We start from the raw sequence: 72,089 nt of genomic DNA, 5'->3' as shown, positions 1-72,089 counted from the left end.
GGTGCGCGGTATTAGAGAGGCTAGCAAAGGTGGAAGGGTGAGAGAAAAAGTGCATATAATCCATGGACTCAACATTAGTCATAAAGAACTCATATACTTATTGCAAAAATCTAGAAGTTATCAAAGCAAAGTATTACGCGCATGCTCCTAGGGGGGTAGATTGGTAGGAAAAGACCATCGCTCGTCCCCGACTGCCACTCATAAGGAAGACAATCAATAAATAAATCATGCTCCGACTTCATCACATAACGGTTCACCATACGTGCATGGTACGGGAATCACAAACTTTAACACAAGTATTCTTTAAATTCACAACTACTCAACTAGCATGACTCTAATATTATCACCTCCATATCTCAAAACAATTATCATGCTTCAATCTTTTCTTAGTATTCAATGCACTCAGAAGAAAGTTTCACAAATCTTGAATACCAAGCATGTTAATATTAAGCAAATTACCATGCTATTAAGACTCTCAAAATAATTTAAGTGAAGCATGAGAGATAAATAGTTTCTTTAAAACAAATCCACCACCGTGCTCTAAAAGATGTAAGTGAAGCACATAGAGAAAAATTATAACGCTCAAAAGATATAAGTGAAGCACATAGAGCAAAACTACTTAGCTCAAAAAGATATAAGTGAAGCACACAGAGCAAAACTACATAGCTCAAAAAGATATAAGTGAAGCACATATAGGACGTAATTCTTCTATGGAGCAATGAGGATAATCCTCAAGTTACGGACCCAGTACGTGTAGTTGCTACCATCATCTTTCAACTTAGCTTTCTCTGGGACCGCATTAAAATTCAACGGAACAACAGCACGAGCCATCTATCTACAACAACATAGACATGCAAAATATTATCAGGTACTAAGTTCATAATAAATTAAAGTTCAATTAATCAGATTACTTAAGAACTCCCACTTAGATAGACATCTCTCTAATTGTCTAAGTGATCACATGATCCATATCAACTAAACCATGTCTGATCATCACGGGAGATGGAGTAGTTTTCAATAGTGAACATCACTATGTTGATCATATCTACTATATGATTCACTCTCGACCTTTCGGTCTCATTGTTCCGAGGCCATATCTGCATATGCTAGGCTCGTCAAGTTTAACCCGAGTATTCTGCATGTGCAATACTGGCTTGCACCCATTGTATGTGAATGTAGAGCTTATCACACCCGATCATCACGTGGTGTCTCGGCACGACAAACTGTAGCAACTATGCATACTCAGGGAGAACACCTATACCTTGAAATTTAGTGAGAGATCGTCTTATAATGCTACCGCTGAACTAAGCAAAATAAGATGCATAAAGGATAAACATCACATGCAATCAATATAAGTGATATCATATGGCCATCATCATCTTGTGCCTTTGATCTCCATCTCCAAAGAACCGTCATGATCACCATCATCACCGGCTTGACACCTTGATCTCCATCGAAGCATCGTTGTCGTCTCACCAACTATTGCTACTACGACTATCGCTACCGCTTAGTGATAAAGTAAAGCGATTACATGGCGATTGCATTTCATACAATAAAGCGACAACCATATGGCTCCTGCCAGTTGCCGATAACTCTGTTACAAAACATGATCATCTCATACAATAAAATTTAGCATCATGTCTTGACCATATCAAAGTCGTTGGATTTGGTAGTTCTCAGTTAACTTTCTCTCTTTATCCCTTTGCACATGTTCCTAAATGGGTTTGCGCGGTCTCCCCTCTGAGGGAGTCCTGGATAAGGGGGTCCTCGGACAGCTGGACTATATCCCTTGGTCGGACTATTTTACTATGAAGATACAAGATTGAAGACTTTGTCCCGTGTCCGGGTGGGACTCTCCTTTGCGTGGAAGGCAAGCTTGGCCGTTCGGATATGTAGATCTCCTCCCTTGTAACCGACTCTGTGTAACCCTAGCCCCTTCCGGTGTCTATATAAACCGGAGGGTTTTAGTCCATAGGAGAACAACAATCATACCATAGGCTAGCTTCTAGGGTTTAGCATCTCCGATCTCGTGGTAGATCAACTCTTGTAATACTCATATCATCAAGATCAATCAAGAAGGAAGTAGGGTATTACCTCCATCGAGAGGGCCCGAACCTGGGTAAACATTGTGTACCCCGCCTCATGTTACCATCCGCCTTAGACGCACAGTTCGGGACCCCCTACCCGAGATCCGCCGGTTTTGACACCGACATTGGTGCTTTCATTGAGAGTTCCACTGTGTCGTCATCGTAAGGCTTGATGGCTCCTTCGATCATCCGCAACGATGCGATCCAGGGTGAGGTTTGCCTCCCCGGACAGATCTTCGTATTCGGCGGCTTCATACTGTGGGCCAACTCGCTCGGCCATCTGGAGCAGATCAAGAGCTATGCCCCTGGCCATCGGGTCAGGTTTGGAAGCTTGAACTATACCGCCAACATCCGTAGAGACTTGATCTTCGACGGACTCGAACCCATGTCAGGTACGCCACACAGTCACGATGATCATGATTTAGCTCTGCCATCGGACAGTGTTCGAGAGATCACTTTTGTAACTACTCCGTCCCTCAATCTGGAACAGATCGCGCCGTCCGAGGACGGGTGGATGGACCCCCCACGGAGGTCGCACACTCAGCGGCGATAGAGCCGGATATTGACTTCACCTCCTACAAGACCTGTGTTGCCGAACCTTTGGATTCGTCCCTCGCCACGATCTCCGAACCGCCTGCGTTTGTACCTATCAAATCTGATTGGGCGCCGATCACGGAGTTTTCCTCCGCGGATATCTTTCAGCACTCGCCCTTGGGCGATGTACTAAATTCATTAAGGTCTCTCTCCTTGTCAGGAGGCCCTTCGCCGAACTATGTTCGGCTCGAGTGGGAAGCGGACGACGAAGAAATTCGTTCCCCACCCACCACCCACTTAATAGCCAGTGTCGTCGACTTAACCGACATGCTTGATTTCGGATCCGAAGACATCGACGGTATGGACGACGATGCGGGAAATGAACAGGAACCACCGCCTGCAGGGCGCTGGACTGCCACTTCATCACATGATATATACATGGTGGATACACCCCAAGAAAATGATGACGAGGAACGGGAGGAAGCAGCGAAGTACAATGTAACGCTCTCGATGCGGCTATATCTCCCACGTGTCGAAGCATGACTTAGAGGCATAACCGCATTGAAAGGAATGTCACAAGTGAGGTAATCTTCACACAACCCATGTAATACATAAGGGAAAGAGATACATAGTTGGCTTACAATCGCCACTTCACACAAATACATGAATAAAGCATTACATCAACCAGATACATTCAAGGCCCGACTACGGAGCCAAAATAAAAGAAGACTACCCCAAATGCTACACAGATCCCCGATCGTCCCGACTGGGCTCCACTACTGATCAACTGGGAAAACGGAACAACACAAAGGACAAGATCTTCAACGAGCTCCTCCTTGAGCTTGGTTGCGTCATCTGCATGGACTCATCGGCACCTGCAAGCTGGTTTTGGAAGTATTTGTGAGTCACAGGGACTCAGCAATCTCACACCCTCGCGATCAAGACTATTTAAGCTTGTGGGTAAGGTAAAGGTATGATGTGGAGCTGCAGCAAGCGACTAGCATATATGATGGCAACCTATTCGCAAAAGAGAGCGAGAAGAGAAGACAAAGCACGATCGAGAAACTATGATCAAGAAGCGATCCTAGAACAACCTACGTTAAGCATTACTCCAACACCGTGTTCCCTTCTCGGACTCCGCCGGAAAGAGACCATCATGGCTACACACGCGGTTGATGTATTTTAATTAGGATCAACTTTAGGTTTTCTACAACCGGACGTTAACAAATTCCCATCTGCCCATAACCGTGGGCACGACTTTCGAAAGTTCAAATCCCTGCAGGGGTGTCCCAACTTAGCCCATCACAAGCTCTCACGGTCAACGAAGGATAAACCTTCTCCCGAGACATTCCGATCAGACTCGACATCCCGGTTCTAGAAGACAACTTCGACAAAGATAAAACAAGTCCAGCAACATCTCCCGAATATGCCGACAAATCCCGATAGGAGCTGCACATATCTCGTTCTCAGGGCACACTCAGATGAGACTAGCTACGAGTAAAACCAACCCTCAAGTTTCCTCGAGGTGGCCCCGCAGGAAGCTCAGTTCGGACCAACACTCAGAGGAGCACTGGCCCGGGGGGTTAAAATAATAATGACCCTTGAGTCCATGAAACCCAAGGTAAAAAGAGGCTAGGTGGCGAATGGTAAAACCAATGTTGGGCATTGTTGGAGGAGTTTTATTCAAGGCGAACTGTCAAGGGGTTCCCATTATAACCCAACCGCGTAAGGAACGCAAAATCCGGGAACATAACACCGATATGACGGAAACTAGGGCGGCAAGAGTGGAACAAAACACCTGGCATAAGGCCGAGCCTTCCACCCTTTACCAAGTATATAGATGCATTAATTAAATAAGAGATATTGTGATATCCCAACAAATATCCATGTTCCAAACATGGAACAAGCTCCAATCTTCACCTGCAACTAACAACGCTATAAGAGGGGCTGAGCAAAGCGGTAACATAGCCAAACAACGGTTTGGTAGGACAAGGTGGGTTAGAGGCTTGGTTTAACAATATGGGAGGCATGATAAACAAGTAGTAGGTATCGCATCATAGGCATAGCAAAAGAGCGAGCAACTAGCAAACAAAGATAGAAGTGATTTCGAGGGTATGGTCATCTTGCCTGAGATCCTACAAGGAAGAAGAATGAGTCCATGAAGAAGACAAACGGACGTAGCCAACAGATCCTCACAAACGCAACGTTACCGGAACCAACCCGAAGAAACAACACCGGAAAAGAGCAAACAACATAGTAAACAACCACGACATGAACATGGCATGATGCACAATCAAGTATGATGCATGTCCGGTTTAATAAGGCATGGCATGGTAAAGTGCACAAGCAACCCTACAAATTAAGTGGAGCTCAATATGCAACAAGTTGCATATTGACGAAACACCACGACAAGTTATTTAGTTCGATCTCATTTATGTACCCAATAATATTAAATGTTTTTAAGCATGGCAAGAGGGTGAAGCAAATGAAAACTACCTATCTAGGCAAGTTTAAATGAGGCCGGAAGCAACGAACAACAATTCCGGTAAATCCCCATATGCATAAATTAGGTTTGGTACTGATCTACCCTAAACACAATTTTAGAGTTGTTAAACATGCAAAGCAAGTACACCATGATAAACTAGGCAAAATTCTACCCCATATACATATAAAGTTTATTAAAATGCGAGTTACGGTTATTTAGTTATGAAATAAATCATTTTAGCATGACATAGGAGCAAATTTAAACAAACAGCATTTTAAACATTTTGAACATGGATGAAAGTTGGATATTACGAATCTAGACAAAATTCTAAGCAAGTTTCATATATAAAACATTTTAATCCGATGCACAGTTGTGAAGTTATTAAATGCATGAAGAACAGGGACTTTTCTGTAAAACAGGCAGTCTCTGGTTAAATGGCAAAATTCACAGGACCAGGAAAAACAATCTGGGCCGAAACTTGTTGGACCCAACAGGAGGAGGAAAAAAAATAGGAGGGGCGCTGCTCACTTCGCTCCAGGGAGCTGGGCCTTGGCGCCTGTGCTGGGCCGGCCTTGGTGGATCGAATGAGGGGATGGAGGGGGCATGGTCAACGCAGGCGCTGGGCTTGACTGCTGGTCGTCTCCTCATATGGATGCAGAGCAACGGCGACAGAGGGAGTTCAGGGAACGGCGGCGTGAAGCAGAGGAGCGGCGGGGATGGCGGGGCTCGGCGCGGATCCATGGCGTCGAGGCGCGGGGTTCGCTGGACGGAGTGGACCAGGCTGACCCCGTCCTGATCCAGTGGTAGAGCGGCTCGCTGGCGGAAGCTCGAGGTCGGGCGTTCATGGCGGGACTTGGGGCGTTGTTGAAGGCTCCGGCGACGGGGACGACGGGAGGCGTCAGATCCGGGGTTGGGGAATCCATTCCCGGTGACAAGATGACCTGGCGCAGCGCGGGCTTGGAGATCCGGGCGGCGACGATGAGGTCCAAGGCGGCAGGACCTCCTGCTGGTCTTCGGAAGGAGCTTGTCTCCCTGCGTCGACGAAGAGAACGGGGAGGCTGCAGAAAACGAAGGACGATGGCGCGAGGTGGTGCGGCAGCGAGGCTGATTCGGCGCTGATCCGAAGGGTGGCGACGAGGACAATCGGCGGCCATGGCAGGTCGGTTCCCTGTGAAGAAGAAGAGAGCAAGGGGAGAGCTGCGCGTAAGAGAGAGAGAAAGAAGGAAGGGAAAAGAGCAGGGGAGGAAGGGCGCAGGGCACGGCCTGGTTCGGTGGTGGTAGTCGCCGTTGGCGCTGGTACTCGGGCAAGGCGGTGCTGGTGGAACGAGGTGCTCGGGGACGAGCAAGCAGAGGAGGGGATCGATGGATCTGATAGGCTTGGCACGGAATGCAAGGAGGAGGAGGGCATCAGGTGGCGGCGCGGATGGACTGATGGGACAAACGGGTTAAAATCTAGGATTAGTCTAGGGTTGCCACTACATATAGCAAGTCGGATAGGTTTAGGGGTATAAGGTCCCTCCGATCGTAATCGGACGGACGGGAACAATAGCTTAGGAAGTCCAATTAACAAAACGGGGACGTTTTGTAGATGTTTGGGGATGATCCGGACACAACGGTGACGACTGCCCGGGTCGGGTCCGAGGAAGTTTCGGACGCGCACGTGAGGGGGTTGATGCACTGAGCAGAGAGGGTTTCGGACCATGCGATCGCATCGGACAACTCCGGAAGCGAAGAGGGGAAGGAGGATGGACTAGGTGGGCTGTGTAGACGTTCTCGAGCTGAGAGAAGAGAAGAGAGGTAGGCCCGGCAACAGTTTTCGGAGACCGAAAACGTCCGACGTTAGACCGGCTATACTGCCGCTATAGTTATCCGTTGGGGCGTCAAACGGACTCCGAACGCGATGAAACTTGGCAGGCGGCCTACCTACAACAAAACAACACCGCACGCCAACTTTCATCCCATTCTGAAAACATTTTCCGGTCTCTTATAAAATACTATTTCGGACATGCCGCGGGCGCGTGCAAGTGTGTCTCGGCTCAGAACGGACAACGGACGGAACTGGGAGACCCGGACTAATGCATGTTTTGAAAACATGATGATGCAATGCACATGATGACATGACAAGATGCAACACGCAAGCAAAAGACATGGCAACAACGGCGAATAACTGGGAGACAACTGGCACATCGGTCTCGGGGCGTCACAGACAATTCCCTCGAGAAGCAACCAAAGCGACGGCATAAGCGCCGTTCCAAATCCCGCCCTGGCAAAAACAGCGATAACAGTGCAAGAAAGAGTAACACCCCGGTCGACCCCAAAGGAGACAACGACCACATGAACCCAGCGGTGGAGCAGGGTGGACCAGCGGACGGCGAACATAGTACGGAGCCGCTGTCAGGTCACGACGACCGCGAGGGTAAAACTCATCAACCTGTCTCCGGAGACATGAATAGTCTAGACGACATGCACACATCGTCCTTGAAAGACACTTGGAACAAGAGAACCTTCATAAAAGGCTCATTGAAACCGCGCAGAGCCTGAAGAAGCAGAAGCAAAGGCTTAAGACCGCGCAGAATACGCTCAACAGCAGATGGAATAAAGTGCTTGACACGGAAGAAAAGTACGGCGGTAATCGCCACACAAAAAGCTATCCAAAGCGCAAGTTGTTGCCTGAATTCGACGATGAGGCCTTAGAGCCCACTCAGCCAGAAAATAAAACGGCCAATCAAACGAACAGGCCACCCCATGGTCGCGACAGGGCGGCTAACGATGACGTACACAAGTCAGCACACGACCTACGTGAGGACCTACACAAAAAAGACGGTTTGACCAGGTCCATTTATGGACCTAGGAAGTGCGTTCCGGCACAGAATCATCGCCACCCAAATGACTATATTGACAGAATAATAGTTCGGAATCAAAATCGAACACTACAACCGTCAGACACACCCAAATACAGGGGTGCCGCGCACCCCCTATGTTTCACCGACGAGGTACTGGACCATGAATTCCCAGAAGGATTCAAACCCATGAACATAGAGTCATACGACGAAACAACAGACCCTGGGGTCTGGATTGAGGACTTTATCCTTCACATCCACATGGCTCGTGGAGATGATCTCCACGCCATCAAATACTTGCCCTTAAAGTTGAAAGTACTAGCTAGGCACTGGTTGAAAAGCCTCCCAGAAAACTCAATTGGAAGTTGGGAAGAGCTCGAGGACGCTTTCAGGGCTAATTTTCAAGGGACCTATGTCCGACCTCCGGATGCAGACGATTTAAGTCACATAATTCAGCAACCCGGAGAGTCATCCCGAAAGCTTTGGAACAGATTCCTCACTAAGAAGAATCAAATTGTCGATTGCCCGGATGCAGAAGCCTTAGCGGCTTTCAAACATAGCGTCCAGGACGAATGGCTTGCCAGACACCTCGGCCAGGAAAACCCAAGGACAATGGCAGCCCTAACAAGCCTTATGACCCGCTTCTGCGCGGGCGAGGATAGTTGGCTGGCCCGCAGGGGCACCAGCAACCCAAGCACATCCGAAGTTAGGGATGGCAATGGAAAACCACGACGCAATAAAAGCAAGCATCGTAGCAACGAAGACAGCCCAGACAACACGACGGTAAACGCCGGATTCAGGGGCTCTCGGCCCGATCAACGTAAAAAGCCATTCAAAGGTAGCAGAGATGGACCATCCAGCCTAAACAAGATTCTGCACAGATTATGTCAGATTCATGGCACCTCCGATAAACCTGCAAATCACACCAATAGAGAACGTTGGGTCTTTAAGCAGGCCAGCAAGCTAAACGCCGAACACAAGGGGAGGGAGACACCAAGTGAAAACGAGGATGAGCCTCACCAACAAAACACTGGGGGACAGAAAAAATTCCCACCGGAAGACAAAACAGTGAACATGATTCACGTAACGAAGAGGAGGAGCACACACGCGCTCCGAGACATATGCACCGTAGAGCCCGTTACCCCCAAGTTCAACCCTTGGTCGGCCTGCCCAATCACTTTTGATCGCAGGGATCACCCGACTAGTATCCGGCATGGAGGATTGGCTGCCTTGGTACTAGACCCAATAATTGATGGACACCATTTCACCCGAGTCCTTATGGACGGCGGCAGTAGTCTTAATCTGATATATCAAGACACAGTCCGCAAAATGGGGATAGACCCAACAAGAATCAGCCAAAGCAATACTACCTTTAAAGGAGTAGTACCAGGCACAGAGGCCCGCTGCACGGGCTCTTTAGCACTAGAGGTTGTATTCGGTTCTCCCGACAACTTCTGAAGCGAAGAATTAACCTTCGACATCGCTCCATTCCGAAGCGGCTATCAAGCACTACTCAAAAGAACAACCTTCGCTCGCTTTAACGCAATACCGCATTACGCTTATCTGAAGCTCAAGATGCCCGGTCCACGTGGCATCATCATAGTTAGCAGAAACTCATAGCACTCCTTACATGCGGAGGAATGTACGGCGGCTTTCGCAGCCGAACACTGAACGACCCCTCCAACCAGAATAAATGATCGGTCGTCAAGACCGTGGACACGGCTAGATGAGTCTGGCACCCCCTCGCTATAATAGTTGAGATAAACCCGAGATTAGGTCGATGGATATACCCCCATAGGTGGAGCTAGGGGCTTCCCGCGTGTAAAAAGGACTATAGTTCGGTTTGACCTTACTTAGATTTAATTTCAATGGTCTATTAATAATAACCAATTTTCTGCACGTAGGCTTTCACCTGGGGTTTTTCTCTCTTGCAGATGACAATCGTGCTACACCCTTCCAGGACACGGCACAACGGAGACACAGGCGCACACGTGCAGCAGGGCCCCGCTCAAAGGTTTCTTTTTAGATTAAGACCCTATGTAAACCTTTCTCACTGTCTCTTGTTGCTTTACGCCCTCCGGATACTTAACACAACCGAGAGGGATGCTGACATTATTGGCATTTTCGCCGCGTCAGACTAATGCACGTACCTGGAAATTCAGGGTTCATTATCAAGGGCTTTGCTCAGCCCGGTATATGTTGTAAAGTCCGAGCACCTTAGGGAGTGTTCGGCGTCGCGAGTTTGGCCTTATATGCATCAGCTCTGAATCATGTCTTTGGTCAAATGTTGGGTTTTCCCGGCTCCCGTGTTTTGCTACCTTACGTTCCACTCTATCGGCTAAGGTGGCACCGGGAGAACTACTACGATTGTGTCGTGGTTCATCTGGGTGAGCACCTCAGTAGAGAAAGCCGAAAACTGACTGTCATGATAAAGCGCGAGACTGGTCAACCACTCGATGACTCAACGGAATCTTCGCGATTCATCCGCATTAACGAAGGACCGGTTTCTTGGTCATGTATGTATGCGCATCGTATTCGGATAAGCGTGGAGGTACCAGGGGCTATATAGTAGCCCCACTGTCAAACTCCTATGGCTAAGTGAAAGTGTTAAAGCAATATAGTTTGATTGCCTTGTTCACCGCGCTATCACCTCCTTCATGGACCAAGACGTTGGATCAAGTGTGAATACGTGCTTTTCCGAACACCCCCGCATTATGTGTGTGGGGGCTGAAGCCGGCGAGTGCAAACTTTCAGGTTATATACATACATAAAACGGCTGCACAGGAGGCATCATAATACTTTCAAGCAAAAGTATAAACATAGCCTTTATAACTCAAAGAATATTGTTTTTACAATTGAGACACATGTCACTCGAACATGACACTCTTCTAGCACTGCGCCTCTATTAACCGAGCGCCTTCTAGGACTTCTCCTAAATAGTGCTCGGTCGAGACCTGGCCTACGGCCGGACCCCGGGTTGCAAGAGCGGCAGCATCCATCTCTGCCCAGTATGTCTTAACACGGGCAAGAGCCATCCGCGCACCCTCTATGCACGCCAACCTCTTTACGGCATTGATATGCTGCACAGCACCAAGGAATCGTTGCACTAAACCAAAATAACTATTCGGCTTTGGCCCTTCCGGTCAAAGATGATCCATGACAGACCTCATAGCAAGCCCGGACAACCTATGGAGCTCCGCCCACTCGGCCATTTGCTCATTTAAGAGCAGCGGACACGTCGGAGCACTAAACTACGACCAGAACAACTTCTCTACTTCGTGATCTTCTTGATCTTTGAAAAACGCAGTCGCATTAGCAGCACTCATTGCCAAGTCCGCATACGCGTCTGCAGCACTCCATAATCGATCCAGAGGGGCATACTTAGGATCTCCGAACTTCGTCCGCAACAAAATGGGCTTCCCAGCCGTGATATCTCCGGCTTGACGGAGATCCTCCTCTGCCACTCTGATTTTAGAACGGGTTTCCTTGGCTGCCTCCACGGCTCTCTTTAGGTCAGCAGCTCTCACTTGGCTTTCCTTTTCAAGAAGCTCATATCGGCCAGCGGCATCTTTCAGCTCAACAGCCATCTTGGCTATTTTATCTTTGCTCTTGCGATGAGCAGCCTGTTCGGCTCTTAAGTCTTCGGCCGCCTTTAGGGCGGCTGCATCACCTCTCCTGGCTTGTTCCTTGGCTCGGGCAAGTTTCGCCCAAAGGGTCTCCACGACGGCAGCTCCATCTGCAGTCATAGCATACATTAGATACTAGCATCATGCTCCTCTTAATATCTATTGACCACCCGAAAATGCATACCCTGTGCCTCGTCAAACCGCTTGTTCACAAGCGAAATATAGGCATCTGCTGCGTCAAGTTGTCGGCTTAGTCCGGCAAGCTCAGTAGTCCGGCCAACCACCGGACCATCAGCCGCCTGCATAGGCTATAAGCGTGATCATTACCTAGGAATATGATTCTCTGTTTGCCGCCTCTCGGCAGCAACCAGGGTCTCAGGGGCTACTATCAGTATAGAACACACCTAGCGAGTGCGGTACTGTCAAAATTTTACATATTACTTTGCGTACCTCAAAGCCTCTTAGCAGGCTCGCAAAAGCTTCATGCAACCCACTTTTGGCGGATGAGATCCTCTTGATCACAGTACCCATTAAGGTACGATGCTCCTCTGAGATTGCCGCTTGCTCCAAAAGATTCATCAGTGCGTCTGGTTGTGCACCAGACAATCTCAGACTCTTTCTGCCGCTCCCCTTAGGAGCCGAATACTCCGGACTCCGGGTAGCCGAAGGGATACCTTCTGGCCTTGGCGGATCAGGAGAAATCCTCCGTGATGACACCTCAGGGTCATCCGCCCCAGGAGGCAGGGAGACAAGGGGAGGCATTTCGCTCACCATCATCTCCGGAAGAAGATTCCCTGAAGACGAAGTCTTTCGGGAAGGGCTACGGTCCGGACTGCAAGACATACGTCTCGTTTATTGTCCGCGGAGATAAGGCAAAGTATATTTACCAAAAGTACTTTTGTTCACTTACAGCTCGGTGGAGGGTTGACCCCCTTGCGGGCACTGGGCGGCAAGGATGCCCTCTGAGGCAGGGCCTCCTGGCGACGGTTCCTTCTCTCGTTTGGAAACATTTATTTCCAAGTTTTCAGGAGCGGTCCTTTTCCATCCTTGGGAAGAGGGAATTTCGGATTCTTCTCCCCGATTATCCTCCTTCGTGGAGGCACTAATTCCCCCGGTTTGGATGAGTAATACGTGAGGCTCGCTTTTGGCTTCTTCGTCTCTCCTTTTATCTTCGCCCGAGGGAACTTGATAAGGTGCGTACTCCAGCATCCTGGCTAGTACAGGATCCGACGAGCCCTCAGGAAGGGGGGCCGAACACCTGATCATCTTTGCCTTTCTTACCCAGTCCTGGCCAAGAGCAATTCTTTTAGAATTATGTTATGGCAAATGAAAAGACCATGTGTTCGGTCGTGGAAATACTTACCTGGGTATCTGGACGATTACAGTTGAGACCCGCATCCTCGGTGGTGTCCGGACACTTTATTCGTGATCCGAAGAACAATTTATACATCTCTTCGAGCGTCCCACCGAAGAACTGCTGAATAGTTCGCGGTCCTTCCGGGTTGAACTCCCACATACGAAGAGATTGATGTTGGCATGGCAGGATCCGACGAACTAGCATAACTTGCATTACTTTGACGAGACCGATGTCCCTCTTGAGGAGATCTCGGATGCGACTTTGCAATGTCAGCACGTCATTAACCGGCCCCCCAGTCTATCCCTTTGTAAACCCATGACGCCAGTTGTGGTGGGGGGCCGAACGGAAGGCGGGGGCAGCCACCCACTTAGTACTTCGGGGAGCTGTGATGTAAAACCACTCCCGCTGCCATAAGTTGGATATCTCCCGGAAGAAACCCTTTGGCCATGGGGCATCGACGCCTTTGCTTATTGTGGCACCTCCACATTCTGCGTGTCACCCATCGATCATCTTCGGCTTCACATTGAAGGTCTTGAGCCATAAGCCGAAGTGTGGGGTGATGCGGAGGAAGGCCTCACATACGACGATAAACGACGAGATGTGAAGGATGGAATCCGGAGCTAAATCATGGAAGTCGAGCCCATAATAGAACATGAGCCCTCTGACGAAGGGATCAAGACTAAAGCCTAGCCCTCGGAGGAAGTGGGAAACAAATACGACACTCTCGTTGGGTTCGGGAGTGGGGATGACTTGTCCTCGGGCAGGCAGCCTGTGCGAGATTTCGGCGGTCAGATACCTGGCCTCCCTTAGCTTCTTGATGTCCTCGTCTATGACAGAGGAAGCCATCCACCGGCCCTGAAGGTTGGATCCGGACATGATTGAAGGTCCGAAGTGCTTCGCCTGAGCCTTGGGTGTTGGAACTAGGGGTGGGGGAAGGGAGGGATTGAGCGCGATAAGAAAAGGACAGGCTTTGGCCCCTTTATAAAGATTGCGAATATCAAGCGTCCTCCGCATGGTCGTTTGGAACTTGCCTAAAATCGAGGAGTCTTACTAACGGGCACGATTGGGTTACCCACACCCGTATTGATGAGAATCCCGTGATAAGGGGACACGATCTCTGCTTTGACAAGACGTGTCAATAAAACCACCTCGAAACACGTGCAGTGGCTGGTTGGGAAAAACGGTTCGAATAATGACCGAGGCCAAGGCGTGATGTCACGTTATGAAAAGTTGTCAGCAGATTAGATTTGTGGAAATATTATACTCTCTACGGTGGTATGTGGAATTTGTTTTGCAGAGCCGGACACTATCCTTGTGTTCAAAATCTTCTATGGAGTATTCGGAGGAGGAACCCGCCTTGCAATGCCGAAGACAATCTGCGCGCTGGACTCATCGTCATTGAAGCCTGGTTCAGGGGCTATTGAGGGAGTCCTGGATAAGGGGGTCCTCGGATAGCCGGACTATATCCCTTGGCCAAACTGTTGGACTATGAAGATACAAGATTGAAGAATTTGTCACGTGTCCGGGTGGGACTCTCCTTTGCGTGGAAGGCAAGCTTGGCCATTCGGATATGTAGATCTCCTCCCTTGTAACCGACTCTGTGTAACCCTAGCTGTCGGTGTCAAAACCGGCAGATCTCGGGTAGGGGGTCCCGAACTGTGCGTCTAGGCCGGATGGTAACAGGAGACAGGGGACACTTTGTTTTACCCAGGTTCGGGCCCTCTCGATGGAGGTAAAACCCTACTCCTACTTGATTAATATTGATGATATGGGTAGTACAAGAGTAGATCTACCACGAGATCTAGGAGGCTAAACCCTAGAAGCTAGCCTATGGTATGATTGTTGTGTATGGAGTTGATTCTGTCCTACGGACTACAACCCTCCGGTTTATATAGACACCGGATAGGGTTAGGGTTACATAGAGTCGGTTACAATGGTAGGAGATCTTGAATATCCGCATCGCCAAGCTTGCCTTCCACGCCAAGGAAAGTCCCATCCGGACACGGGATGAAGTCTTCAATCTTGTATCTTCATAATCCAGGAGTCCGGCTGAAGGTATAGTCCGGCTACCCGAACACCCCCTAATCCAAGACTCCCTCAGTAGCCCCTGAACCAGGCTTCAATGACGACGAGTCCGGCGCGCAAAATTGTCTTCGGCATTGCAAGGTGGGTTCCTCCTCCAAGTCCTTCATAGAAGATTGTAATCACCAAGAGTAGTGTCCGGCTCTGCAAAATAAGCTTCCACATATTGCCATAGAGAGAATAATATTAACACAAATCAAATCTGCTGACGTATTCCGCAGTGCACCAACACACTATAGCCAAGCTCTTTACTCGAATTGTTTTTACTTTTCCACCTCAGCATGTTTTGCGAGGCGGTTTCCTTGGCACGTCTTGTCAAAGCAGAGATCGCGTACCCTTTTTACGGGATTCTCATCAATACGGACATGGGCAACCCAACCGCGCCATTTATCACGGCGCTCAGGAGGCAAGCGAGTTTTATTAGGCAGGTGGGGACGCATAACCGCATCCGCCTATATAAGGGGATAAGGATCCACCCTTTTTACCTACGCCTTCTTCCTCCCTTGCCTATCCATCTCTCGTGCACCCGAGCTCCAGCGCCCAAGCCCGCACTTCCCACCTCAACCTTCTCCAGCAATGTCCGGAGTGGGAGGCAAATGGATGGTCTCCTCCGTCACGGAGGGTAAAGTAAAAAAGCTAAGGAAGGCCGAATACCTGTCCAAGGACATCGCGCACCGGCTTCCTGAAGAGGGGAAGCTTATCCCCACCCCAAGGCCCCATGAGAGGGTCGTGTTTCTCCCCCACTTCCTCCGCGGACTGGGTTTTCCACTCCACCCATTTGTCCGGGGGCTCATGTTCTACTACGGCCTAGATTTCCACGATCTGGCTCCGAACTTCATCCTCAACATCTCGGCGTTTATCGTCGTGTGCGAGGCCTTTCTCCGCGTCCGCCCCCATTTTGGCCTCTGGCTCAAGACCTTCAACGTCAAGCCCAAGGTGGTGCGCGGCAGCCAGGCGGAGTGCGGAGGCGCTATGGCGGGCAAGATGGCCAACGTCCTATGGTTCGAGGGCTCTTTCGTGGAGACCCTAAAGGGATGGCAAGCCGGGTGGTTTTATATCACCGAGCCACGCGATCCGGAATGGACCGCAGCCCCTGAGTTCCGATCCAGACCCCCCACGCGGCTTATGTCCTGGAAAGAGACGGTTTTCGTACACGAGTCCACTACTCACCAACACAATACTCCACCGGGGATTCTCCCTCGTCATCCTATGAGAGGGCCATCCTCGGTACTCACACTTATCTTGAGTCTTTTAGTAATATCCATTAACTTGTCTATGAACTGTATATGCAACCAAGTAGTCCTTTACCGCGGACGCGGCTATTCGAATAGTTTTATACCCTGCAGCGGTGTACTTCGTCACACATGTTTCCACCACTTAGCGTCTGCACACGACATGTGCTCGGCAGACTTCAAGCGAAAACCGACGTGGGTGTAGACCACGACCTAACTAGCCTCACAAGTCTCTAGTCCAGGTTTATCGCCTATTCAGGTTCCATCCGCAAGGAAATCCGGCCGGGGTGTCCTCAACGGCCCCGAACGATGTGAACAGGGTTCCCGAGACACCAAACGGGTGACTCGATACACCGTGCCATGGTGTATCTACCGCAACATAGCCCACCCCTAGGGTCAGTGCTACGCACGGCCGCCAACACATGTCCTACAAACACCAGAAACTAGTTGCAACTCCTGGACAGAGGCGAGAGGGGTCAGTAAGTCGAGCGGGGTCATATTTCAGGGCCCAATGTGTGGTAGTAGCTGAATCTTAAATCACGCACACAGATCTCAGTTCTTAGGGACGGTCTCAATGAAACAACCCACCATGTACTCCTACATGGCCTCTCGTCGATACCTTTACCAAAACATGTTCAACACATCCCTCACATTACCGACATAGGCATTTCCTCTAGCCCATCACCCAGATGAACCAGACCTGACACAACTCTAAGCATAGCAGGCATAGCAAGGTAGGAATCACATACATGGCTCAATCAACTCCTACACATGCTAGTGGGTTTCATCTAGTTACTGTGGCAATGACAGGTCATGCAGAGGATAAGGGTTTAACTACCGTAGCACACAGCAGTTTGAAATGCATTGTCTTAATGCAGTAAACAAGAGCAGAAGCGAGAACATGGGTTTGTATCGAAATGATCAATGGATGCTTGCCTGATGGAGTGGTAGTGGGATACTGCCCTTCAGTCGGATACTCGTGAATATCCTCGGAGGCAGAACCTACCATGAAGAACACATCGGAACACAATCAACACATGATGATATGCAACAATATGATGCATGCTATGACATGGCAATATGAATGTATCTTGGTCTAGTGCAAGCTAAAATAGAAAGGGATGAACTCATTTGAATCGAAGATTCAAATATTAGCTCATTAAACATGTCATTTATAGTGCATTACCTTATTCTGCCTAAACAGCAAGGTAAACTTGTTTTGTCATGCATGAAACCATTACAGATGGATAGATTGAATTTTTCTGATAATTTTTCATATATAAATTATTTCATTTGGAGTTAAGGTTGAATTTCTATGAATTTTTGAAGTTTGAACTATTTTCTGGAATTTCCTATATAAAAATAAATCCAGAAAATGCATTACTGCGTCAGCATTGCGTCATGCTGACCTCAGCAGGTCAAAGGCGCCAGGCCAGGTCAAACCTGACTGGTGGGCCCCTTCTGTCAGCCTCTCAGGGCACTAACTACGTTTAGTTAGCCTAATTACTGGGCAGGGCCCACTAGTCAGTGACTGATTAACTATGACTTAACTAAAACTAAACCTAAATTAGTTAACAGACTGGCCCCACCTGTCATAGACTCAGGGGGGGTCTACCTGGGCCCACCCAAGGGTCAAACTGGGTCAACTCGCCGGTGGCTCGACGCCGGCGAGGCCCGAGACGGCGGCGCGGCTCGGAAAATGCCCTCCGGCGACCAAATCGACGCCGGAGACCACCCGTGCGAAGCCCAGGCTCTCACGCATCCAATGGAGCAAGTGTGAGGAGCTGGGGTGGAGCGAGCTTGCCGGAATCGAGCTCGTGGCGGCGGCCGGAGTTCGGGCGAGGTCGGTTTCGATGCTACGGTGCACGGGAGGGAGAACTGGGGGTGGCTACGGGTTCCTAGTGCTGCACTAAGCACGGTGAGGCGCTCCGTTGTGGGCTTGCACGGCTGTGGCCACGGCTGCGCCATGGCCGGCAGCGAGAAGCTCTCGGCCGCGGTGGAAAATGGAGCTAGGGGACGAGCGCAAGCACGAGAGAAGAGGGGAAAAGAAGAGGATCTCACAGCAGAGTTGGAGAGGGGGTCAGCGAGCTTGTGGAGGTCCTGGCGGTGGCGAATTGACCGAAGATGGCTCGGGTGCCCGAGGTTGAAGACGAGGGCGGAGGCGGCGTTCCAGGGCCTCCAGCGAGGCGTAGCTCGGTGGGGAGGACGAGGGAGTCGAGGCGGAGCTGATGGGCTCATCGGAGAGGCGAGGGAGTGGCTGTAGTGGCAACTACGGCGATCGGCAGCGAGAGACGCGTTCGGCCGTCGCGGGGGAGAGTGTGAGAGACGAGGGGGAGAGTGCGGGAGGATGAGAGGGAGACGTGGGGGTCGCGTGGCGTCCTCTGGGCGTCTCCCGGCGTCGGCAGAAGCAGGAGGTGGCCGGCGCGTGGCCGGCGCGTGGCCGGCGCGCGCGAGCACGCGCTCCGCGTCCTTCTGGCGCAAGGAGGAGGACGACTGGCAGCGCCAGCAGGCTGGGCCAAGCCAGGTGGTTGGGCCAGCACAGGTAAGGCCCAGGTGGGCTTCTTTCTCCTCTTTTTTTTATTTAGTTTCTGTTTTCTATTTAACTGCAACTGTTGGGCTTTATATAAAATACTAGAACATTTCCAAAAATCCTGCAAATAAATGTGGCCTCTGTTTAGATTATTTCCAACAGGAAACATTTACTCCCAGAATTATTTGGGCATTTGAATTATTTTATAGCATTTAAATGCCCAAATTCAAATTCTTATGATTTAATTCAATGACCCTTTGTTGACCTAGAAAAATGTGCACCAATTTTGCCAGAGGTTCTAACCTAAGACAAAGAGAGTGAACATTTTAGAAGGGCATTTTAGGTTCATTGAAATTATTTTTTAGTAAACCCTAGTTGATTTCAGAAAGGGTGCTGGGGGTTCTGCCTTCCCCATTTCAATTTTCTGATGAAAAGTAAACATGATGCACACTCTAATGCATGGACTAGCTAGGGTGTGACAACTCACCCCCACTCAAAAGAATCTCGTCCCAAGATTTAGGATCCTCTGGGAAGAAGGTGGGGTACTCGAGTCGAAGTCGATCCTCCCTTTCCCAAGTGGCTTCTTCCTCGGAATGATGTGACCATTGAACCTTGAGAAACTTGATATTCTGCCGTCGAGTGGTACGCTCAGTTTGATCAAGGATACGAACGGGATATTCCCGATAAGAGAGATTATCTTGTAGATCAAGCGTTTCATGGTCCACTCCACGGATAGGATCCGCGAAGCAACGCCTAAGTTGTGAAACGTGGAAGACATCGTGAACTCTGGAAAGATGCGGAGGTAGTTCCAATTGGTAGGCAACTTCTCCTCGTTTAGCAAGAATGCGAAAGGGTCCAATGTAACGAGGGGCCAATTTGCCTTTGATACCGAAACGATGGGTTCCCTTTAATGGAGTAACCCGAAGGTAAGCCTTCTCGTCGACTTCATAAGTCATAGGCTTATGTTTACGATCATATTGACTCTTTTGACGAGATTGGGATGTTTTCAATTTCTCACGAATAACGCGAACCTTCTCTTCTGTTTCCTGAATCATATCCGGGCCAAAGAGTTGTCTTTCCTCGGTTTCTGACCAGTTAAGAGGCGTTCGACATTTTCGTCCATAAAGAACTTCGAAAGGAGCCTTGCCCAAGCTAGCTTGATAACTATTGTTATAAGCAAACTCCGCAAATGGAAGGCATTTCTCCCAACTCATTCCGAACGAGATGACAGAAGCTCGGAGCATATCTTCTAGAATTTGATTGACTCGTTCCACTTGACCACTTGATTGTGGATGGAAGGCGGTGCTAAAGGAGAGACGAGTTCCCATAGCATTTTGGAAACTTTCCCAAAATCGAGAGGTGAAGAGACTCCCACGGTCTGAGTTAATTTCAAATGGAACACCATGAAGAGACACTATTCAGGAGATGTATAACTCAGCTAGTTGGCTAGCGGTGATACTCTCACGAACAGGTAGAAAGTGGGCTACTTTGGAAAGTCGGTCGATCACAATGAAGATGGCATTATTCCCTCTCTTGGTCCTGGGAAACCAAGTGATGAAATCCATACTGATTTTATCCCATTTCCATTCAGGAATAGCCAAAGGTTGAAGGGTGCCAGCAGGCCGTTGATGCTCTGCTTTAACACGACGACAAACGTCACAGCTAGCAATGTATTGAGCGATTTCTCTCTTCATCCTAGTCCACCAAAACCTCTGGCGTAGGTCTTGATACATTTTGGTACTACCGGGATGAATGGTGAGAGGGGATTCATGAGCTTCCTTAAGGATCAACTGGCGTAGATGTTGTTTCTTGGGAACCACCAGACGGTTCTCGAAGAAGACAGCACCTTGCTCATCCATGGAGAAACATTTAGTAACTCCGCTAGCGATGTTTTCCTTAATCCGGGAGATGCCCTTATCACGCTTCTGGGCAGCTATGATTTGATCCATAAGGGTAGGTTTCGCCACCAGGGTGGATAGGAATCCTCGAGGAACAATGTGAAGGTTTACCTTACGAAATTCCTCATGGAGAAGTGGTTGACTTTGTTGTAACATCAGGTTGTTACAATAGGACTTGCGGCTTAGCGCATCAGCCATGACATTGACTTTGTTGTAAGTTATTCCTAAGTCGTAATCCGAGATCAACTCGACCCAACGTCTTTGTCTGAGATTCAAATATGGTTGGGTGAAGATATATTTCAAACTTTGGTGATCGGTGAAGATCTCGCAACGATTACCGAGAAGGTAATGTCGCTAGGTTTTAAGTGCATGGACTACAGTTGCAAGCTCTAGATCATGTGTAGGATAATTTTTCTCATGTGGGTGTAATTGCCGTGAAGCATAGGCAATTACCTGACGATCTTGCATGAGTATGCAACCTAGTCCTTGTCGCGAGGCGTCGCAATAGATAATAAAGTCCTTGGAGAAATCTGGTGGTACCAGTACGGGAGCAGATGTCAGGTGTCTTTTCAGTTCCTGAAAACTGATCTCGCACTGTGGAGTCCACTCGAACTTTTTATCTTTATTGAGGAGTTCAGTTAGAGGTTTAGCAACCTTGGAGAAATTTTCGACGAAGCGGCGGCAATAGCTCGCTAGGCCAAGGAAGCTCCGAACTTGCTTGACCGTCTCAGGTGGAGTCCAATCAAGGACGGCTTGAACTCGCTCAGGATTGACAGCAATACCCTTACCAGAGATTACATGGCCTAGATAGGTCACTTCTGGCAACCAAAATTCACACTTGGAGAATTTGGCATAAAGGCGATGCTCTCGAAGTTTCATCAATACCAGCCTTAGATGTACGGCATGTTCCTCTTCATTCTTGGAGTAGATGAGTATGTCATCGAGGTATACTACGACGAATTTATCCAAGTACTCCATGAAGACTGAGTTCATTAACCGAGAGAAGGTAGCCGGGGCATTGGTTAAACCGAAGGACATGACGGTGTACTCGTATTGGCCATAACGAGTAACAAAGGCCGTTTTGGGTATGTCCCTATTTCTGATTTTGATTTGATGGTAGCCCAACCTCAAATCCATCTTGGAGAAGACTGAGGATCCAGCGAGCTGATCATATAGATCGTTGATCCTGGGAAGCGGATATTTGTTCTTCATGGTGACCAAATTGACAGGTCGGTAATCCACAACCATTCGATCCGTTCCATCCTTCTTCTTAACAAAGAGGACGGGGCAAGCCCAAGGATAGGAACTAGGACAGATGAAACCCTTTTTCAAGGACTCATCGAGTTGGTTCTTAAGCTCGGCTAGTTCTAGGGGTGCCATCTTATAGGGTCTTCTAGAAATTGGAACGGTTCCTGGAACAAGGTCTATCACAAACTCAACATCCCTGTCAGGTGGAACACCTGGCAGTTCTTCTGGAAAGACATCCGGAAAATCTCGGACTACCGGAACATCCTCAAGGTCTGGAAGGGGGTTGGCATTTAGGGAGTAAAGCTGGCGCTCGGCCACTCGAGTTAAGACATTAAATGTCTTGCCCGAGGGGTGAGTAAGTTGAACGGTTCTAGTGGCACAATCGATCTTAGCATAATGAGCTGACATCCAGTCCATACCCAAGATGATATTTATATCGGAGGACTTGAGAGCTATTAAGGATGCAAGGAAGACAAGTCTATCGACAAGAATTTCGTTCCCATGGCTTACTCTAGAAGTTTGCCATTTTGAACCCGGAGTTTGAATTACCATGGAAGTGGGCATGTCGCAGAATGTCGTGTTATGCAATTGAGCATAGTTCTCGGATATGAATGAATGAGATGCTCCAGTATCGAAAAGAACAGATGCCGGATGGCAGTTAACAAGGAGCGTACCAAGGACGACGTTAGGATCCTCATGAGCCTCCTCGGCTGAAACATAATTAACATGGCCACGTGCAGTGGTGGCCGGCTTAGCATAGAAAGTCTTCCCCGCGGGCTTACCACGGCCAACGGACTTTCCCTGGGGACACTCTCGGCTATAGTGACCCGGCTCTCCACACTTGAAGCATGTCACCAAATTGGGGCATGGAGCAGCATTAGCAGCGGGGCCACCACAGGGCTTGGGCGGTGCAAATTGCTGGTTGGGACGAGGCGCCTCAAAGGATGGCCTCGGGATGAACCTGGGTGGCAGTGCCGTGCTTGGAATCCACATCCGGCACTTCTGAGCTCCAGAGCCAGATGAAGAGCCAAAATCACGGGAGTGCTTGCATGAAGCGTCATAATCAGTCTGACCTGTCTCAGCACTGATGGCTTTATTGACCAACTTCTGAAAGGAAGCGCACTCGTGCAGACGGAGATCGCGGCGAAGCTCAGGGCTAAGTCCCTTGCAGAACCTTGCCTGCTTCTTAGCGTCAGTAGAAACCTCTTCAGGGGCATAGCGTGCCAGATTTCCAAATTCACGGCTATATGCATCCACAGTCAGTCTTCCTTGGGTGAAGTTGCAGAACTCCTCCCTCTTGTGATCCATGAGACCTTCCGGAATGTGATGCTCAAGGAAAGCCTCACTGAATTCAGTCCAAGTAGTGATTTGACCGACCGGGCGCATAGCTTCGAAGTTTTCCCACCAAAGGCTAGCAGGGCCTTCGAGGTGATAGGCAGCATAGGTAACCTTGTCGGCTTCGGCTACATTGGCAGAACGTAGCTTGTGGGTGATGCTGCGAAGCCAGTCATCCGCGTCGAGGGGCTCGACGGAATGGTTGAACTTTGGTGGGTACAGCTTGATAAAGTCATTGATGGACACCAAGTCATTTCGTGGATGGCGTGCAGTGTTCTGCTCAATCCGCTCCAGCAGGCAGTTAGTCTCACGCTTGTTTCTTTCCGCCTCCAGCATCACTTCGGCCAGAGAAGGCGGGTGAGGCAGATTTTCACCTCTAGCTGCACTGGCTTCCCCCTGCTCCGGGGCAGCAGGGTTGCTGCGGGTGTTGACCATCCTAGGAGAAAACAAGACAACGGTTTAGACAAGGATGGCTCAAACTTAGCAAGGAAGTGCAGGATGTAATGGATAACACGGAATGCGGAGATGTTCATTCGTATGTCATGGTAATATAAAACTGCCATATATATACCAATGGTCATACACATCATACATAGTTTAGTACAAGCCCAGGCTACAGTACAACTATGATGAAAGACGTTACATCTCATCGGAGGCATTCCAAGCTCCTATACATTATTTGTCTACACCTCCGGAATTGACTACACACTTAGTCGTATTCCACAAGTCACGCAGGACAGTGGAAATACAACTACTACAATACTAGCGGTACTACTACTAACTCAGACAGCTCTGTAGTAGTTCTCATAAAAGTCGCCTCCGTAGCCTGGAAGTTCAACATGACCATCCGGGAACAAACAGTCCTGAGGAGCCTGTGGACCAAAGGGGCTAGGATGAGGTCTTGGACCAACAAACGGTGGCCTGTGGGGACCACGGGGTGGGGTGATGCCTCCCACATCACGCCAATCCACCATGTCTGGCAGAGATGATCTCACAGGATACAGATCCCTTGTATCCATACATCCAGCTTGCACCGCAGGTGCAAACCGAGTCAATGTGGCCCAATGATCAGCACGGGTGTTGAAAAGCTCCAGCCTCAAGGCCCGATTCTCTCGGTCCTTATCTTCGAGAAACTCGGCAATGATATGAGTTAATGAGTCCTCCTGAGTGGAGTCAGCATAGATAGCCTGAAGATACCCTTGCGCTCCCGGAAGCGAAGCTGGCATGTAACGAAAGTCGGTGTTCCGAAGCAGGCCAGTCCGGACTCGCAAGATGGTCATCATGGAATAGGCAGCATCCTGCGCAGCCATCTCAACAGTAACCCCGAGTCCATAGGAACAGTGAGGGGGCTCGGTAGATCCAGGATAAGAAGGAAATATCCTGACGGTGCAGAGATATTGGCTTTGATTAAAGTCGCGGAACTGCTCTTCGACGGTGTATTCGGGATACCAACGGTAGCCCGTCTCGATCATTACCCAGACTAGCATAGCAGTATGACCGGGCACGTCGAGGCACCGGGTCAGGCGAACCACTTGGTTTTGAACATGGTTGGCCATCTGAAAGCACAACCACAATGCAAAGACATTAGAATTTCTAGGGAAAATTGGACAGCATAACGGCTGTAAATGCTCAGAAAAAGATTTGAGACATCCACAACAGTTCACAATACCACTCAACAACATCATATCAAGGTTCTGATTCAATTAGCAACATACTAAGAATAGTAGAAGCTGAACTGGGACTTGTAACAACAATCCTATAAGCTACTACGGATTAGTAACACGTGAACCTGATAGAGGAAGAGAGCCTAGTCCTTAACCCACGTTGAAAGAGAAGAGAATGACTCAGATCAGAGGCATAGGTAAAGGAGTAAAAGAACCTTACGTTCCCTCCCACAATCAATTCCCCTACATATAACTAAAGCATTTCTAGACTCGACATCGACCAGTTTGGCTCAACGAACCTACAGGCAGTCTGGCTCTGATGCCAACGCTGTCAGGACCCCAATTCCAGGTCACATCGATCTAGCCGGTAACACCTCATATCACTTTGCGGCCTCACGCACGGTATCCCGCGGGTGTCGCCTTACCATAGCCCGGGACCGTTTGCGCCTTTTGGCTCACGTATATGATAGTGTCGCTAGCATCCATATGACAAAGAACCCGGGCCGACATGGCTAGTCGTGAACCCAAAGCGGCACAGACCTATGGAGACAGGCATACATGAATCACATCAAACATGTCGGTCATCAATGAGTGATTCCGGGCTGTAGCACTGGGCTAACAGGACTCCGGGGAACCCCGGGCTGTAGCAGGCTAGGCAAGACTCCGGAAGTCACCGTGAGACATTTCCCCGAAGGGACAGACATAGGGACAAAGTGAAACACATGCCGGCCAGTCAAGTGTCCTGAACAGTAGTGCTGGGCTAGCAGGACTCCGGAGAACCGGGCTGTAGCGGACTACTATGGCTCGAGGAACGCTAGACTACATTTCCCCATAAGAAAGGCTGCCAAGGATAAACAACTAGATTATCGGATCCCACTCATACCAAGCATTTCAATCATACACACAATATGCCCAATATGAGTACATACAACATGGCATCACAACAAAACTCTACAACTCAAGTACTTTACTTAAAGGGCTCTAGAGAGCCATACATAACATGTCATACAGATAGGGGTCACATGACCCGTCACTCAAGTCATACAATCATACATGCACATGCGGAAGCAACTAGTCTGAGTACAGACTGTAAAAAAGAAAGAAGGCTTCTCGAAGCCTGTCTATCTACATAGGGCCCTCCATGGCCAGGATCACCACCTGGGTGGCTAGTCACTCGTCGATGTCAAGGTCTACATAAAACCCATCGAAGGGGGCGGTGTTGTCGTCTGAAAACAGTAATTAAGCAAACGTGAGTACAAAGGTACTCAGCAAGTCTTACATTAGAACCTACTAAACATGCTTATTCTCAAGAAGGTGGTGGGGTTAATGCAGCAAGCCAGCTTTGACTCTTGGCTAAGCTATCCTACGGAACTTCGCCAGTAAAATAGTTTTCGTACACGAGTCCACTACTCACCAACACAATACTCCACCGGGGATCCTCCCTCGTCATCCTACGAGAGGGCCATCCTCGGTACTCACACTTATCTTGAGTCTTTTAGTAATATCCATTAACTTGTCTATGAACTGTATATGCAACCAAGTAGTCCTTTACCGCGGACGCGGCTATTCGAATAGTTTTATACCCTGCAGGGGTGTACTTCGTCACACATGTTTCCACCACTTAGCGTCTGCACACGACATGTGCTCGGCAGACTTCAAGCGAAAACCGACGTGGGTGTAGACCACGACCTAACTAGCATCACAAGTCTCTAGTCCAGGTTTATCGCCTATTCAGGTTCCATCCGCAAGGAAATCCGGCCGGGGTGTCCTCAACGGCCCCAAACAATGTGAACAGGGTTCCCGAGACACCAAACGGGTGACTCGATACACCGTGCCACGGTGTATCTACCGCCACATAGCCCACCCCTAGGGTCAGCGCTACGCACGGCCGCCAACACATGTCCTACAAACACCAGAAACTAGTTGCAACTCCTGGACAGAGGCGAGAGGGGTCAGTAAGTCGAGCAGGGTCATATTTCAGGGCCCAATGTGTGGTAGTAGCTGAATCTTAAATCACGCATACAGATCTCAGTTCTTAGGGACGGTCTCAATGAAACAACCCACCATGTACTCCTACATGGCCTCTCATCGATACCTTTACCAAAACATGTTCAACACATCCCTCACATTACCGACATAGGCATTTCCTCTAGCCCATCACCCAGATGAACCAGACCTGACACAACTCTAAGCATAGCAGGCATAGCAAGGTAGGAATCACATACATGGCTCAATCAACTCCTACACATGCTAGTGGGTTTCATCAAGTTACTGTGGCAATGACAGGTCATGTAGAGGATAAGGGTTTAACTACCGTAGCACACAGTAGTTTGAAATGCGTTGTCTTAATGCAGTAAACAAGAGCAGAAGCGAGAACATGGGTTTGTATCGGAATGATCAATGGATGCTTGCCTGATGGAGTGGTAGTGGGATACTGCCCTTCAGTCAGATACTAGTGAACATCCTCGGAGGCAGAACCTACCACGAAGAACACGTCGGAACACAATCAACACATGACGATATGCAACAATATGATGCATGCTATGACATGGCAATATGAATGTGTCTTGGTCTAGTGCAAGCTAAAATAGAAAGGGATGAACTCATTTGAATCAAAGATTCAAATATTAGCTCATTAAACATGGCATTTATAGTGCATTACCTTATTCTGCCTAAACAGCAAGGTAAACTTGTTTTGTCATGCATGAAACCATTACAGATGGATAGATTGAATTTTTCTGATAATTTTTCATATATAAATTATTTCATTTGGAGTTAAGGTTGAATTTCTATGAATTTTTGAAGTTTGAACTATTTTCCGGAATTTCCTATATAAAAATAAATCCAGAAAATGCATTGCTGCGTCAGCATTGCATCATGCTGACCTCAGCAGGTCAAAGGCGCCAGCCCAGGTCAAACCTGACTAGTGGGCCCCTTCTGTCAGCCTCTCAGGGCACTAACTACGTTTAGTTAGCCTAATTACTGGGCAGGGCCCACTAGTCAGTGACTGATTAACTAAGATTTAATTAAAACTAAACCTAAATTAGTTAACAGACTGGCCCCACCTGTCATAGACTCAGGGGGGTCTACCTGGGCCCACCCAAGGGTCAAACTGGGTCAACTCGCCGGCGGCTCGACACCGGTGAGGCCCGAGACGGCGGCGTGGCTCGGAAAACACCCTCCGGCGACCAAATCGACACCGGAGACCACCCGTGCGAAGCCCAGGCTCTCGCGCATCCAATGGAGCAAGTGTGAGGAGCTGGGGTGGATCGAGCTCGCCGGAATCGAGCTCGTGGCGGCGGCCGGAGTTCGGGCGAGGTCGGTTTCGACGCTACGGTGCACGGAAGGGAGAACTGGGGGTGGCTACGGGTTCCTGGTGCTGCACTGAGCACGGTGAGGCGCTCCGTTGTGGGCTTGCACGGCTGTGGCCACGGCTGTGCCATGGCCGGCGGCGAGAAGCTCTCGGCCGCGGTGGAAAATGGAGCTAGGGGACGAGCGCAAGCACGAGAGAAGAAGGGAAAAGAAGAGGAGCTCACAGCGGAGTCGGAGAGGGGGTCAGCGAGCTCGGGGAGGTCCTGGCGGCGGCGAATCGACCGGAGATGGCTCGGGTGCCCGAGGTTGAAGACGAGGGTGGAGGCGGCGTTGCAGGGCCTCCGGCGAGGCGTAGCTCAGTGGGGAGGACGAGGGAGTCGAGGCGGAGCTGATGGGCTCGTCAGAGAGGCGAGGGAGTGGCTGTAGTGGCAACTACGGCGATCGGCGGTGAGAGACGCGTTCGGCCGTCGCGGGGGAGAGTGTGAGAGACGAGGGGGAGAGTGCGGGAGGATGAGAGGGAGACGTGGGGGTCGCGTGGCGTCCTCTGGGCATCTCCCGGCGTCGGCAGAAGCAGGAGGTGGCCGGCGCGCGCGAGCACGCGCTCCGCGTCCTTCTGGCGCGAGGAGGACGACGACTGGCAGCGCCAGCAGGCTGGGCCAAGCCAGGTGGCTGGGCCAGCACAGGCAAGGCCCAGGTGGGCTTCTTTCTCCTCTTTTTTTATTTAGTTTCTGTTTTCTATTTAACTGCAACTGTTGGGCTTTATATAAAATACTAGAACATTTCCAAAAATCCTGAAAATAAATGTGGCCTCTGTTTAGATTATTTCCAACAGGAAACATTTACTCCCAGAATTATTTGGGCATTTGAATTATTTTATAGCATTTAAATGCCCAAATTCAAATTCTTATGATTTAATTCAATGACCCTTTGTTGACCTAGAAAAATGTGCACCAATTTTGCAAGAGGTTCTAACCTAAGACAAAGAGAGTGAACATTTTAGAAGGGCATTTTAGGTTCATTAAAATTATTTTTAGTAAACCCTAGTTGATTTCAGAAAGGGTGCTGGGGGTTCTACCTTCCCCATTTCAATTTTCTGATGAAAAGTAAACATGATGCACACTCTAATGCATGGATTAGCTAGGGTGTGACAAAAACAGGGACTCGAGCGGTCCGAGCAAGAGCTCGGCCGTGCCAAGCAGCAGCTCGAGGAGAAAGAAGGTAAGAAATACCTTATAAAAAGGTGCATATAGAGAGGCGTGATTGCAAAAAATAACAGGATTGTACTGCTTATTGTAGGGGCCACGACTAAGGTGGCGACCCTCAAGCAGGCGTTGTCCGAGGCCGAAAAGAAAACGGCCGTGGAGCGCACCGAGCGAGAGAAACTTGGGTCTCAGGTCGGCGAGGTGCAGCAAGAGCTTCAGGCTCTCATGAAAAAACATGAGAGTTTGGAGCTTGAGTCAAAGACCCAAGCGTCCGAGCTCGTGACGGCCCTTGAGACTGCCAAGTCTACCAAGGCCGAAGCCCAAAAGGCTCTCCGAGAGTTGGAGGATATGAAGAAGATAGCAGCGGGTAAGGCATTCTTCGCAGATCTTCCCCGCAGCATGTCCGATGCCGCCGCATTCTATCGAGCTGAAGAGGGCAGCTCGACGGAGAAGGTGTTCTGGTCTCAGTATGGTGAGGCCGGACACCCTGTGCCCTTGAGCAACCAGCTGAAACAGCTGGTCGAACTCCACAAGGCGGCCGAACAGGCCATGAAGGGCTTCATAGTTCGGCTGTGGCCCGGAGAGGCCTTGCCTGGGAGCTACTTTGGGCTGGTGCGGCGGCTGGTGGAGGCCTGTCCAAGGCTCGAGGTCATCAAGCACTCCGCCTGCATCGAAGGTGCCCGTAGGGCCCTTGCCCGTGTAAAGGTGCACTAGGGTAAGCTGGACGGTGAGAAGCTTGTGACGGACGGGCCGCCGCCGGGGAAGGAGCATCGCAAGCCGGAGAACTACTATAAGGATGTTCTTGCGGGTGCCCGCCTTGTGGCAGATGAGTGCACCAAGGATGTAATTTTTGAATGAATTCGCTCGTGTTTATCCTGTGCGCTAAAAACTTGTTCATATGCGCTTAAGCAATGCTTATTGAATTTAAAATATTATTTTCTGTGCCGCCGTTTATCGAAAATTGAGAGATGGCCAGTCATCGGCTTCTGCCCCCATGCCACTAGTGCTGGGGTGTTCGGTGATAAACCTGGGCGCTCTTGTTCCCATGCTTGGGTCCTTCGAGGGAGGCACTCAGCACGACGAACCAGACAATCGGACTATAATGCTTGAACACTCTCACTTAGCCATAGAACTTTATAATTTTAAATTTTGGCGAAGCCCCTAGTTCGGAAGACCGAGTTCGGGGCGCTATCCACGCCTTGGCTGGGTTTATCCAGCTCCTCGCTCGAAGCGGCATAAGCCTTTAGGGACTCGAAAAACCTCTCGAACAGCGACCTGTCTCTCGCCTCATCATGACAGTCAGTTTTAGCTTTCTCCACTGAGGTGCTTAACCCAGCTCAACCGGGGCACAATCGCAGTGGTTCTCCTAGTGCTACCTTAGCCGATATAGCGGAACGTAAGGCACCAAAACATAGGAGCCGGGCAAACCCAACTATTGACCCAAATCATGATTCAGAGCCGATGCATATAGTGTTATAAGTTCGGGGTGCCGCACTTGTGAAAGTGTACGGACTTGTCACACCATATTAAAAGGTACTGAAGCCCCTGGCGTACTTTGCCGTACCACCATGTACGGGTGCGACATGTCATTAATGAACATATATATGAAAAGAGTAATGCAAAAAATAGACAAAAAGCTAAGAATTATATATGGAGAGGCTATTTATCAAAGCCGAACGATACAAATGGTGCGGTAAGCAAAAGATATTGGACTATTCAGTATGTCCTGACCAGGGGCAGGCCACGGAATTATATATAAAGTAGGTATATCGCTCGTAACAGAGACCACCTGGGAGTTCCATAATGCGGCATGGCTTGTCTGCCTCCCTGGATCTTGCATCGTTTGTGCGACAATCTAATTGCCGAACAGGTCGTCTGAAGTATGGAGTCCTGAAAGTAAGAAAAAAATTAAAAAAAGAATCCGGCAGCCCCTGGTACGTTTTAAGCCGTATTTTGGGCGTGCCATTATTTTGCCCCTTCCCCTGTGCCCATGGTATTTCAAGGGCGTAGTTATGTACGCGAGGTACTAGTTTCGCTAGGTCGCGAAAGCTGGGGTTGGGGCCGCATTGCTACGCTTGCTCAGAGTGTGCCAGGCGGTCCTGCTGTAGGTTACTCCGGGCGCGCTTGGCAGTGTCTGGCTTTTTAATGGCCGGACTGGAGAATTGCCTAAGAAGGCTACTTTGTACCTCCGCTGTGAGAGCCGCCGTATGCTCCTCCGTACAGAGGGAGCGTTCGGTGTTTCCGTTGACCGTGATTACTCCTCGAGGGCTTGGCATCTTGAGTTTGAGATATGCATAGTGCGGCACCGCATTGAATTTTGCGAATGCGGTTCGTCTGAGCAGGGCGTGATAGCCACTGCGAAACGGGACTATATCGAATATTAACTCTTCGCTTCGGAAATTATCCGGGGATCCGAAGACCACGTCAAGTGTTACTGAGCCTGTACAGTTGGCTTCTACACCTGGTATGACGCCTTTAAAGGTCGTTCTTGTGGGTTTGATCCTTGAGGGGTCTATGCCCATTTTCCGCACTGTGTCCTGATAAAGCAGGTTCAGGCTACTTCCGCCGTCCATGAGGACTCTTGTGAGGTGAAATCCGTCGATGATTGGGTCGAGAACAAATGCGGCGAAGCCGCCATGACGGATGCTAGTGGGATGGTCCCTTCGATCAAAAGTGATCGGGCAGGAGGACCATGGGTTGAACTTTGGGGCGACTGGCTCCATCCCGTATACGTCCCGTAGCGCACACTTCCGCTCCCGCTTGGGAATGTGGGTTGCGTATATCATGTTCACCATTCACACTTGTGGGGGAAAGCCCTTCTGTCCATTGTTGTTCGGCGGCTTGGGCTCCTCGTCGTCGCTGTGCAGCCCCTTGTCTCTGTTTTCGGCTCTTAACTTGCCTGCCTGGTTGAACACCCAACAATCCCTGTTTGTGTGATTGGCTGGCTTTTTGGGGGTGCCATGTATCTGGCACAAGCGATCGAGTATTCGGTCCAAACTGGACGGGCCCTGAGTATTCTTTTTGAATGGCCTTTTCCGCTGACCGGATTTATAGCCTCTGAATCCGGCATTGACTGTCGTGTCTTCATTGTTGTCGCTGTTAACACGATGTTTTTGTTTGTTCTGACGTGTCCTACCACTTTTGTCCTTGGTATCCGAATTACCAGGGTTCTTTGATAAGTTGTTACTGCGAGCTAGCCAGCTGTCTTCACCCGCGCAAAAGCGGGTCATGAGTGTCATGAGGGCTGCCATGGATTTCGGCTTTTCCTGTCCCAGGTGCCGGGCAAGCCACTCGTCGCGGATGTTATGCTTGAAGGCTGCTACGGCCTCTACGTCCGGACAGTCGACAATCTGGTTTTTCTTTGTTAGGAACCGTGTCCAGAATTGTCTGGCTGATTCTTCTAGCTGCTGAATTATGTGGCTTAAGTCGTCGGCATCCGGCGGTCGCACGTAAGTGCCTTGGACGTTGTCGAGGAATACGGCTTCCAGGTCCTCCCAAGAACTGATTGAGTCTACTGGCAAGCTGTTAAGCCAATGTCGGGCCGGTCCTTTAAGTTTGAGCGGAAGGTACTTGATGGCGTGTAGATCATCGCCACGTGCCATGTGGATGTGAAGGAGATAATCCTCAATCCATACCGCCGGGTCTGTGGTGTCATCGTATGATTCGATGTTTTTGGGTTTAAAGCCCTCTGGGATTTTATGATCCATTACTTCATTCGTGAAGCATAGCGGGTGTGCGGCGCCTCTGTACTGTGCTTTATCACGACGCAGCTCGGAAGAGCTATGTCTCTTGTGTTCGGCCCGGCCGAATTTGTTGTATCCGGCATGAGGATCATTGTCACATGCCGTAGGGCACCTGTGCGATCCGTAGATCGATCTTGTCTGTCTTGCCTTGTCCTCCAGTATGTCTCGCAGGTCGGGTGCATTTTCCCGTGCCTTAGTTGTGCGGCGTCGGGGCATGGCTTGTGTGGAGGGCTGATAGGCCTCTCTGTCGCGGCCACGAGGTGGCCGGTCTGTCATGTCATGCGCTGGTGATGTAGGTGCTTCCTCCTCTGATCGGGGTAGTAACCTGCATTTCGTGTAACTCTTGGAGGGGCGTTCGAGTTCATACTCTTCGGCCGCAAGGACTTCAGTCCATCTGTCAGCTAGCAAATCTTGGGCAGCTTTAAGTTGTTGCTGCTTTTTCTTGAGGCTGGTTGCCGTGGCTAAAAGCCTGCGTTTAACGCTCTTATTCGGCGGGGTCTGATGGTATGACGAATTCGTCGTCATCGAGGCTTGCCTCCTCTTCGGAGGGAGGCGTATAGTTATCATCCTCGACCTCTCGGTCTGCCGCTCTCTCATGAGGGCTGGCTTCTCCATCTTCCTATGCCGAACCTTGCTGGGGTGGGTGTTCTTAGACACTATCCGGGGTAGTATTATCTCCCGTGCCGGAATCACCGTTTTTGCTTTGGCGGGATTTAGAGCGGCGCCGCTGACGCCGGCGCTTTGGCTGTTTCTTGGGGGCGTCATCCCCCATTGTTCCATCGCCATCTCCATATTTTGGAGTATCCACCATGTATATGTCATATGACGAAGTGGCGTTCCAGCGCCCTAAAGGTGTTGGTTCCTGTTCATCTCCTATATCGTCGTCCATGCCGTCGATGTCTTCGGAGCCGAAGTCTAGTATGTCGGTTAAATCGTCGACAGTGGCTACAAAGTGGGTGGTGGGTGGGTTTTGAATTTACTCACCGTTCGTATCCCACCCTTGCTGACCGTAGTTCAGCCAGGGCTCTCCTGATAAAGGGAGAGACTTAAGGGAATTCAGGATTTCGCCAAAAGGCGAATGCTGAAAGATGTCTGCGGCGGTGAACTCCATTACCGGCGCCCAATCGGATTCGATTGCCAGGGGTGCGGGGGGCTCGGAGTTCGGAGAGGAATCCGGCTCCTCGGAGTCACGGGCCACGCGGAGTGCGGGGCTGGAGTTTGGCTCGATCGCCTCTGAGATAGCAGCCCCTGAGGCAGCGTCCAACCGCTGATCCTCAATCGGCGCAGTAGGTTCCGAATCAATGGTCGAAACCGATGCATGTGCGGCCTCCAAGGCGCTGCTTGGCGGCAGAGCTATATCATGCCCATCGAGATAGTGCGGCACGCTTGGCTGTGGCTCAAATCCGTCGAAGATCAAGTCCCCGCGGATGTCAGCCGTGTAGTTTAGGCTTCCAAACCTGACCTGATGGCCAGGGGCGTAGCTTTCGATCTGCTCAAGGTGGCCAAGCGAATTGGCCCGCAGTGCGAAGCCGCCGAAGATGAAGATCTGTCCGGGGAGAAAAGTCTCACCCTGGACTGTATCGTTGTTGAAGATCGAAGGAGTCATCGGGCCTAAAGGCGACGACACAAAGGAACTCTCAATGAAAGCACCAATGTCGGTGTCAAAACCGGCAGATCTCGGGTAGGGGGTCCCGAACTGTGCGTCTAGGCCGGATGGTAACAGGAGACAGGGGACACTTTGTTTTACCCAGGTTCGGGCCCTCTCGATGGAGGTAAAACTCCTGCTTGATTAATATTGATGATATGGGTAGTACAAGAGTAGATCTACCACGAGATCAAGGAGGCTAAACCCTAGAAGCTAGCCTATGGTATGATTGTTGTGTATGGAGTTGATTCTGTCCTACGGACTACAACCCTCCGGTTTATATAGACACAGGATAGGGTTAGGGTTACATAGAGTCGGTTACAATGGTAGGAGATCTTGAATATCCGCATCGCCAAGCTTGCCTTCCACGCCAAGGAAAGTCCCATCCCGACACGGGACGAAGTCTTCAATCTTGTATCTTCATAATCCAGGAGTCCGGCTGAAGGTATAGTCCGGCTACCCGAACACCCCCTAATCCAGGACTCCCTCACTAGCCCCTTCCGGTGTCTATATAAACCGGAGGGTTTTAGTTCGTAGGAGAACAACAATCATACCATAGGCTAGCTTCTAGGGTTTAGCCTCTCTGATCTCGTGGTAGATCAACTCTTGTAATACTCATATCATCAAGATCAATCAAGCTGGAAGTAGGGTATTACCTCCATCGAGAGGGCCCGAACCTGGGTAAACATTGTGTCCCCCGCCTCATGTTACCATCCGCATTAGATGCATAGTTCGGGACCCCCTACCCGAGATCCGCCGGTTTTGACACCGACACCCTCCCGCGTCGCCCCGCGTGCGACGGGGAGGGCATCTGCGCCGCCGCTGTTAGAAGTCTCTCCTCCCCGCCCCCTTCCTCGCTGCCGCCACAGGGCGCATGTTGGGGAACGCGGTAATTTAAAAAAATTCCTATGCACACACAAGATCTATCATGGTGATGCATAGCAACGAGAGGGAAGAGTGTTGTCCATGTACCCTCGTAGACCATAAGCGGAAGCATTATGACAACGCGGTTGATGTACTCGTACGTCTTCATGATTCGACCGATCCTAGTACCAAAAGTACGGCACCTCTGTGATCAGCACACGTTCAGCTCGGTGACGTCCCATGAACTCTTGATCCAATTGAGCGTCGAAGGAGAGCTTCGTTAGCACGACGGCGTGATGACGGTGATGATGAAGCTATTGGTGCAGGGCATCGCCTAAGCACTACGACGATATGACCAAGGTGGATTATGGTGGAGGAGGGCACCGCACACGGCTAAGAGATCAATGATCAACTTGTGTGTTCTAGGGTGCCCCCCTGCCCCCATATATAATGGAGCAAGGGGGAGGTCGGTCGGCCCTTGGGGCGCGCCAGGAGAGGAGGAGTCCTCCTCCTAGTAGGAGTGGGACTCACCTTTCCTACTACTACTAGGAGGGGGAAGGAAGGAGGTGAGGGAGAAGGAAAGGGGGGCGCCGCCCCCCTTCCCTAGTCCAATTCGGACCAGAGGGGGAGGGGGCGCGCGGCCTGCCCTGGCCGGCCCTCTCTCTCTCCACTAAGGCCCATGTGGCCCACTAGTTCCCCGCGGGGGTTCCAGTAACCCTCCGGCACTCCGGTTTTCTCCGAAATCACCTGAAACACTTCCGATGTCCGAATATAGCCGTCCAATATATCAATCTTTAGTATCAAGCATTTAGAGACACCTCGTCATGTCCATGAGCATATCCGGGACTCTGAACTACCTTCGGTTCATCAAAGCACATAAACTCATAATACCGATCGTCACCGAAAGTTAAGCGTGCGGACCCTACGGGTTCGAGAACTATGTAGACATGACCGAGACTCATCTCTGGTCAATAACCAATAGCAGAACCTGAATGCTCATATTGGTTCCTACATATTCTACGAATATCTTCATCGGTCAAACCGCACAACAACATAAGTTGTTCCCTTTGTCATTGGTATGTTACTTGCCCGAGATTCGATCGTTGGTATCTCAATACCTAGTTCAATCTCGTTACTGGCAAGTCTCTTTACTCTTTCCGTAATGCATCATCCCACAACTAACTCATTAGTCACATTGCTTGCAAGGCTTATAGTGATGTGCATTACCGAGAGAGCCCAGAGATACCTCTCCATACACGGAGTGACAAATCCTAATCTCGATCTATGCCAACTCAACAAACACCATCGGAGACACCTGTAGAGCATATTTATAGTCACCCAGTTACGTTGTGACATTTGATAGCACACTAAGTGTTCCTCCGGTATTCGGGAATTGCATGATCTCATAGTCATAGGAACATGTATAAGTTATGGAGAAAGCAATAGCAACAAACTAAATGATCATCGTGCTAAGCTAACGGAAGAGTCAAGTCAATCACATCATTCTCTAATGATGTGATCTCATTAATCAAATGACAACTCATGTCTATGGTTAGGAAACATAACCATCATTGATTCAACAAGCTAGTCAAGTAGAGGCATACTAGTGACACTTTGTTTGTCTATGTATTCACACATGTACTAAGTTTCTGGTTAATACAATTCTAGCATGAATAATAAACATTTATCATGATATAAGGAAATATAAATAACAACTTTATTATTGCCTGCAGGGCATATTTCCTTCAGCGCGGCTGGGCAAAGCCTGGCCGGCGCTGGCGGCGGCAGGGCTCTCTCGGCTCCTCACGTGGCAGCTCTGGCGCGCGACAGGACGGCCTCAGCGGGATGTGACGCTGGCTCCGGGCGCCGCAGCGTGGCAGCTCTCTGGCGCAGTTTCGGCGGCGGCTGAGCCTGGGCCTTGTGCCAAGCGGACCTGTGGTGGCGGGGCTGGCAGGTGGTGGTGGTCCTCCTCGCCTCCGATCTGGATCGGGCTGGGACGGGGAGCTTCCTGACGGGCGATGCAGGGCGCCGGCGGGTGGCGATAGCAAGATCTCATGCGGCCACCTCTGCCATGTCCTGCCTGGTGGAGGTGGGTGGTGGTGTTGCACGTCGGGGTCGAGGAAGGCGGCCGCAGCGGCTCGGCCAGATCTAATATCATGGTGGCGCGGGTTGGGCAACAGCCTCCCTTGGCGGTTGCTCCGGTCGTGGGCGGCGGCGTGTGGAGGCCCGGCACGGGCGTTGGCCTCTCGGTGGCGCGGTGGCTACACGGTGGCTCGGCGGCTCTATCCGCGGCGACGGTCGGCTTCTACTCCGGCGTCGGCTCGTCTGCGGGCGGACTGTATCGACCCTCGCTCACACTCTCGTCATGTGCTTGCTACGTGCGCCGGCGAGCTAGGCCTCTCCCAGTTGCGGTTCATCTCTCATCTCGCGTCCGGAGTAGCAGGATCGAGCTCGTCTCACGCCCGGTGCAGCAGGACCGAGTTCGTCTCGCGCCCGGTGTAGCAGGACTGAGCTCGTCTCGCAATCCGTATGGCAGGACGGGTCGATGGAGGCCAGTTTTGGTTGGCCTATTGGGTCTCGGCACTAGGAGCATCTGGGGGTTCAAAAGGCGGCTCCTTTCTCTCATCTCTTTGGTTGGGGTAGCAGCGTGTCTTGGGTGTGGTGGTGTCAGGGTCCTAGATGCTGGGGCGGCGGCCTTAGTGGTGGTAGCGTGGTGCTTTTGGGCAGAGCCATAGCTTGGGTGTTGCCTGGTGTCCATGGTCGTGTGAGCGGCGTGGTAGCCGGGGTGTGGCGTTCGGTGGCGATGAGTATTGGCCGGGGTGAAAACATGTTCTATCTTTGGATGGACTAGCGACGGCAAAGCTCGTTCCCTTCTTGAAGGCGTCGTCGCGGCTCATTGCCCGTCGTGTTGCTCCTGGGAAAACTCTGATCCTTGGATCGGGCCGTGGCGGCGCTCTGGTGTCGTAACCTTCCTGAAGGCCCCGTCTTGGAGCCCATAGTTCGTCGTATGCGGCTTCATCTCTTCGCGGTGGCATGTTCACGGTTGAGTATCCCGGTTGCTCTTGTAGTGCTAGGGGTGGTGTTGCTACGCTCAGTATCTACGTATCTTGCCTTGGGTGTGTGTGTGTGTGTGTGTGTGTGTGTGGTGGTGTGCGTCTGTACCGGGTTGTTGATCGTGGTTGCTTTATATATAAAGCGGGGCGAAAGCCTTTTTCGGTAAATGGGTTTTTGCTACTCCAAATGGGCAGGTGCAGGCCATTTCTCAAGAACAATAGCTAAGGCCCTTGATACTACCACTTGGATCTCAAACACTACCTATAATAACAAATTCAAAGGAGAGTGAATCTACAGAAGAAAAACAAAAGAATACTCTAAACAAAAGAAAAAACCGAAAAAACATAGCAGAGTGAATCTACAGCCCACGCAAGCGGTAGCGAGCAGACCTGTACTAATTGGTGGATGGATGTTCTAAACCTATGGTGAGCTCATGAGTTTGCTGCAGAGTTCATGAGACAAGCAGAGTGACGGACGGAGTGGACCGAATTTGTGTTGGGGAACGCAGTATTTCAAAAAAAATCCTACGATCACGCAAGATCTATCTAGGAGATGCATAGCAACTAGAGGGGAGAGTGTGTCCACGTACCCACGTAGACCGAAAGCGGAAGTGTTAAGTATACCGGTTGATGTAGTCAAACGTCTTTGCGGTCCAACCGATCAAGTACCGAACGCACGGCACCTCCGTGATCTGCACACGTTCAGCTCGGTGACGTCCCTCATACTCTTGATCCAGTTGAGGCCGAGGGAGAGTTTCGTCAGCACGACGGCGTGATGATGGTGATGATGAAGTTACCAATGCAGGGCTTCGCCTAAGCACTACAATGATATGACCGAGGTGGAAATCTATGGAGGGGGGCACCGCACACGGCTAAGACAACTGTCAACTTCTGTGTTCTAGGGTCCCCCTGCCCCCGTATATAAAGGAGCAAGGGGGGAGGCGGGCCAGCCCTCATGGGGCGCGCCCCAAGTAGGATTCCTACTAGGAATAGGAATCTTATTCCTAGTAGGTCTCCAACAAGGGAAGAGAGGGGGAAGGAAGGAGAGGGAGAGAGGGAGAAGGAAAGGGAGGGGCGCCGCCCCCTCCTAGTCCAATTCGGACTCCTCAAGGGGGGCACATGGCCATCCCTAGGGCCCTCTCCTCTCTCTCTCACACACAAGGCCCATGTTGGCCCATTAGTTCCCCCGGGGGTTCCGATAACCCCCCGACACTCCGATATTTATCCGATGACCCCCGCAACTCATCAGGTGTCCGAATAACATCGTCCAATATATCAATATTTATGTCACGACCATTTCGAGACTCCTCGTCATGTTCGTGATCACATCCGGGACTCCGAACTATCTTCGGTACATCAAAACACATAAACTCATAATATCGATCATCATCGAACATTAAGTGTGCGGACCCTACGGGTTCGAGAACTATGTAGACATGACCAAGACTCATCTCCAGTCAATAACCAATAGTGGAACCTGGATGCTCATATTGGCTCCCACATATTGTACGAAGATCTTTATCGGTCAAACCGCATAACAACATACGTTGTTTCCTTTGTCATCGATATGTTACTTGCCCGAGATTCGATCGTCGGTATCATCATACCAAGTTCAATCTCATTACCAGCAAGTCTCTTTACTCGTTCAGTAATGCAACATCCCGCAACTAACTCATTAGTCACATTGCTTGCAAGGCTTATAGTGATGTGCATTACCGAGAGGGCCCAGAGATACCTCTCCGATAATTGGAGTGACAAATCCTAATCTCGATCCATGCCAACTCAACAAACACTATAAGAGACACATGTAGAGCATCTTTATAGCCACCCAGTTATGTTGTCATGTTTGATAGCACACTAAGTGTTCCTCCGGTATTCGGGAGTTGCATAATCTCATAGTCATAGGAACATGTATAAGTTATGAAGAAAGGAATAGCACCAAGCTAAACGATCATAGTGCTAAGCTAACGGATGGGTCAAGTCAATCACATCATTCTCTAATGATGTGATCCCATTCATCAAATGACAACTCATGTCTATGGTTAGGAAACTTAACCATCTTTGATTAACGAGCTAGTCAAGTAGAGGCATACTAGTGACACTATGTTTGTCTATGTATTCACACATGTACTAAGTTTCCGGTTAATACAATTCTAGCATGAATAATAAACATTTATTATGATATAAGGAAATATAAATAACAACTTTATTACTAACTCTAGGGAAAATTTCCTCCAGTCTCCCACTTGCACTAGAGTCAATAATCTGGATTACACTGTAATGATTCTAACACCCATGGAGTCTTGGTGCTGATCATGTTTAGCTCGTGAGAGAGGCTTAGTCAATGGGTCTGCAACATTCAGATCTGTATGTATCATGCAAATCTCTATGTCTCCCTCGTTGACTTGATCGCGGATGGAATTGAAGCGTCTTTTGATGCACTTGGTTCTCTTGTCAAATTTTGATTCCATTGCCAAGGCAATTGCACCAGTAATGTCACAAAAGATTTTCATTCGACCCAATGCACTAGGTATGACACCTAGATCGGATATGAACTCCTTCATCTAGACTCCTTCATTTGCTGCTTCCGAAGCAGCTATGTACTCCGCTTCGCACGTAGATCCCACCACGATGCTCTGCTTGGAACTGCACCAACTGATAGCTCCACCATTCAATAAAAATACATATCCGGTTTGTGACTTAGAGTCATCCGGATTAGTGTCAAAGCTTGCATCGACGTAGCCGTTTACAACAAGCTCTTTGTCACCTCCATAAATGAGAAACATATTGTCGGTGTCAAAACCGGCGGATCTCGGGTAGGGGGTCCCGAACTGTGCGTCTAGGCCGGATAGTAACAGGAGGCAGGGGACACAATGTTTTACCCAGGTTCGGGCCCTCTTGATGGAGGTAAAACCCTATGTCCTGCTTGATTAATATTGATGATATGGGTAGTACAAGAGTAGATCTACCACGAGATCGGAGAGGCTAAACCCTAGAAGCTAGCCTATGGTATGACTGTCTATTCGTCCTATGGACTAAAACCCTCCGGTTTATATAGACACCGGAGAGGGCTAGGGTTACACAGAGTCGGTTACAATGGGAGGAGATCTATATATCCGTATTGCCAAGCTTGCCTTCCACACCAAGGAAAGTCCCATCCGGACATGGGACAAAGTATTCAATCTTGTATCTTCATAGTCCAACAGTCCGGCCAAAAGATATAGTCCGGCTGTCCGGAGACCCCCTAATCCAGGACTCCCTCAGTCTCCCCTGAACCAGGCTTCAATGATGATGAGCCCGGCGCGCAGTATTGTATTCGGCATTGCAAGGCGGGTTCCTCCTCCGAATTCACCACGGAAGAATTTGAATAAAAGGATAGTGTCCGACCCTGCAAAATAAGTTCCACATACCACCGTAGAGAGAATAATATTTTTGCAAATCTAATTTGCTGACTTGTTTTGGCAGCATGACATTATGTCATGGCCCGGTGATTATTCGAACCGTTTCCTTTAACTAGCCACGTACATAACGCGAGGCAGCTTTTGACATGTCTTGTCAAAACAGAGATCGTGTCCCCTTATCACGGGATTCTCATCAATACGGGTGTGGGTAACCCAACCGCGTCATCGATTACGGCGATTGGGGGACGAGCGAGTTTTACCAGGCTAGTAGGGACGCTTAGTTTCATCCGCCCATATAAAGGGATAAGGATTCACCTTTTCATCCACGCCTTCTTCCTCCTTTGCTCATCCATTTTCGCACACTCGAGCTCTAGCGCCCAAGTCCGCACTTCCCACCTCAACCTTCCCCCACCATGTCCGAAGTGGGAGGCAGGTGGATGGTCTCCTCCGTCGCGGAGGGAGACATCAAGAAGCTGAGGAGAGCCGGATACCTGCCCGACGACATCGCGCACTGGCTCCCAGATGAGGGGCAGCTCATCCCCACCCCCGGGCCCCATGAGAGGGTAGTGTTCCTTACCCATTTCCTCTGCGGACTGAGATTCCCTCTCCACCCATTCGTCCGGGGGATCATTTCTACTACGGCCTAGATTTCCACGATCTGGCCCCGAATTTCATCCTCAATATCTCGGCGTTTATCGTCGTGTGCGAGGCCTTCCTCCGCATCAAGCCCCACTTCGGTTTATGGCTGAAGACCTTCAATATCAAGCCGAAGGTTGTGGGCGGCCGCCAGGCGGAGTGCGGAGGTGTCATGGTGGGCAAGATGCCCAACGTTACATGGCTCGAGGGCTCCTTTGTGGAAACATAAAGGGGTGGCAATCGGGGTGGTTCTACATCACCGAGCCGCGTGACCCTGCATGGGCAGCGGCCCCCGAGTTCCAATCTGGCATACCCACGCGTCTCACCTCCTGGAAAGAGAAGGGCCTGTCCTGGGGTAGTACGGGAGAGCTGACCGGACTCCAAACATGTATTCAAAACATGGTAAACAAGAAGCTCAAACTCATCAACGTGGTCCAGGTCATGCTCCACCACCGGATCCTCCCGTGCCAACAACGGGACTTCAACTTGTGGGAGTTCGATGCGGCGCAGCACCGAACTCTGAACAGGCTCTTCGACACAACTCACAAAGATGCCTGGAGGGTGCTGTTCAAAAGCGCCGAGGTCCCCCCTCCCATTACTGAGGATCGCGGATTCAGCGCGAAGCACCAAGCTAGTGCGGTAAGCTGTTTTACCTTTCACATGATACTTATCTTTTATAGATTGACTCCATGCGGGATCTAAACTCCCGTACGTTTGACAGGACTGGCAGGAGACGGCCGGACAGATCGACTGTCCGGCTCCTTTGCCCGAAGGCCCAGCGGACGCTCTTCTGGCGAAGATGCTGACTCCAGCTCCTTATACAGTGCCGGAGAAGACCAAGAAGGCCAAGGGAACCCGAAAGAGTTCCCGGCGCCAGGCGTTGTCGGACTCACCATCCGATGACTCTGCGGCACACTCCTCCCCTGAAGACGAGGAAGAAGAAGAAGAAGATGCTCCCCCTCCAGCTGGGGGAGATAAGAAAAGGATGGCCGCCCCAACTGGGGGAGCGAAGGGTCCAAGAAGGGAAGGACTCTCCTTCCGGACAGTTCCACCGCCGCCGACGAAGGCGAAGATGAGTGGTTGCCCAGGGCCAAGCCCCTGGGGAGATCGTAAGTATTCGGATACCAGAGTAACTCATAGCATTCCTTTGTCGCACTGCTTTCCCTAACGCCGAACATAATTATGCAGGCCGCCACGAGCCAGTATCGATGTATCATCGGACGGCTCCCTGGGCTCGTCGGACATGGATAGCGATCTAGTCCCGACCGCCACCTCCCCTCATCCTGCTGACGACGTCGAGGTGCTGTCTCAAGAGGCACCAGGTCGAGGGGAGACAGTCCCGGAGGCGCCTCAAGGCAACCTTCCGGACTCCGGGAGCCGAGGGGATGAGGCCCCTGACAGCTTCGAGTTCGGCCCTCAGCCGAACACCGCGCTGGAACCTCCAGTCGTTCCGGGCTCGGGCAGGCGGCCTCCTTCCAAGAGGGGCAAGACGCCTATGCCGGTGACCTCTGTCCATCCAGAGGCGCCGAACATTCTGCTGGAAGCGCTTCGCAGCGCTTCCATCGACGAGGAGCATCGTACTATTATGAGTGCGGTGGTCCAGAAGGTTCAGTCCGCCAAGAGCGGATTGACTGAAGCCTGTGCCAGCCTTCTAACAGGCTTTGACATAAGTGTTTTTAGAATATAGAAAATATATTACCGCATAGACAGTAGCCCCTGATGCTTTGTTTGGTGTTCATAAAGAAAAGCCGAACAGAGGATCAAATAATATCGCAGGAGTCTAATATAAGTATGTCAATACGCGTATGCAGGCTTCGCTGCTAGCGTCCGCCGCACTGACTGCGGAGGTTGCCATACTGAAGCAGGACCTCGAGGGGTCCCAGAAAGAGCTCAGCCTTGCCAAGAGGCAGCTCGAGGAGAACAAGGGTAAGTAATACCCTGTCTATAGATATGTATATATAAAAAAAGACGCGATTGCAAAATGACAGGATCATCGTATATTTGCCAGGGGCCACGACCGAGGTGGCGACCCTGAAGCAAGTGCTAACCAAGGCCGAAGATAAAGCGGCCAAGGAGCGCACTGAGCGGGAAAACAAGAGGCTCGGGTGGACGAGGTGCAGCAAGAGCTCCAGGCTCTCGTGACGAAGCATGAGGCGTTGGAGCTTGACTCAAAGACGCGAGAGTCTTAGCTTGCCGCGGCCCTCGAGGGCGCAAAAAGTGCCAAGGCCGAAGCCCAAAAGGCCCTCCAGGAGATCGACGCAATGTAGAAGATAACGGCGGGTAAGGCATTCTATATGCAGAGCAAGCATGTAAAAGTAAATTACCGATTACTTACCCGGATTCGGAGCTCTACAGGAGCATTCGCAGATTTGCCCCGCAGCGTGTCGGATGCCGCACAATTTTACCAGGCCGAGGAGGGAAGCTCAACAGAGAAGCTATTCTAGTATCAGTATACTGGGACCGAACACCCGATGCCTCTGAGCGACCAGCTAAAGCAGCTGGTCGAGCTGCACAAGGCGGCCGAACAGGCCATGAAGGGCCTTATAGTCCGGCTGTGGCCTGGCGACGCCCTTCCTAACAGCTACTTCGGCCCGGTGAGGCGGCTTGTAGATGCCTGCCCACGGCTGGAGGTCGTCAAGCGGTCCGTCTGCATCGAAGGTGCACGTCGGGCTTTCGCCCATGTGAAGGTGCAGTGGGCCAAGCTAGACGCCGTGAAGCTGATCAAGGAAGGGCCGCCGCAGGGCAAGGAGCATCGCACCCTCGAAATTTATTATGAGTGTGTCCTGAAGGGTGCCCGTCTTGTGGCGGACGAATGTTCAAAGGATGTAATATTTGAGTAAACTTGCTCGTGTGATCCTGTATGATGAAAACTTGTTTCATATGCGCTATGCAACGCTTGTGTGAATTTAAAATATTACCTTCTCTTTGGCTGTTCATCCAATCTGGGAGATGGCTAGTCCTCGGCTTCTGCCCCCATGCCACAAGTGCTGGGGTGTTCGGGATAAACCTGAGCACTCTTGTTCCCATGTTTGGGTCCTTCGAGGGAGGTGCTCAGCACAGTGAACAAGGCAACCGGACTAATAATGCTTTATCACTCTCACTTAGCCATAGAATTCTATAATTTTAAATTTCGGCGAAGCCCCTGGTATTCGGAAGGCCGAATTCAGGGCGCGATACACGCCTTTAAGCCGGACAGGGCCGGCCCCTCGCTCTAAGCGGTATAAGTCTTTAGGGACTCAAAAACCTCGCCGAAGAGCGACCAGTCTCTCGCCTTATCATGACAGTCAGTTTTAGCTTTCTCTACTGAGGTGCTGAACCCAGCAGAACCGGGGCACAATCGCAGTAGTTCTCCTAGCGCTACCTTAGCCGATAGAGCGGAACGTAAGGTACCAAAACATAGGAGCCGGGCAAACCCAACATTTGACCAAAGACATGATTCGGAGCTGATGCATATAATGCTATAAGTTTGGGGTGCCGCACTTGTGAAAGTGTTCGGACTTTTCACACTGTATTGTGGGGTATGTAAGCCCCTGGTGTATTGGCCGTACCAAAGTGTACGGTTGCAAGGCGTCATTAATGAACACACACACACATATATATATATATAACAAGAATGCAATAATAGTCGTAATGTCATGCATTGTTTACTCAAAAACTTGCATTAAAGCAGAGTGATACAGATAGTGCGATAAGCAAAGAGTAGGACTATGTCCCTTGCAAGGGCAAGCTGAGGAATGATATTAAATCAAATATTTCGCTCGTTACTGTAATCCACCTGGGAATTCCGTGGTATGATGTAGCTGCCTGCCTCCTTGGTTGCTGCATCATGTGTTCGGCAATAGTGCTGCCGGACAGTGTTTCCAGAGATTAAAGTCCTGAAAAAAAGAGAAAAATAACCAAACAGGAAGCCCCTAGTGCGGTTTAAGCCGCGTCTTGGGGCGTGCCGCAGTTGTTCCCCCTCCCCACCTGTGCCCATGGTATTTTTAATGCGTAATTATGTACGCGTGGCACGAGTTTCACCGTTGGGCTGGGATTGGGGTGGCCGCCGTATTACTGCGAGCTCATATCGCGCCAGGCGGTCTATTTGCCGATTGATCCGAGCACGCTTGAAGGTGTCCGGGCTTTAAAGCGCCGAACTGGTTGATTGCCTTGAGAGGCTGCTTTGCGCTTCTGCTGTGAGGGCCGTGGTGTGCTCCTCTATTCGCAGAGAGTGCTCTGTGTTTCCATTGACTGTAATAACTCCGCGAGGTCCTGGCATCTTGAGCTTGAGGTATGCATAATGCGGTACCGCATTGAATCTAGCAAATGCGGTTCGCCCGAGCAGCGCGTGATAACCACTGCGAAACGGGACTATATCGAAGATTAACTCTTCGCTTCAGAAGTTATCCGCGGATCCGAAGACCACTTCCAGTGTAATTGAGCCTGTGCAATGGGCCTCTACACCTGGAATGACGCCTTTAAAGGTCGTTTTTGTGGGTTTGATCCTGGAGGGGTCTATACCCATTTTGTGCACTATGTCCTGATAAAGCAGGTTCAGGCTGCTGCCGCCATCCATAAGGACTCGAGTGAGGTGAAATCCGTCAATGATTGGGTCTAGGACCAGTGCGGCGAATCCGCCATGACGGATACTAGTGGGGTGGTCCCTGTGATCGAAGGTGATCGGACAGGAGGACCAAGGGTTGAACTTTGGGGCGACTGGCTCCAACGCATATACGTCCCTGAGTGCATGCTTCCGCTCCCTCTTCGGGGTTAACGGGTCATAACACATAATAGGTGACTATACACTTTCAAGATAGGGTCATCACCGGTAAGTATCCCAATTTCCAAGTCTTCAACGAAGTATATCTTCAAGAGGAACCCAGTGTCAAACTCTTTAGAGAGTATTTTTATTTGAACCACCAGAATGAGTTCACTGGTGGACCCAGCTTAGAACTTGGGGGAGTCTCAATTCAACGATGAAGAGACTCCATTTTTCCTTCTGCTGCGCTTCCAAGCCATCCTAAAGACTGCAATCAAACTTGATTCTATTGCCAAGATACATCCCAGCCGAAGAAAATCCCTGCCAGGGTTATCGCAAACACCGGCTCAACGCAAAACACCCTCTTCCAGATCGGCTTACGACCGCTGAACGAGCCAAGTATATGCCTACCTTTTCAAAGGTTAGAGCATTTTTGGCCAATGGATTGACTGGTGTCAACCTGGTCCGTTGCTAGGTGGCTTGGAAGATCATACCTTTGAGCCGCCGGCCCAGGTTAATGTGCACATATACCGATGATGTCAAAGATCCGTTGTGCCACTGCCCAGCACGTTTGTCTGATAAAGAGATCAATGATATGACAAAAACCCTTCTGGGGGAAATCTTGGGAAGCTGCAGCAAAGTGGGGCTGAACCTCTTCTGCAAACTTAACCCGCCACCTGAGGTAAGTTCCTCAATCCTCTTATTTTGTCTTACTGTTCATATGATCTGCGTATTTCTTACCTTCATATGACTTTCACATGCTACATCCACCTTTTGGAACAAGAAGTATGATGAGAAAGCGGCCAAGAAAGCCATGGCTAAGACTAAAGCCCTTAAGAAGAATAAGAAGAAATCCACCGCCTCAGAGCTTTTAAACTTGGAGCAGGAGGATGAGTCGGAAGTAGACCTTGATTCCCTTGCCTCTTTTTTCAATTATCTTATTGACACTGATTGCTATCAGGATGACGTGAAAACCAGCTAGGCGGGTGATGAAGAGGTAACTATTATTTCCTCCGACTCAGAGCCTTTGCCAAGACAGAAAATTCGACAAGTAACCTGAAAAGTGAGATTTTCTCACCCCTTAGCTTACTTGAATCCCAACTTTATTTTAAAGCAACAACAACATGAGAACCGCTGCAGAACTCGGACTAGTGCAGGCGGAGAACTATCCACCGGGTTACCCAACACACCAGCCCCACGCAAGCACCGAAATGAGGTGCCTCAAAATTCAAACTCTTTATATCCAAAGGTGGGTCTTACCCACCAACCACTTAATCTTTCCGACTCAAATTACCAGGGGACTTCTCATTCTTCCTCTGGCGATTCATCTCAGACCCAGCTACCGGATTTCAAAACTACCCCTAGGTAATGACTTTATCTCTGCTATTTGCACATTTTTATACATATACTAACCCCTTTAATCCTCTTGAAGCGGAATAGCAAAGCCAATCAAGAAGGCGAAAACAAACAAACCGGTTGAAGACCCCAAAATCCATGAACCGGAGAAACAAGCACCAGTATTTGAAGCCTCCGTGCAACACCTGGAGGAGCTTGCTGATGACCCACTGCTAGAGAATCCTGGCGCCTCCACTGATCATGCAATTATCGACCCTTTGGGTGCTAAAACGCCAAGCCCAATCAATCCTTTAGAACCAAATATTGAAGATGTTCTGATCACCGGCACTGGCTTTCAAGAGCCAGGGAATCCCAATGTTCTGGCAAAACACTCTGCCAAAGAAGAGTTGATGGAGAAGCGCAAAGTCAAGTTTGACATGGCCAATTATTCTCATCTGAGCACCAATGAAGTATTTTCCGGCTACCTCAGCCAAGTGCACAGTAGCCGTGATCTTGAGATTGATATGGTCAAACAAATGCATCAGAAATATGAGGTACAAACTTTTGATTCGCCGACTTAATGTATAATCCTTCAGTCCCCAAGTCTACTGGATATGATGCTGTAAACTTTTAGATAGCCTTATATGTATCAAATTCAAAACCAGTAGCCCCCAAGAGTCGGCTTAAACTATCAAGTTAAGCCGGGGCTTTAGATAGTAGTGATCAAGTTTGCACCTATAGCCCCCAAGGGCCAGTTTAATCAACATGAATAAGCCGAGACTTATCACCAGTATTGTGAATAAAATCTCACTTTATAGCCCTCATAGACCGGGTTATCTTTGAAAAAAGATGAACCGGATTTGTCTGTCACTGCTTCATAAAAGAAACTTTCTGCACCCATTAGCCCCCCAGTACCAAGTGTTATTGCTTGCAAAGGGATTGGGACTTTTTCTGAATTTATATTGTGACATAGTTGTTGATAATTATTTAACCTCTCACTTATAGGAAGCCTCAACACAATTTCAATCTCAATTGGCAGATTTAAAAAACCGACTTGAACTGCAAGAAGCTGAGACCCGAAAAGCTGACTCCAAGTTCAAATTCAGCTTGGATGAAGCAGAAAAGCTTAAAACCAGGTTTAACGCCGAGAAAGCCACCTGGGCTGAAGAAAAAACTGCCATGGTATAGAGAGCCGAAAATGCTGAAGCCTCTTGATAACCCACAAGTATAGGGGATCGCAACAGTTTTCGAGGGTAGAGTATTCAACCCAAATTTATTGATTCGACACAAGGGGAGCCAAAGAATATTCTCAAGTATTAGTAGCTGAGTTGTCAATTCAATCACACCTAGAAACTTAATATCTACAGCAAAGTGTTTAGTAGCAAAGTAATATGATAGTAGTGGTAACAGTGATAAAAGGTAACGGTAGCAAAAGTAATATTTTTGGTGTTTTGTAGTGATGATAACAATAGCAACGGAAAAGTAAATAAGCAAAGAACAATATATGGAAAGCTCGTAGGCAATGGATTGGTGATGGAGAATTATGCCCGATGCGGTTCATCATGCAACAGTCATAACCTAGGGTGACACAAAACTAGCTCCAGTTCATCAATGTAATGTAGGCATGTATTTCGAATATAGTCATACATGCTTATGGAAAAGAACTTGCATGACATCTTTTGTCCTACCCTCCCATGGCAGCGGGGTCCTATTGGAAACTAAGGGATATTAAGGCCTCCTTTTAGTAGAGTACCAGACCAAAGCATTAACACATAGTGAATACATGAAGTCCTAAACTACGGTCATCAATCGTAAGTATCCCGATTATTGTCACTTCGGGGTTAACGGATCATAACACATAATAGGTGATTATAGACTTGCAACATAGGATCAAGAACTCTCATATATTGATGAAAACATAATAGGTTCAGATCTGAAATCATGGCACTCGGGCCCTAGTGACAAGCATTAAGCATAGCAAAGTCATAGCAACATCAATCTCAGAACATAGTGGATTGTAGGATCGAAAGTATGTCTAGAGGGGGGGTGATTAGACTACATGACCAAATAAAAACTTAAACTTTTCCCAATTTTAGTTCTTGGCAGATTTTAGCTATTGTAGGACAAGTCAAGCAATCATCACACAATTCAAGCAAGCATGCAAAGAGTATATTAGCAGCGGAAAGTAAAGCATGCAACTTGCAAGAATGTAAAGGGAAGGGTTTGGAGAATTCAAACGCAATTGGAGACACGGATATTTTTCCCGTGGTTCGGATAGGTGGTGCTATCCTACATCCACGTTGATGGAGACTTCAACCCAGGAAGGGTAACGGTTGCGCGAGTCCACGGAGGGCTCCACCCACAAAGGGTAACAGTTGCGCGAGTCCACGAAGGGCTCCACCCACGAAGGGTAATGGTTGCGCGAGTCCACGGACGGCTCCACCGATGAAGGGTCCACGAAGAAGCAACCACCCACGAAGGGTCCACGAAGAAGCAACCACCCACAAAGGGTCCACGAAGAAGCAACCTTGTCTATCCCACCATGGCCATCGCCCATGAAGGACTTGCCTCACTAGCGGTAGATCTTCACGAAGTAGGCGATCTCCTTGCCCTTACAAACTCCTTGGTTCAACTCCACAATCTTGTCGGAGACTCCCAAGTGACACCTAGCCAATCTAAGAGACACCACTCTCCAAGAAGTAACAAATGGTGTGTAGGTAATGAACTCCTTGCTCTTGTGCTTCAAATGATAGTCTCCCCAACACTCAACTCTCTCTCATAGGATTTGGATTTTGTGGAAAGAAGATTTGAGTGGAAAGCAACTTGGGGAAGGCTAGAGATCAAGATTCATATGGTAGGAATGGAATATCTTGGTCTCAACACATGAGTAGGTGGTTCTCTCTCAGAACATATGAGTTGGAATTGTGTATGTGTTCTGATGGCTCTCTCCATGAATGAAGAGGAGGTGGAGGGGTATATATAGCCTCCACACAAAATCCAACCGTTACACATAGTTTTCCAATCTCGATGGGACCGAATCAACAAACTCGGTCGGACCGAAAAGGTAAACCTAGTGACCATTAGAGATTTTCGGTGGGACTGACATGCAACTCGGTAGGACCGATATGGTTAGGGTTTGGGCATAACGTAATCTCGGTGAGACCGATTACACAAACTTGGTGAGACCAATTTTGGTAATTAGCTAACCAGAGAGTTGGTCAGGCAAACTCGGTGGGACCGATTTGCTCTTTCGGTGAGACCGAAAAGTTACAAAAAAGAAAACACTGAATTTACATTGCAATTTCGGTGGGACCGATTCGCTCTTTCGGTGAGACCAAAAAGTTACGAAAGGGAAACAGAGAGTTTGCAATCCCATCTCGGTGAGACCGAGATCCCTATCGGTAGAACCAAATTGCTAGGGTTTGGCAGTGGCTTATGACAAGTGAAACTCGGTGGCGCCGGATAGAAAGAATCGGTAGGACCGAGTTTGGCTTAGGGTTTAGGTCATATGTGGATATGGGAAAGTAGTTGAGGGTTTTGGAGCATATCACTAAGCACATGAAGCAAGAGGCTCATTAAGCAACACCTCATCCCTCCTTGACAGTATTGGCTTTTCCTAAAGACTCAATGTGATCTTGGATCACTAAAATATAAAATGAAGAGTCTTGAGCTTTTGAGCTTGAGCCAATCCTTTGTCCTTAGCATTTTGAGGGTTCCACTTTCACATCCATGCCATGCCAATCATTGAGCTTTCCTGAAATAGTCATCTTAGAATAGCATTAGCTCAATGAGCTATATGTTGTTATGAATTACCAAAACCACCTAGGGATAGTTGCACTTTCAATCTCCCCCTTTTTGGTAATTGATGACAACATATAGATCAAAGCTTCGACAAATGATAATAAGCATGAAATATATCGTCGCTTTGAGAAGTATGTGACAAGTAAGAGCTCCCCCTAAATTTGTGCATATTTAAAATTTGCTTTGGACTGCAAATGCACAAAGAGTTAGAGTCATGGGTTACTCTTCCATGTCACATACATCTTGGTGGAGCGCTTAAAATTATAAGAATGAAATACATGCACTCATCACCAAGAATAATGAATGATCACATAAGATCGATAAGATAATAGCATTCACCAAGCATTAAGTGTAGCTTATGATCAAACACATGATCATCAATGTCTCACGAGCAATGACATAGTATCTCAAGCACTCAAAAGCAAACAAAGTTCGAAAAATCACCAAATAAAACAAGAGAGAATAAAAGCAACACTCTCTCTCGAAGCCTATGATCTATACATTTTTCTCCCCCTTTGGCAACAAGTTACCAAAAAGTTCCTAGAAAATGCATAGTGCTAAGTCAACTCTCAGGCTTGATCTACAGGTGGTGGTGGAGTCTGGAGCACTCCAAGGAAGAAGCCTTCTGTAGACGTGGTCGGAGTTGAAGCTGAAGTGGATGCTAGAGCTGGTGGAACTGAAGCTGTAGCAACTGGCACTGCATGTGATCTCTGAGCTCTTGGCACTCTAGCAAATGCATCAGTTGTAGTCTTGCCTCTCCTCTCCTGCATATCATCCTGAAGTTGTTCCACTGCAGACTGAATCTCTGTTACTTTGACATCCAAGTCATAGAACTTTTGTTCCATGATCCTCTCTAAGCTCTGCTGATTCTGAGTGAGGGTGGCCAGTCCTTGCTCAATCCTCAGTGTGGATGCAATCAAGTAACCAAGCTGCTCTTGTTTGGTTTTCAAGAAATACTCAGATGCCTCCTCTTGAGTTGGCATCTTGGCAGCTTTCTCCTTCCTTGCCTTCTCCTTCTTTGCTTGTGCTTGTGCAGATGATGGTTCATTCTCAGTCATAACAACTTGATTATCTTCAAAATTTGGACGGATGGGCAGGTGTTCCTTGTCCAATAAGTATATGCCCGTTCCCATCTTGGAGTTGATGAGCTCCTGAATCTGAGGGGCATAACCACAGCTCCTCTTCTGATCTGCTGCAGTCCTCTTGATAGTTTCTACTATGAGGCTCATGACCTTGAATTTCTAAGGTACATCAAATACATGAAGCAAGTTAATGGCGTGACCTCTGATCATTCTGTGGTCTCCAGACTTGGGCAAGAGTGTGTGCCTAAGGATCCAGTTGATCGTAGGCAGTCCTGACAACAAGTGTTTTACGGACCCAAGCTGGTGAGTGTCAAGATCATCTACTGGAATCTCCTTGTACATATTTGCCATTGAGTTGTGATCCATCTTTTTCTTGGCATAGACATCCAAGTCATCTTCATTTTCCTCTGGGGCATTGATCAACTTTGCCCATTCCTCAACAGTTGATTGGTACCTTGTACCTTCAGACATCCATGTTATCCTTCCATCTGGGTAGAAGTGTTCTGTGGAGTAGAATTGCATAATGAGCTCCTCGTTCCACTTTGTGAGCTTCTGCCCAACAAAGTCTGCAACTCCACAAGCACTAAAGCTGTCAATCACACCAGGATAGTGTTCCTCATTTTCCTTCATGTAGGTCCAGTCGACCCATCTCATGTCACAAACAATGGGCTTCTTATCAAGCAAAACTGTCTCATAAAAGTCATGTTGTTCCTTAGTGTGGAACCTGTAGTCAACAGCAGTCCTTCTCCTTGAAGCATACAGATCTGCTTCTCTCCACTTCCTGAGCCCTGAGTCTCTCCTGAGCTTCATGTCCTCAGCCACAGGATGAGCATAACTATGGTCTGGGATCTTGGGCTTGAGCTTTCTGAGCACTTGACCTTCTTCTTCTTCAGCAATGTCAGGCACTGGGGCCTTGTTCTTTTCAGCTGCACGTATGCTCCTTGTGTTCCTCTTTGGCTTTGGCTTTGGAGCTGGCTTGGCCTTGGAAGCAGTTGACCCTGATCTTATGGCATCACCCATCAGCTTGGGTGCCTTAGGTGCTGGTGCAGCAACCTCTTCTTCTTCTTCATCTTCCATGATGGAAGCCTTTCCAAGCACTTTGGCTACGGTCTTCTTGACCCTTTCCTTCCTTTTCTTGCCTTCAACAGCAACTGGCTCTATGGGAGTGGGTTTCTCAGTTGAAGCTCTGGCCTTTGACATAGGCTGCCTGCCTGCTGGCCTTTTGATCTTTAAGCCTGGCTTTGTGCCCTGTGCTGGCTCAACTCTCTTTGATGTGGCTTCCTCTTCCTCTGCCACATAATCTTCATCCTCAGAATCTGAAGTTCTCTTCTTCCTCTGTCTGGTGGCAGCTTTAGGTAGATTGCTAGGAGTACTTCTGCTGCCATCATCTGAAGAACTTGAGGGACTAGTGCCCTCATTCATCTGCACTTGCTCTTCTGACATGTTCTGGCTATCACTTTGGTCTGACATTATGCAAACTCTGACTGCTGACCCTGTGAATAGTTTATAGATGAGGTAGAATAGATGAGCATCACAAAATGCAGAGATTTTTGCAAAAGAATAATTCAAAAACTTAGTTTTAGTTTCCCACTGAAATCATCTCGGATCTACCGATTTTTAAACTCGGTGATACCGAAGCAGTTTTGGAACCTAAACTAGTGAACTCGGTCAGACCGAGTCACAGTTCGGTGGCACCGAGACTGCTAGGGTTTCACAAAGTTCCAAAATCGGTCACACCGATAAGTAATTCTCGGTCAGACCGAGTCTCACTTGTGCAATGGCATAAGCCAAATCGGTGGGACCGATTTTTTCAACTCGGTGGGTCCGAGATGGTTTCGGCGGAAACCTAACCCTAAAATTTTCGAATCAAACCTAATCTATGAGCGCATTGACTGGATAGGAGTGTTTCAATCATGGCAAGAATCATGATGATCACAATGTGCTAAGAATCGGATTGGGGAATAGCACAAAGATCGAGTCCATGCCCTAGTTCGACGGAGACTCGCTACGGCGGCAATGGTGGGGTAGAATTTCTGTTGACGGCGACGGAGACCAGCGACTGGAGGCGGCTGGCGGCGAGAAGAGGATCCGGAGACCACGTTGGCAGAGAAGGCTATTGCGCGGGCGAAGGGGTTCGGAGAAATTTCCAAAAAAATTCCCGTGACTATATATAGCCCGACCCTATCAGTGTGACCGACTGGAACGACTCGGTGGCACCAAGATGCAAAACTGTATACAGTTATTGCAACTCGGTGTGACCGAATGGTTCAAATCGGTTGCACCGAGATCGAAAACATAGATCAACTTAATGATCTTGGTAGGACCGAAAGTAGGGTATCGGTCAGACCGAGAATCATAAAGAGGTTTTGGAAGTTTAAGTCTATGACGAATCGGGGACTCCGAGCACTCCCCACACAGAGTGGTTCAAATCTGACTTGATCAAATTTTGTGATGTAGCATGAATAGAGTTTGAGACGAGAAAAGCATAGATAGCTAGAGGAGGTTCTTAGGCATTCTTGTCCATCCACTTGGCAAAAGGAAATAAAACCAAACAATCAAAACAACAAGTGGATGTCCTCGAATGAGTAAAATATGCAACCAGCATGCTCACACAATAAGATGGCAAATGAAATATGTGACAAGACATGCACAACCAATTCTGGCATCTATCAAGCAATTTGCGATGAGAAGGTCATCTATATATGAGTATATTGACTTAGGAGTCAAGTGAGAACACTTGATCATAGGTCATACTCATCGTTTAAGCTCAAGTGGGGTTACCACTTTTACATAAAGCATTGTTGTGTTCACATCTTTAGAGTTGCTTTAGCTCAAGTCTTAGAGTAAAGCTCCCCCTAGATGTGATATCCCCCCTTAGAGGGATGAACTAACCTCGGGTTTTGTCGATGATGACTTCATGTAGATGTTGAAGATGTGGATGCTCAATGTTGATGTAGATCACTTGGAGCTATCCCTTTGAGTGAATTGCACTTTCAATACCTACATGGGTTAGTCCCGCAAGGAACAAACAAGGATATCCATAGACATAGAGTGATGCACACACAAGATGATGTCCATGAAAACTTTTAGGTTACCTTGTTCCTTGTCTTACCAACAAGAGGGTTTGTGACTCCTTGAACTAGTGCAAGATGTGGAAGTTGATTGCACTTGTTCTTGCCAAAATGATAAGAGTGAAGTATGTTGGCGGAGTCACCCTCAAGAACTCTCTAGTTCTTCTTCTTTTGGATCCACACCATCTTGATGGGAATCCTTGGAGTTGTAGTCGTACTTGATGAAGTGGAACTTGAAGTAGTCTTGGGAATCCACTTGACTAAGGTCTTAGGAGCTTCTTCAAATGCATCAATTTCCTCTTGAAGCTTGTCCTTGCCTTTTTTGCTTGTAGTCTTGTGGTGGAAGATCATCTTGAGCTTGTGTCCCCTTGAAAGAAGTATCATACTTCTCTTGTTGAGGAACAAACTTTGTCTTGGGGTATTGATCTTCTTCCCACTCAACTCCATTGGCATTGAACTTTGGTTCAAAACCAACACCTTGATTCTTCCAGTGCATTCCTTGCTTGCGCACAATTTCCTCGAATTGCTTACTCCCGGCAAGGCTTTTGTACACTCCTTTCTCTATAATTCCCTTCAATAAGCTATTTTCTTGCTCAAGTGTAACTTGGCTAAGAGAATCATTAGTGGAATCAAGATAACTACCAGAAGCAACAATATTGGATTTAGCATGATCATTGTTACTGCTAGAGGAAGAATCTTTCTTGTTCTTGTTACTAGACTTGACTTGAGGCATGTAAGTGGATAAGAGTAAACGCTTGGCAATGTAAGAAGAACTTTTCTTGCGGAGATCATCATTGATTGCTTTTAAGAACGCATGCTCTTGCTCAAGATTGAGCTTTTCAAAGCGTAATTTCTCATGAGCTCTTAAAAGTTCTCGATGATCTTCGAAGATAGTTTCATGAGCTAACTTAAGAGTGTTTAGTTCTTTAGTTAGAGCCTCAATCTTCTCCTTATCATTGTCATTCATTTTATCTTGATTAGCATGATTAATTGACGTTTCATCATAGTATTCATCACTAGAGTTGTCAACAAGCAAATCATCACCTAACAAGTCATCTTCATCACTATTAAAATCAACATACTCGGGGTGTGTTACCTTAGGACCTTTGGTCATGAAGAATCTTCCAATTCCTTCATTTGGTGAGTCAAATATGTCGTAGGAGTTGGTTGACACAAGTGCTAGACCGGCAACACCTTCATCTTGAGTATCTTCGGAGTCGGAGTGATAACTTCTCTCGGAGTGGCTGTCGGAGTCGGAGCCGGATACCCATTCACCAACATGAGCTTGATGTCTTCGTTTTGTGTAGCTCCTTGATGATTTTTCCTTCCTTTCCGAATCCTTGCTTCTCCGTGAGTATATTCGTTCATAACGATCATCTCTACTCCTTCTCTCACTTGGTGGTGATTCTTTGCTTCTTCTTTTTGGAGAATCTTCTCTTCTTTTGTAGGGAGCCGTACACTCATTCGAATAGTGTCCGGGTCTTCCACAACTGTAGCAGTTTCGCTCTCGACTAGAAGATCTTTTGTCATTGTAGGACCTTGACTTGAAGCTTCTATCTTTGCTTCTACTCTTGTAGAACTTGTTGAAGTTTTTCACCATTAAGCTCAATTCTTCATTGAAGTTTTTTTTCTCACTTGATGATGTAGGGGCTTCACATGAGGCTTTGTAGGCACCACTTGATTTGTTGTGAAGTTCCTCTTTATCCTTAAGTGACATCTCATGAGCAACAATTCTTCCAATCACCTCCGTTGGCTTGAGATCTTTGTAATTGGGCATCATTTGGATCAATGTGCACACGGTATCATATTTTCCATCCAAGGCTCTTAGAATCTTCTTGATGATGAATCTATCGGTCATCTCTTCACTTCCTAAGCCGGTAATCTCATTTGTGATGAGAGCAAGCCTAGAGTACATTTCAGCGACACCTTCACCATCCTTCATTTTGAACTTGTCAAGTTGACTTTGAAGCACATCCAACTTGGATTCCTTGACGGGGTCGGTACCTTCGTGCATATCAATCAAAGTGTCCCAAATTTCCTTTGCATTCTCAAGACGGCTGATTTTGTTGAATTCTTCGGGGCACAATACGTTGAAGAGAATATCACAAGCTTGAGCATTGTATTGCAACATCTTCAACTCATCCGCGGTAGCTTCACAGTTTGGTTCTTTCCCATCAAAGAAGTCACCTTGCAAACCAACACACACAATAGCCCAAACGGCGGGGTTATGTCCAAGAATATGCATTTTCATTTTATGCTTCCAACTAGCAAAGTTAGTACCATCAAAGTAAGGACCTCTACGGTGATAATTTCCCTCGCTAGATGCCATACTCTCCTAGGTTGTGAACCAAGGCTATGACCACCAAGAGCTATGGAGATCAAAGCAAATGGAGACCAAAGCTCTGATACCACTTGTAGGATCGAAGGTATGTCTAGAGGGGGGGTGATTAGACTACTTGACCAAATAAAAACTTAACCTTTTCCCAATTTTAGTTCTTGGCAGATTTTAGCTATTGTAGGACAAGTCAAGCAATCATCACACAATTCAAGCAAGCATGCAAAGAGTATATTGGCAGCGGAAAGTAAAGCATGCAACTTGCAAGAATGTAAAGGGAAGGGTTTGGAGAATTCAAATGCAATTGGAGACATGGATGTTTTTCCCGTGGTTCGGATAGGTGGTGCTATCCTACATCCACGTTGATGGAGACTTCAACCCACGAAGGGTAACGGTTGGGCGAGTCCACGGAGGGCTCCACCCACAAAGGGTAACGGTTGCACGAGTCCATGAAGGGCTCCACCCACGAAGGGTAATGGTTGCGCGAGTCCACGGAGGGCTCCACCCACGAAGGGTCCACGAAGAAGCAACCACCCACGAAGGGTCCATGAAGAAGCAACCACCCACAAAGGGTCCACGAAGAAGCAACCTTGTCTATCCCACCATGGCCATCGCCCACGAAGGACTTGCCTCACTAGCGGTAGATCTTCACGAAGTAGGCGATCTCCTTGCCCTTAAAAACTCCTTGGTTCAACTCCACAATCTTGTCAGAGGCTCCCAAGTGACACCTAGCCAATCTAGGAGACACCACTCTCCAAGAAGTAACAAATGGTGTGTAGGTAATGAACTCCTTGCTCTTGTGGTTCAAATGATAGTCTCCCCAACACTCAACTCTCTCTCATAGGATTTGGATTTTGTGGAAAGAAGATTTGAGTGGAAAGCAACTTGGGGAAGGCTAGAGATCAAGATTCATATGGTAGGAATGGAATATCTTGGTCTCAACACATGAGTAGGTGGTTCTCTCTCAGAACATATGAGTTGGAATTGTGTATGTGTTCTGATGGCTCTCTCCACGAATGAAGAGGAGGTGGAGGGGTATATATAGCCTCCACACAAAATCCAACCGTTACACACAGTTTTCCAATCTCGGTGGGACCGAATCAACAAACTCGGTCGGACCGAAAAGGTAAACCTAGTGATCGTTAGAGATTTTCGGTGGGACTGACATGCAACTCGGTAGGACCGACATGGTTAGGGTTTGGGCATAACGTAATCTCGGTGAGACCGATTACACAAACTCGGTGAGACCGGTTTTGGTAATTAGCTAACCAGAGAGTTGGTCAGGCAAACTCGGTGGGACCGATTTGCTCTTTCGGTGAGACCGAAAAGTTACAAAAAAGGAAACACTGAATTTACATTGCAATCTCGGTGGGACCGATTCGCTCTTTCGGTGAGACCGAAAAGTTACGAAAGGGAAACAGAGAGTTTGCAATCCCATCTCGGTGAGACCGAGATCCCTATCGGTAGAACCGAATTGCTAGGGTTTGGCAGTGGCTTATGACAAGTGAAACTCGGTGGCGCCGGATAGAAAGAATCGGTAGGACCGAGTTTGGCTTAGGGTTTAGGTCATATGTGGATATGGGAAAGTAGTTGAGGGTTTTGGAGCATATCACTAAGCACATGAAGCAAGAGGCTCATTAAGCAACACCTCATCCCTCCTTGACAGTATTGGCTTTTCCTAAAGACTGAATGTGATCTTGGATCACTAAAATATAAAATGAAGAGTCTTGAGCTTTTGAGCTTGAGCCAATCCTTTGTCCTTAGCATTTTGATGGTTCCACTTTCACATCCATGCCATGCCAATCATTGAGCTTTCCTGAAATAGTCATCTTGGAATAGCATTAGCTCAATGAGCTATATGTTGTTATGAATTACCAAAACCACCTAGGGATAGTTGCACTTTCATGGATACTAGGGATCAAACCCTCACAAAACTAACTCGATTACATGATAAATCTCATCCAACCCATCACTGTCTAGCAAGCCTACGATGGAATTACTCACGCACGGCGGTGAGCATCATGAAATTGATGATGGAGGATGGTTGATGTTGACGACGGCGACGGATTCCCCTCTCTGGAGCCCCGAACGGACTCCAGATCAGCCCTCCCAAGAGAGTTTAGGGCTTGGCGGCGGCTCCATATCATAAAACACGATGAATCCTTTTCCTTGGTTTTTTTGTCCCCAAAAGTGAATATATGGAGTCAGGGTTGAGGTCGGTGGAGCATTAGGGGGGCCCACGAGGCAGGGGGGCGCCCAGGGGGTAGGGCGCGCCCCACACCCTCGTGGACAGGTGGAGGGCCCCCTGACGTGGATCTTCCTTCCAGTATTTTTTATATATTCCAAAATAATTCTCCGTTGATTTTCAGGTCATTCTGAGAACTTTTATTTCTGCACAAAAATAACACCATGGTAGTTGTGCTGAAAACAGTGTCAGTCTGGGTTACTTCCATTCAAATCATGCAAGTTAGAGTCCAAAACAAGGGCAAAAGTGTTTGGAAAATTAGATACGACGGAGACGTATCAACTCCCCCAAGCTTAAACCTTTGCTTTTCTTCAAGCAATTCAGTTGATAAACTGAAAGTGATAAAGACAAACTTTTACAAACTCTGTTTGCTCTTGTTGTTGTAAATATGTAAAGCCAGCATTCAAGCTTTCAGCAAATATCATGAACTAACCATATTTACAATAACATTTAAGTCTCATGTTTACTCATATCAATGGCATAATCAACTAGTGAGCAATAATAATGAATGTCGGATGACAACACTTTCTCAAAACCATCATGATATGATATGACAAGATGGTATCTCGCTAGCCCTTTCTGAGACCGCAAAACATAAAGGCAGAGCACCTTTAAAGATCAAGTACTGACTAGACATTGTAATTCATGGTAAAAGAGATCCAGTGAAGTCATACTCAATGTAAACTAACAGTAATGGATGCAAATGACAGCGGTGCTCTCCAACTGGTGCTTTTTTAATAAGAGGATGATGAGTCAGCATAAAAGTAAATAGATAGGCCCTTCGCAGAGGGAAGCAGGGATTTGTAGAGGTGCCAGAGCTCGGTTTTGAAATAGATATGAATAATATTTTGAGCGGCATACTTTCATTGTCAACATAACAACCAAGAGATGGCGATATCTTCCATGCTACACACTTTATAGGCGCTTCCCAAACAGAATGGTAAAGTTTATACTCCCCCTCCACCAACAAGCATCAATCCATGGCTTGCTCGAAACAACAAGTGCCTCCAACTAACAAGAGTCCCGGGGGAGTTTTGTTTGCAATTATTTTGATTTGATTTGCATAAAGCATGGGACTGGGCATCCCAGTGACCAGCCATTTTCTCGTGAGTGAGGAGCGAAGTCCACTCCTCTTGAGAATAACCCGCCTAACATGGAAGATACGAACAGCCCTAGTTGATACATGAGCTATTCGAGCATACAAAACATGATGTTTATTTGAAGGTTTAGAGTTTGGCACATACAAATTTACTTGGAACGGCAGGTAGATACCATATATGGGTAGGTATGGTGGACTCATATGGAATAACTTTGGGGTTTATGGAATTGGATGCACAAGCAGTATTCCCGCTTAGTACAGGTGAAGTCTAGCAAAAGACTGGGAAGTGACCAGCTAGAGAGCGACAATAGTCATGAACATGCATTAAAATTAATCAACACCAAATGCAAGCATGAGTAGGATATAGTGCACCATGAACATAAATATCGTAGAGGCTGTGTTGATTTTGTTTCAACTACATGCGTGAACATGTGCCAAGTCAAGCCACTCGAATCGTTCAAAAGAGGATACCACCCTATCATACCACATCACAACCATTTTAATAGCATGTTGGCACACAAGGTAAACCATTATAAGCTCCTAGCTAATTAAGCATGGCATAAGCAACTATAATCTCTAATTGTCATTGCAAACATGTTTATTCATAATAGGCTGAATCAGGAATGATGAACTAATCATATTTACAAAAACAAGAGAGGTCGAGTTCATACCAGCTTTTCTTATCTCAATAAGTTCATCATATAATCATCATTATTGCCTTTCACTTGCATGACCGAATAGTGTGGATAATAACAATAGTGCACGTGCATTGGACTAAGCTAGAATCTGCAGGCATTCAATTCAAGAGAGAAGACAAGGTAATATGGGCTCTTTGTTAGATCAACAATAATGCATATAAGAGCCACTCAACATTTTAATCATGGTCTTCTCCTCTCGACCCCCAAAGAACAAGAAAAGAAATAAAGCTATTTACACGGGAAAGCTCCCAACAAACAAAAGAAGAACGAGAAATATTTTTGGGTTTTCTTTTTAGTTATTACTACTATAGCATGAAAAGTAAACTAACTAAAAGCTACAACTATTTTTTTTTGTTTTTTATTAAGGTTTATTAAACATATAAGAAGAAAGCATAAAAAGGAAAATAAACTAGCATGAATGATACAATGAAAAAGTATGAGCACCGACACCTAGCATGAGTGTGTGAAAATAAATGTAATGTCGGTGAGAAATACGTACTCCCCCAAGCTTAGGCTTTTGGCCTAAGTTGGTCTATGGCCATGGCTGGCCTGGTGGGTATCCAAAGTTGTAGCTGGGGTCGTACTGAGATGCAGCGGCAATTGCCTCATGAGCTGCCGCTTGGAGATGGGTCGTCTCTGTCCTCCTCTTATACTCGTCCGCCTCCTCCCTGGTTATAACATATCTCCCTTTTGCCTGAGAGTCAAAGAAAGCAGGAGCAGGGAGAGCGATGTGATAGGTGCGTCGTCTGTCAAAGATTAGTCGGTACTGGAGGAACTGATCGTTCCTCTCAACAAACTGATGAAGAACGATGGCCTCATAATCTAAATAAACAGGAGGCAACTCAATATCATACCCACGTATGGGTATATCAAGAAAATTAGCTAGACGGATTGCATAAATTCCACCAAAGAAATATCCATGAATACGATTATTATGCAACCTACGTGCAACAATGGCCCCCAAGTTATATTGTCTATCTCCTAATACAGCACTCTTGGGAACACTGAGGTCAGGGACACACATATGACATGCTTCATCCTTACCATTTATGCACCTACCTATGAAGAGAGCAAAATAATGTATAGTAGGAAAATGAATGCTCCCTATGGTAGCTTTTGTTATATCTCTAGATTCCCCCACAGTTATACTAGCAAGAAAATCTCTAAATTCAGATTTGCGAGGTTCATTAGGACTACCCCGTTGTGGAAGTTTAAAAATAGTGTTAAAATCCTCGAAGTCCATAGTATAAGAATTTTCATGAATATCAAACAGGACAGTTTGAGAATTGCGTGATGATGAAAATTCAAACCCTCTCACAAAGGAATCAGTTTGAGAATTGCACTTATCTGCCTCGAAGCTCTCAAGATCAGCATTACGCACATATGCGTTAAATTCTTCCTTGATTCCTGCTCGATCCATAAAGTCCTCTGAAGGCCATTCACAAGCGCGCACTTGAGCTTCCCTCGGTGGTTCATCGTCGGCATCGCGTATTGTGAGCCTGGGTCCTTGCTTCCTTGAAGGACCACCTTGGTACATTTTCCTAAACATATTTCTTCCTATGAAAAATTTCTGAAATTTTAGTAACTTCAAAATAAAAGTGAACCAAACTCAACAAAATTGATAGCAACTACTCCCACAAGTGCCTAGCGAATATATCATGCATTAAAACTACTTTTGACCATATAAATTTCACATGCAAGCTCAAGAACAGGGTCACCTAAGCAGCAAAAATATGCAATGAATAAAGCACTAGAACAAAAACTAATTGGACCATTGGAGGAGTCACATACCAAAGAACACCCCCCCCCCCAAAGAAGTTTTGTGAATGGAGCTTTGAGCAAGGAGATCAAAAATGGCAGCAAAATGAGCTTGGACTCGGGATTGAGCTGGTTGGTGATGTTTGTGGGAGGAACAAGGAATGTGTGGTAGCTGGAATAAGTGGAGGGGAGCCAACATGGGCCCACGAGGCAGGGGGGGCGCCCTCCACCCTCGTGGCCAGGTGCTTGCTCCCCCTGATGTGTTCTCAATGCCAAATATTCTCAAATGTTCCAGAAAAAATCATATTTAATTTTTAGGGCATTTGGAGAACTTCTATTTTCGGGGTATTTTTTTATTGCATGGATAATTCAGAAAACAGACAGAAATTACTATTTCTGCTTTATTTAATATAAATAACAAAAAGTAAAAAGAGGGTACAGAGAATTGTGTTTCCTAAATTCATCCATCTCATGCTCATCAAAAGGAATCCACTAACAAGGTTGATCAGGTCTTGTTAACAAACTCATTCCGAATAACATGGAACCGGAGAATTTTCGAATAACACTAGGTTACTTCAACGGGGATATGCACATCCCCAACAATAAGAATATCATATTTCTTCTTGACAGTAGGAAGAGGAAATTCAAAACCTCAAAAAATAATCGATGGAATTTTTCCAATAGAGTTTATACTATGAACTTGAGGTTGTTTCCTCGGAAAGTGTATCGTATGCTCATTGCCATTAACATGAAAAGTGACATTGCCTTTGGTGCAATCAATAACAACCCCTGTAGTATTCAAAAAGGGTCTTCCAAGAATAATAGACCTACTATCGTCCTCGGGAATATCAAGAATAACAAAGTTTATTAAAATAGTAACGTTTGCAACCACAACAAGCACATCCTCACAAATACCGACAGGTATAGCAGTTGATTTATAAGCCATTTGCAAAGATATTTCAATAGGTGTCAAATTATTCAAATCAAGTCTACGATATAAAGAGAGAGGCATAACACTAACACCGGCTCCAAGATCACATAAAGCAGTTTTAACATAGTTTCTTTTAATGGAGCATGGTATAGTTGGTACTCCGGGATCTCCTAGTTTCTTAGATATTCCACCTTTAAAAGTATAATTAGAAGGCATGGTGGAAATTTCAGCTTTTGGTATCTTTCTTTTATTTGTAACAATTTCTTTCATATACTTAGGATAAGGATTCATTTTGAGCATATTAGTCAAACGCATACACAAGAAGATTGGTCTAATCATTTCAGCAAAGCGCTCAAAATCCTCATCATCCTTTTTCTTGGATGGTTTAGGAGGAAAAGGCATGGGTTTCTGAACCCATGGTTCTCTTTCTTTACCGTGCTTCCTAGCAATAAAGTCCTTCTTATCATAACGTTGATTCTTTGATTGTGGTTATCAAGATCAACATTAGGTTCAATCTCTACATCATTATCATTGCTAGATTGAGCATCAACATGAACATCATCATTAACATTATTACTAGGTTCATGTTCATTACCACATTGTGTTTCAGCATCAAAAATAGAAATATCGTTAGGATTCTCAGGTGTGTCTACAACAGGTTCACTAGAAGCATGCAAAGTCCTATCATTTTTCTTTTTCTTCCTCTTAGAAGGACTAGGTGCGTCAATATTATTTCTCTGAGAATCTTGTTCAATTCTCTTAGGATGGCCCTCGGGATACAAAGGTTCCTGAGTCATTTTACCACCTCTAGTCATAACTCTAACAGCATTATCATTTTTCTTATTATTCAATTCATGGAGCAAATCATTCTGAGCTTTAAGTACTTGTTCTACTTGAGTGGCAACCATAGAAGCATGTTTACTAATAAGTTTAAGTTCACCTTTAATATTAGCCATATAATCACCCAAGTGTTCAAGCATATCAGCATTGTGTTTTAATTCTCTATCAAAATAAGCATTGAAGTTTCCTTGTTTAACCATAAAGTCATCAAACTCATCCAAGCATGGGCTAGCAAACTTAGTAAATGGGATTTCAGCTTTATCATATCTATAGAGAGAATTTACCTTTACTACTTGTGTCGGGTTATCAAGACCATGTGTTTCTTCAATAGGTAATGAATTAAGACCATGCATTTCTTCAACAGGTGGTAAATTAAGACCATGTATTTCTTCAATAGGAGGTAAATTCTTAACATCTTCAGCTTTAATACCTTTTTCATTCATAGATTTCTTTGCCTCTTTCATATCTTCCGGACTGAGAAATAGAATACCCCTTTTCTTCAGAGTTGGCTTAGAAGTTGGTTCATGAATTGGATCAGGAAGTGCCAATTATTTTCATTAGTCAACATATTATTCAACAGAATTTCAGCTTCATCTGGTGTTTTCTCCTTGAAAACACAACCAGCACAACTATCCAAGTGGTCTCTAGAAGCATCGGTTAGTCCATTATAAAAGATATCAAGTATTTCATTCTTCTTAAGAGGATGATCAGGCAAAGCATTAAGTAATTGGAGAAGCCTCCCCCAAGCATGTGGGAGACTCTCTTCTTCAATTTGCACAAAATTATATATTTCCCTTAAAGCAGCTTGTTTCTTATGAGCGGGGAAATATTTAGCAGAGAAGTAATAAATCATATCCTGGGGACTACGCACACAACCAGGATCAAGAGAATTAAACCATATCTTAGCATCACCCTTTAATGAGAACGGAAATATCTTAAGGATATAATAGTAGCGAGTTTTCTCATCATTAGTGAACAGGGTAGCTATATCATATAATTTAGTAAGATGTGCCACAACAATTTTAGACTCATAACCATAGAAAGGATCAGATTCAACTAAAGTAATTATCTCAGGATCAACAGAGAAATCATAATCCTTATCGGTAACAAAGATAGGTGAAGTAGCGTAAGCAGGATCATATTTCATTCTAGCATTGAGAGTTTTTTGTTTCAGCTTAGCTAATAATTTCTTAAGATCACTCCTATCATTGCAAGCAAGAAAATCTCTAGCAGTTTCTTCATCCATAACATAGCCCTCAGGCACAATAGGTAATTCATATCTAGGGGGAGAGTCTTCATCATCACTTTCATCAATATTATCAGTTTCAATAATTTCATTCTCTCTAGCCCTAGCAAGTTGTTCATCAAGAAATTCACCAAGTGGCACAGTAGTATCAAGCAATGAAGTAGTTTCATCATAAGTATCATGCATAGCAGAAGTGGCATCATCAATAACATGCGACATATCAAAATTAATAGCAGAAGCAGGTTTAGATGTCGCAAGCTTACTCAAAACAGAAGGTGAATCAAGTGCAGAGCTAGATGGCAGTTCCTTACCTCCCCTCGTAGTTGAGGGATAAATTTTGGTTCTTTGATCTTTCAAGTTCTTAATAGTGATAAGCAGATATAAATCCCAAGTGACTCAAAGAATAGAGCTATGCTCCCCGGCAACGGCGCCAGAAAATAGTCTTGATAAACCACAAGTATAGGGGATCGCAACAGTTTTCGAGGGTAGAGTATTCAACCCAAATTTCTTGATTCGACACAAGGGGAGCCAAAGTATATTCTCAAGTATTAGCAACTGAGTTGTCAATTCAACCAGACCTGGAAACTTAATATCTGCAGCAAAGTGTTTAGTAGCAAAGTAATATGATAGTGGTGGTAACGGTGATAAAAGGTAACAGTAGCAAAAGTAATATTTTTGGTGTTTTGTAGTGATGATAACAATAGCAACGGAAAAGTAAATAATAGAAGAACAATATATGGAAAGCTCGTAGGCAATGGATCGGTGATGGAGAATTATGCCGGATGCGGTTCATCATGAACAGTCATAACCTAGGGTGACATAGAACTAGCTCCAGTTCATCAATGTAATGTAGGCATGTATTCCGAATATAGTCATACGTGCTTATGGAAAAGAACTTGCATGACATCTTTTGTCCTACCCTCCCGTGGCAGCGGGGTCCTATTGGAAACTAAGGGATATTAAGGCCTCCTTTTAATAGAGTACCGGACCAAAGCATTAACACATAGTGAATACATGAACTCCTCAAACTACGGTCATCACCGGTAAGTATACCAATTATTGTCACTTCGGGGTTAACGGGTCATAACACATAATAGGTGACTATACACTTGCAAGCGGGAGGGGATGAGGTGGTCGGAAACAGCAACGGCGGCGAGCGAGGCGGCGGCCGGAGCACGGCTATGCACGGGCGCGGGCTACGCTTAGCTAGAAAGCTCGCTGAGAGGATGGGCGGGCTCCTGGAGCTGCATTGAGCACAGTGGTGTGCTTGGCTTCGAGCAATAATGGCTCTAGCCACGACGGCGACGAGGCACGGCGGCGGCGAGCTTCGGCTGCGGTGGCCAGGGGGGCTAGAGGAGGGATTCGGCGGCGGGGAGAGAGGGGTTGGGAGTAGGAGCTCACAGGGAGGCGGCGGAGTAGGTTAGTGGGCTTGGGGACGTCCTTGATGGCGCAAATCGACGGCGAGGGGCTCGGGTGCCTGAGGTTGAAGATGACCGTGATGACGATGAAGCAGGGCCTCCTGGGAGGCGTGAGTCGGCGGAGGGGACGTGGGCGGTGTTGCGGTTCTTCCGGACGCGTCAGCGAGGCGAGTGGTGGACGGTGGCCGCGGTGACAGCGAGCGGCGGCGACGAGCGCGCTTGGGTGTGCTGCAGGGAGAGGAACTGAGGAGGGGAGAGAGGGCAGCGAGTGAGGGAGAGGAGAGAGGGGCTTCGAGGCGTCTCCAGGCACGGGATTGGGTTGACGGGGAGCACAACACGGCGAAGCAGGAGGTGGCGCGATCGGCTGCGTGCGCTGGCTGCCAGTGGGCACAAGGTTGAAGACAACCTTGCCCCTGGTGGGCTGGGCCAACAGTGCCAGGCCAACTGGGCTGCCAGGTAAGGCCAGGTAAGCCTTTTCCTTTTCCTGTTTTTCTTTTACTATTTTGTTTTCTTTGTTCTGATTTAGTTTAGGAACTAAATCATTTTAGATAATTCAGAAAATTATTTTGGAGATTAACTGAATTATTTCAGGGCTCCACAAATAACTTCAGAATATTTGGACCATTTAAAAAATATATATAGCATTTAAACTGCTCCAAATCAAATACTTTATGTTAATTCAAAAATCCAAAGATGACCTAAAAATATATTCATCATTTTTGGGAGTGGTTTTCACCTTAACCAGAAATCATGAACTTTTCTTAGGGACATTTTGGGTTTATTTGGAAAAGATTTTAATCAAGCCTAGATGGATTGATTTAGTGCTAGGGTTTGAACAATCCCCATTTCAAATTTAAATGGAATTTAAACATGATGCACAAATGACTAGCTAGTCTAGGTCATACCAGAACTAGGGATGTGACAACTCGCCCCCACTCGGAAAAATCTCGTCCCGAGATTCAGGAGTTGGCGGAAAGAAAGCGGGGTACTCAAGTCAAAGACGATCTTCTCGCTCACATGTAGCTTCTCTCTCGGAATGATGAGACCACTGAACCTTGAGAAACTTGATGTTATGACGTCGAGTGACACGCTCTGCTTGATCTAGAATGCGAACGGGGTACTCTTGATAAGTGAGGTTATCTTGGAGATCAAGTGTTTCGTGGTCCACTCCGCGGATGGGATCCGAGAAGTAACGCCTGAGTTGATAGACATGGAATACATCATGAACTCGAGAAAGATGTGGGGGTAGTTCCAACTGGTAGGCAACCTCTCCTCGTTTAGCAAGAATGAGAAAAGGACCAATATAACGAGGAGCCAACTTGCCTTTGATACCGAAACGATGGGTACCCTTCAAAGGAGTAACCCGAAGGTAAGCCTTGTCGCCAACTTCATAAGCCACTTCCTTATGACGACGGTCATACTGGCTCTTTTGACGAGATTGGGCTGTTTTCAAATTCTCATGAATGATGCGAACTTGCTCTTCTGCCTCCTGGATCATATCCGGCCCAAAGAATTGTCTTTCATCGGTTTCTGGCCAGTTCAAAGGTGTTCGACATCTTCGTCCATACAGAATCTCAAAGGGTGCTTTCTTAAGACTGGATTGGTAGCTATTGTTATAAGCAAACTCGGCAAAGGGAAGACATTTCTCCCAATCCATACCGAATGAGATAACGCAATCTCTAAGCATGTCTTCGAGAATTTGGTTGACCCTTTCCACCTGACCACTTGACTGAGGGTGGAAAGCAGTACTGAAAGAAAGATGAGTTCCCATGGCATTCTGGAAACTTTCCCAGAAATGAGAGGTGAAAAGACTGCCAGGTCTGAATTGATCTCTAGTGGAACACCTTAGAGTGACACTATTCGGGAGATATATAAGTCAGCGAGCTGACTAGCAGTGATACTCTCTCGAACAGGTAGGAAGTGAGCCACTTTGGAAAGACGATCAATGACTACGAAGATAGCATTATTTCCTTTCTTGGTCCTCGGAAAGCCGGTGATGCAGTCCATACCAACTTTGTCCCATTTATTGCGCAGCTTTCCCTAATGTCGAATATAATCATGCAGCCCGCCCCGGGCCGCACTCAACGAGTCGTCGAGCGGCTCCCTGGATTCATCGGACGTGAACTCTGTTCCGCCCGCTGTCTCCCCCCGCATTGCATATGACGCCGAAGTGGCGTCGCAACGAGCTCCGGGGCAGGAGGAGGTGGTCCTGGAGGAGCCACAAGGCGACCTCCCGGACCCCAGGAGTGAAGGGGACAGGGCCCCCCAGGGCTCCAAGTCCGGCCTTAAGCCGGACACCGTGCCGGAATCTTCAACAATTCCGGACCGCGGCTGGCAAACTCCTTCCAAGAGGAGCAAGCCTTCTGAGCCGGCAGCCTCCGTCCAACCGGAGGCGCCGGACAATCTGCTGGAGGTGCTTGAAGGCGCCTCCATCGACAAGGAGCACCGTACTATTATGAGTACGGTGATCCAGAAGGTTCAGTCTGCAAAGAGGGGGCTGAATGAAGCTTGTGTTGGCCTCCTAATAGGCTTCGAGGTAAGTAAAAATATGTAAAAAATATTACCGCATAGACAGTAGCCCCTGATGCTCTGTTTGGCGTTCAGAAAGAAAAGCCGAATAGAGGATCTATAAAATTTTGCAGGAGTCTAATAATGAAGAGTCAATATGCGTATGAAGGCTTCGCTGCTAGCCACCGCTGCACTGACTGCGGAGGTGGA

Source organism: Triticum dicoccoides, chromosome 5A (genome assembly GCF_002162155.2).
Source record: "Triticum dicoccoides isolate Atlit2015 ecotype Zavitan chromosome 5A, WEW_v2.0, whole genome shotgun sequence".
NCBI lineage: Eukaryota > Viridiplantae > Streptophyta > Magnoliopsida > Poales > Poaceae > Triticum > Triticum dicoccoides.
This window is presented reverse-complemented; position numbering follows the sequence as displayed.